Source organism: Hippopotamus amphibius, chromosome 7 (assembly GCF_030028045.1).
Source record: "Hippopotamus amphibius kiboko isolate mHipAmp2 chromosome 7, mHipAmp2.hap2, whole genome shotgun sequence".
Taxonomy (NCBI): Eukaryota; Metazoa; Chordata; class Mammalia; order Artiodactyla; family Hippopotamidae; genus Hippopotamus; species Hippopotamus amphibius.
In genome coordinates this window covers 79408567-79480655 of record NC_080192.1, presented here as the reverse complement: position 1 = coordinate 79480655, position 72089 = coordinate 79408567, and the positions used below count along the sequence as shown (strand labels likewise).

The following is a 72089-nucleotide window of genomic DNA, read 5'->3' as shown; positions in this document are numbered from 1 at the left end:
TCCGCAACAAGAGAAGCCAGTGCAATGAGAAGCCCGCTGAGAAGCCCGCGCACAGAAACGAAGAGTAGCCCCTGCTCACTGCAACTAGAGAAAGCCTGTGCACAGCAACAAAGACCCAGTGCAGCCAAAAATAAAATAAATAAATTTATTTAAAAAAAAAAAGAATATGGAGAACTGGGAACCTGCCTCTGTGCTGGTGGAAATGTAAAAATGTAGGACCTTTCTGAGGGTATTTCATTTAAAGCCCTTGAAATGCACATCCCTGGGGCCCAGCAACTTTATTTCTGGGAATTTTCCATAAGGAAATAATGATATGTGTTGGAAGAGGCAAGAATGCTTATTGTGGCATGGTTTATACTAATTAAAAACTAGAAACAACGTAATGCCCTACAAGATTGGTTAAATACTTTTCAGTATAGTGACACAAAGGCATGTCATTCATTCCATTAAAAATTATCTTGTACAGACTATGGGCTCCCAGGACTTGGGCTTACTCTCAAATATTTTTATCCCCACAGGAAAAATAAGACTGTAGTTAATATATGGTTAATGTAAGACTGTAGTGCGCCACAGTTTTAAAGCATACCTAAATTTCAAACTATTAAAAATTAATTTATCCCACCAAAAAATATTTTCTTATAGATATGTATTTGTTGATGTGGAAAGATTAACTCAGACCCTACTTGAAACTTTGGTATTTGAGTAGGTGCCACCTTCTCCTGAATGACTCCCAGACATTTCCTTAATGATATTTAAATACTATTTCATTGTCTTTGTCCCTGTCAAACATCAGGTGATACCCCCTAGCATGTTCTAGTATGTTGTATAAATCTGATTTAAATTACCTTATATATGCTTTTTTGGGCCCATTCTTGACTTCAGTGGAAATCCCAGGTTTTGATAAACTACCTGGTCTGGGAGTCATCATTCTGCCTGGCTTCTGGTCCTACTTCAGACCTGCCCCAGATCTAATCCGATGATTTCAAAATACAGTCAGTAGAAGAGCCAGCTTTTAGCAATTCTAGACAGGAAACCTGGAGGCTAAAATCGACTTTCAAAATAAATGAACACCTCCACATGGTCAAAATGAGGGAGTTCATGGAGAATCTCCAACTTTGCAGATGACTCTGAACTCTTCCACATCATCAAATGGCAAGGCGATAAACTCCAAGAAGATCCAACAAAGTAATGAGTAGGAGGCAGGAAATTATAGCTGTAGTTCTCTGGGAGTATTTTATGATTACACTTTTCCCTAAAATAACTTCCAGAAAAGTCGCCTATGCTACTTTTATGACAGACATGCCCAACCAATCTATGATAACCCCTAGAAGAGATGTGACTGCGACCGCTTCTTGGCAACATCCACCCACTGTCCCACCGAGTCAAAGAACAACAAAGCACTGTGTCAAAAGGAACTGTCATCCTGTGTTGACACAAAACCAGGTTGCAGCCATATTTGGGAAATTGTGTGAACTTTGGGTTACCACATCTTTAAAAAGATGGGATGAGACTCAAGGAAGTTCTCAGAAGCACAAATGATTGATTGTGGAGATGTGTATGTGGTGCGGCAAATAAACACTAGATCAGAAGACAGGGGACTGGGGTGAAATCTCAGCGAGGACACTGACGATGGGTGTGGCTCGGGCAGCCTTTCCCCTTCTCAGCCTCTGTCCCCTCCACAGTCCAGAGGATTTGATTAGGTAACATTCAGGAAAGGGCTGGAACGTAAAGCATTCAACATTCAGGATGGCTGGAACGTGCTAAGGGCTCAGGAAAAGCCTTATTCTCCTTTTAGGGGGAGGCAGGCTACGGGAAGGCGGTCCAGAGTGTTGAGCATTTTCAACCAGAAAAGATCAAGACGTTGGGGATATTAACGTGATCAGAAAAAGCAGGGGAGGGTGTAGAATGAGACTATCCTCCCCAGGACCCTTGAGAAACCAACAGTGCCCTCACTCTCCCACCTCCAGATGGCCAGCACTTGGTGGAAAGCACCCAAAGGACCTCAGGCCAGTTCAGGGCAAGATGGGAAAGTGGTGACCACCAGTAGAAAAAGGACAGCAGCCTGGCCAGAGGCAGCCACCCTCGGAGCCCTCGAGGGCTCTCCCGTCCCTCCCGCTAGCCCCAACCAGCCCAGAGGGGTGCGTTCAGCGGAAACGAAACAACCGGATGTGAGACGACAGACTCGGCCATACACACAACCACACAACACATACACACACACATGCACAAAACACACACATACACACACAAAACACACACACAATACACATTCACACAACACACAACACATATACACATGCAACACACACGTACACACAACACACACAGATACAACCACTCATACACACACACGCATATACACAACACACTCACAAGAGTGGGTAAAAGGAAGAAAAACATCATGAGATTAAAACATTTACGTGAACAAGACAAAGTCTTAGAAATCAGAACCAGAGTCTCCCAATAACCCAACGCTATTGGCAAGTTATGGAACGACTGCAGAGTCATCAGGGAGAGCGCTGCCCAGTGGGAGAGGAGCTGGTCAGGACAGAGCTGGCTGTGGTTGTCGAAAACATAAATAAGACCATGCCATGTCTTGGCCCCCAAAGAGGTGGGACACCTCACTAAGTCAGTTACACAATTAGTCAGAGGAGATGTCTCTTTTCCAAAAATAGATACGTGGCTGAGGTCACAAGGAGCTGTGAGGAGGGCTTCTGAAGCCCAATCTCCCGGACTTCCCTGTGGCATGGGACACCAGTGCTTCCTGTGGGCTCCTCCTCTGGCCATGACATGAACTCTGCAAACCACCCCCCAGCTGGGTCTCCTCTGACTCCTGGCCTCTTTAACCATGGGCATTCCCCCCGAATTTTTTTTTTTCTACTTTCTGCATTACAGTAAGTCCTTCTTACTTCTATATACAAACCTTCAAGTTGCAAACTTTCAAAGATGTGAACGTGCATTAGCATGTCCAATCACGTACGTTAGTTCACGTGTCTGGCGTACACTGTCAGGTGCGTGCATCCTCTACAAGTGGTTGTGCTTTTGTGTACTTTGCTGTACAGTACCGTATAGAGTACAGTAGTACAGTATCTGTATTTCAAGCCCAGGATGTACAGAAGCAAGAGGGTAGATAGAATTGAATCCAGCAAGGAACCAGAGCCTGCACCATCACCGTCAGGCGTGAGTGAAACTGCAGCTCGCCCTCCATTTCCTACTGCTGACCATCCTTCAGCTCCACCATCTCCCACCTCCTCTCCCTCCTCCCGTCAGTAACTCTTCTTGCCTGTTCACTGGATGCCACCCCTGCATACCAGCTGTTGTACTGGACTAGCAGACTTTTCAGGGTACTGTACTGTAAGATTAAAAATGTTTTCTTTATTTTTCGTGTTTGTTTTTTATGTATTATTTGTGTGAAAAGTATTATAAACCTATTACAGTATATATAGTACTATATAGCTGATTGCATTACTTGGGTACCTAGGCTAACTTTGTTGGACTTACGAACAAATTAGACTTACGAACGCGCTCTTGGAATGGAACTGGTTCATGTGTTGGGGACTTACTGTACCTTCTCTCAGAAAGCACATCCATAACCATTGCTTTACTCACCGTGTGCTCAGGGAAGCCTCCTCACACTGTGTGGAGTTTCTACTGTTCTGCATGCTGTGGCTCCCAAGACTCACATCTACCACTTACAATTCAGAGCTGAGGAGGGAACGTGCTTTCACCCCCCTGGGGCAAGTTCATAGATGCTTGATCCAAAATTCCACATGTGAATCACAGAGAGAGAGAGACCAAAATTCCCCATTGACTTCTACATGTGCATAGATTAGAACTTAGTCCAAACAGCTGAATTTTAACCTGCCATTTGGGCCTAAATTTAAAGATGGTACCTATCCTTCTAAGGAGAGTAAGATGCAGTGACTAAAGGAAATAGGAAGTAGAGGTCATGTTCCAGTTATCTCTGGATGAGTAATGAAAACTTAAAATACCAAGTATGTTATTTTATCTCAGTTCTGTAGGTCAGGAGTATGAGCCGCTGGCTGATTCCTTTTTTCCACGTGGCATCGATAGAGCTTACTTTGTGTTACCAGCTAAAGGCGGCCTGGTATGGTGGGTCTGCCACACTTGGCACCCTGGCAGTGACATTGGACAGCTGGGCTCGGCTGAAACTTTCACCTGGAGTCTGCCCATCTCACCTGGACCGCTCACCTGGGGCCTCTCCAGCGTGGCAGCCTCGGAGTACCTAGACAGCTCACATGGCAGCTCAGGGCTCCAAGAGCAAGCATCCCATCCAAGCAGCTCAGCTGCAAGTGGCCGGGATCCCTGTGGGCAAGCCTTGAGGCTCCCAGAAAGTCACTTCTGCCTCATTCTATTGGTCAAGCCAGTCACTAAGACCAGACCAGGTGTAGACGAGGAGACTTCAATGCCTTCTCTTGCTGGGAGAAGTAGCAAAGAATTTGTGACCATTTTTAATCGACCAGAGACCCTACTGACACCCCTTCACTGTTTTATACTTGGGTTAAACCCTCATGGGCCAGTTAGTTTGCTCAGTAGATGATGTGATGTCATCCCTCATTCCACCCAGGGTGGTGATGCCTCTTCGGTAGGTACTGTAGCAACACCAGAGATTCAGCATCACTTCTAGGCCTGGAGAGATTAATGACTGTTAGAAAAATATCATACCCATAGGGACTTCCCTGGTGGCACAGTGGTTAAGAATCCGCCTACCAATGCGGGGCATATGGGTTCAATGCCTGCTCCAGGAAGATCCCACATGCAGCAGAGCAACTAAGCCCATGCACCACAACTACTGAACCTGCACTCTAGAGCCACAACTACTGAGCCCATGTGCCATAACTACTGAAGTCCATGCACCTAGAGCCCATGCTACACAACAAGAGAAGCCACCGCAATGAGGAGCCTGCACACCACAGTGAAGAGTAGCCCCTGCTCTCCGCAACTAGAGAAAGCCCGCATGCAGCAACAAAGACCCAATGTAGCCAATAAATAAATAAATGATTAAATAAATAAACTTATTAAAAAAAATCATACCCACAGGGAACCATAATCACTATCCTATGAGAAACCATAATGAAAAAGAACATTTAAAAAAAGAATGTATATGTATATATGTGTGTATATATGTATAATTGAATCACTTTGCTGTATAACAGAAATAACACAACATTGTACATCAACTATGCCTCAATGTAAAAACTAAATTAAAGAGAAAAATATCACACCAACACTAACCTTAACATCCATTCTAATTCATCGCATTCTTGACAATTACATGTTTTAATATACAGTGAAAAGAATGGAGGTAAAAGTATGAGTTTCGCAGTCACAGCCCACCTTGGTTCAAATCCCTGCTCTATCAAGTACTTTCAGTGAAAATTTGGGCTAGAGGCTAATGTTTTCTGGTCCTCATCTTTAAAATGCACAGAACACCCGGAGCAGGTGTCTCAAGGGCTCACACTCCTGACCTGTGTCATTCTTCCAAGCAAAAAAAAAAAAATTATGGGAGACCATCTGTACCTCTCAGGAGGCCCTGGTAGATGAGAGTCCCCCGGCCCAGCAGGCGACCCCCATAAATCACCCTGTGCATGGTTTTTTCTTAATCCTTGTCTCGCTCTCTGGGCTCCCTCACTCCTGCTCCCTGGAATCTCCTCCCCCGTAAACTACCAGCATCCAAGTCTTTGTCTCAGAATTAACTTTCAGGGCAACCAAGGGAATTCTCACCCTCTAGGATTGTTCTAAGCATAAGCTCCAGTTCACAACATGAAGAATGTCTGGCAAAGAGCCTGGTGTAGATTGTCCCAATCCGTACTCACTCTCCGCCTTCTTTGGAGCCCAGGCCACTCCCCTTCCCCAACCCGGCCGGTCCCCCCAGCCCCACTCACTGGCCAGCCTGTTCCTCGGACAGGATGCCTCCCCCTCCCTCCCCTTGCTGAAATCTCACTCACCCTTGAACGTCCTTCTCTGCCCTCCCTGAGCGGGTGACACCCCCAATTATGGCCTCTCACCTCTCTCCTTCCTTACACTTCCCATAATTTTACATCTTATCTGACTCACTGTGTGATTTTCGTCTTCTGTACAAGGCTTAAGCACCCACAGAGCAGGAGACATGTCTGGCTAGGGAAAGAAAAGCTAATATCTGCTGAATGAATGAATAAATGAACAAATGAACTAAATATTCTTTCTTCTGTGACGCATGCACCATCCTCGTTGAACGACTAGCCTCCCACCAAGCAACACACACAATCACCTGGGAAGTCATTTCTCCCCTCCATGTTCCCATAGCCTGCTGTCCTAATGTGTGTCTACCACGCTCTCCTCTGCAGTACAGTTTAGTTGTTTTTGCTTGTTTGATTTTAGTCCGTCCATCCTTCCTTCCTTCCTCCCTGTCTTTCTTCCTTCCTTCCTTCCCTCCCTCATTACTTGCTTCCTTCCCTCCCTCCAGTCCCAGCATCAAGGCCGAGACCGTGTGCTCACTGCTGCCCAGAACCTCAGGAGTGTCTGCATCTGTCTAGCCTGGAACTGCTGGCGTGAGCTCCTGGATGACCACACTGCATGAAGTGGGTAATATCCACCCCAGATCCACACCTTCCCAAACCAGGGACCACAAGCTGTCCCTCCAAAATAATGTTCCCACTGGGGAAATGAGTTTACCCAAAGGAAGGAACGTTGGACACAGGATCCAGATCCGGGGATACCTGTGGAGTGTTGAGAGTAGAGGGTCACCACCCCCTCTTTGGCTTTGCCACACCAGCCTTCTTCCTTCAGCTCACAGAAAAGAACCAGCTTCTTAGGAAACTGGGCTGTAATTGGTGAAAAAAGAAAGCCTGATGGCAGGGCTGTACCACTGTGCAGTAGTAAACTGAGTGCATAAGGTTGGGGCATTGTGTTCCCAGCCTCCCCTGGGGCCAGGGAAGCCCATGGGGCCGTTTTGATCAATGACACCCAGCTAAAGCCTACAGGGGGCTCCAGAAAGGGTTTCCAGATAAAGGTAAAAACAGGACTGAGGTTTCCCTTTCCTTTTCCCTGCCTTGAATGTAGTCACTATGTCTGGCACTCCAGCAGTCATTTTGTGACTATGAGGAAAAGTCAAAAATTCAAGAGTCACTGACCCTGACATTGTTGAGCTGCCAAACCTATATATTTCTAGCAATGTGGGAAAAAATAAACACCAGTTTTTGTTTAAACCACTCTCTATTGATTTTTCTGTTACTTGCAAGCAAAGGCATCCCTAACTGATCTAGAGCTACAGAAGAATTTTAGTTGCCATTCATATGGCCCCATGCTCCAGTGGCACCTGGGGCTTGTGTGGCCTGCAGGAGCAGGTACAAACTATGAAAGTATCACATGCACTCTTGTTCCACAAGCTCCAGGTGGGCAAGGAAATGTTGTCTCACCATTGATGTGTCTCCCCCCAAACCCTCACCTAGGACAGCATCTCAGTCATGATGGGTGTTTAACAGATTTTTTTTTTTAATAAATTGCTTCTAAAAAGGAAGGAATAGAGAATCTGCTTTGGGCTATTGGAGAAAATTTTTAAGTTAAGAAAAATGGGTGGAAGACCTAAACAGACACTTCACCAAAGAAGACATACAGGTGGCTGAGGCACATGAAAAGATGCTCAACATCATTAATTATTAGAGAAATGTGAATCAAAACTACAATGAGGTAGCACCTCACACTGGTCAGAACGGCCATCATTAAAAAATATACAAACAATAAATGCTGGAGAGGGTGTGGAGAAAAGGAAACCTTTTTGCAGTGTTGGTGGGAATATAAATTGATACAGCCACTGTGGAGAACAGTATGGAGGTTCCATAAAAAACTAAAAATAGAGTTACCATATGACCCAGCAATCTCACCACTGGGCATATACCTTGAGAAAACCATAATTCAAAAGGACACAGTTACCCCAATATTCACTGAAGCACTATTTACAATTGCCAGGACATGGAAACAACATAAATGTCCAATGACAGATGAATGGATAAAGAAGATATGGTGCATATATACTATGGAATATTACCCAGCCATATAAAGGAACAAAACTGGGTCATTTGTAGAGATGTGGCTGGACCTAGAGTCTGTCATACAGAGTGAAGTAAGCCAGAAAGAGAAAAACAAATATTGTATGTTAACGCATATATGTAAAATCTAGAAAAATGGTACAGATGAACCTATTTGCAGGGCAGGAATAGAGACAGACGTAGAGAATGGACATGTGGACACGGGAGGGGAAGGGGAGGGTGAGACAAATTGGGAGATTAGGATTGACATACATACACTACCATGTGTAAAATAGATAGCTAGTGGGAACATGTTATAAAGCACAGGAAGCTCAGCTCAGTGCTCTGTGATGACCTAGATGGTGGGGGAAGGGGAGGAAGGTCCAAGAGGGAGGGGATGTATGTATACATATAGCTGATTCACTTCATTGTACAGCAGGAACTAACACAACATTGTAAAGCAATTATACTCAAATTAAAAAAAAGAAAAAAAAACTATTGGAGTCAGTGTTGACAGTGAGCATGGGGAAGTCAAGGGGCTCACGGCCCCCCAACTCCATCCCCCGCTCACCCCCACTCTGCCACCCGATGTTCTATATGCAGGGGATGGTGGAAAAAAGAAATGGAAGCTAAGGGGGACGTCTTGATGAATGTTTTCCCCTGAAAGACAGCCATTTCAAGTGTGTTACAGGAAATCTGTATTTAAAGAGAGGAGGAAGCATGTACGAAAACCAAAAGCGCTGCCTGTGAGATATCTCATCAGGATCGCTTCTCTCCAGGAGGTTTCTGAAATCAATCCCAGCTTTTGACTCTGAAGATAAGTCTCCTGAATTTCCTCAGGATGGAGCCTGATGAGCAGAAGCTACTCAAGAAGACCTGGCAGGTTCAACTGTTTACCAAGAGCTGTGTGCTCAGCCCTCGACATAATTCCCAAAGGACTTTATTCTAAAAAATATTTTTATTAGAGTCTGACTAATAGAATCCTATGATTAAATTATTTCAGAGTCCAGCCAAGTACACTGTACCGACAGCGATATTCTCTCAGACTCTAAAGCAGGAAGCTCTAAGTCCACAGAACAGAAAACATTCAGAACCCTGCCAAGGACTCAGAAAGTCACCCTCGCCGTTCACATGGAAGATATGTTAAATCTTAAACAAAAGGGGGGATTTGAGGGTTCTTTTCACAGTGAGCTCGGGCTTAAGGGACAGAGCCCGGCAACATCAGCTCTTCCAAAAAGAGCATCTCTGACCTCCGAGTGTAGGAGGGAGTGATTCCCGGAATCAGATTCCAATCTTCTCTTTCGACCACAGAGACAAACCTCTTCGTTAGCCCTCAGGCCAGACCACCTCCCGTGAACACCAAGCAGCCAGCATAGTTTGTTCATTCATTCATTCGATGTCTTTGACTTTGGGAAATCTGCAGATCTCTGCTTTCCAAGTAACATTTATGAGGATGGATTCATCTGAAACAGGTACAGCTAGATAAATGAGCCCTTGGGGAAGAGCCGATTCCTGGACACTCCAGGAATAGAGGGTGAGCTTCCTGGATGGACGTGCAGGTGGGGGTGGGGGCTTTGCTTTCCTTGTCTTCATGTGCCCAGACCCCTCGTGCTGCCCTTCGCTCATTCATTCACTAAGTATCTAGTAGGTGATTAATGTGTGCTACCCATGAGCCGCCGGGACAAAGCCAAAGGTGAAGACCCCACCCTCAAGGAGCTTAGGATCCATTAGAAAACACAGCCAAGGACACAAACAACTTCAGTGCCCTGAGAAGAGCGAGTCCAGGGGCTCAGGATGTGGCATCCGAGAGACACAACAGGGGTGGAATCCCGCCTCTGCCCCCTGCTGTCTCTGTAACCCAAATGACCTGGCAGGTGACCCAAGCTGCTCAAGCATCAGTGTCCCCATGCGTAAATGAGGGGTATCAGTAACACCTGGCATGTAGGTTCGGGAGAAGGAATGAGTCAGCAACTGAAAAATTACTTAGGAAGAGCTGGCCTGTTGTCGATGAATGACAACTATGATGGCTGCTGGTACCCGCTGGGACACATGGGGGGAGGCGTCCTTGCCAGGATCCGGGGGGGGGAGGTCAGGAAGGGCTTCCCAGGGGCACCTGAACAGCAAGGAGGAGTCAGCCAACTGAACAGGATGGGACGGGTTTTCCAGACCCAGGAAGCAGCTCATACCACGGCCCTGACCCGAGAGAGAACAGGGTCCTGAGCAGGAATGCGGGCGGTTCAGTTTGGCCTGCGTGGGTCCGGGGGGGGGGGGGGGGCGGTAGCGGGGGGAGAGATGGCAGGAGGTGAAGCAGAGGCCTAAGCATCCATCTGTCCACCCCATAGACACTTGCTGGACACTTGCCGTGTGGCCAGCTCTCTCCTAAAGCTGCAAACATAGCAGCAAACAAAACAGATGTCAGCCCTGCTCTCACGGAGCCTACCTCACAATGAAAGGAGACAGAAGTAGACAAGATAAAGGAGGTGGAGAAGCAGGCTGGAAGAGGCCTCTTAGTTTGGACTCTGGCAGGTGGGCAACAGGCCGCCATTGGAACGTGTAAAACAGAGGGGTGTCATGGTCCTGGGGGGGGATGTTGGGGGAGGGGGCCAGCCTGGATGCAGGGACCGTGAGTGAGCAACCGCGTCCTGGGCTAGGAGACCGTCAAGGTGGGCAAAATAAACCTGGGCTGGATCTGAGGCCTAAGGAGGCAGTGAGACTGCGGCACATGTGACGTAATAATGGAAGGTCCCGCATAGACGTGGCATAGTAAGGGGGCCATGAGTACGGTACACTCTGCGGTAGGTGTCGGACGGAGCGCGTGCAGTGGGACGGTCCAGTCAGAGAGAGAAGGTGGGCAGGGGGCTTCCCGCAAGCCCAAGATGTTAGAGCTCTCACCATGGGAGACCCAAGTGAGACCAAGATCTAGAGGAGCTTGCTAGGATGACATATGAATGAGGGGGTGAATAAATGAACGCCAGGTCTGGGAGGCAGCAGAAAGTTAAATGAAGGAAGGCTTTCAGTGCCTTTTCGTTTTCTATGTTTGGTTGGTCTAAAAATGAAAAGCATTTTGTCTAAAAAAAGAAAAAAAGGTCACGAGGAAACAAAAGCGCTTAAACCAGGGCTCCAGCCGGGCCCTCTCTAGAATCACCGGCAGGGCCTCGGAGGTTCCAGGCGCCCCGACCACAGGCAGCAGGACCCTTGTGGTGAGATCAGAGGGTGGCAGCACTGCCTCCATCTCTCCCTGTGAGACGGTCCCCGTGAGCCCCCAAGGCTGGAACCGCCCGTTCACCTGGTCCACGTGCTCAAAGCAGGTCCCTCCGCGCCACGTACCAGGGAGAAATGCTTCATGGGGTCCTGACCGTTCAAACACCCAGGAAACACCCAGCACGTGGTTAGAGGGCCATCCTCATGGGGCCCCAGGGGGTACAGGCCAGGCCCATGATCTGCTGAGGGCGATTCTGCAGCTGAAGTGGGACCACGAGAGAGATTTTCCCTTGGGCAAGGTGCCTTTCTAGAGGCCTAGAAAGTTCCGCATAGGAGGCCGTGGTCCTCAGAGTTCTGGCCCAGGACTGTCTGTGCCTGCTGACAGTACACCAGGGACAGTTTGTCCCAGGGTCCAAAACACACGACTGAGGGGAAAAGGCTTGATAAGAAGTTCTAAACATGCTGAGTGCGGAAGAAAGGCTCCCAAAATATCCCGGAGCCTGGGAGACGGGGGGCAACCCTGGAGATGCCTGCGTTACCCAGGAAAGCATCAGGACCCAGGTGTGAGCTCAGATGCACAGGTGAGATTTCCCAGGTATGGTCACCATGGTGCTGTCACGCACAATTGTGGGAGTAACTAGCCCAACAGGATTTACATTCCCAGACCGTGGATTCTGGACAAACCACAGTGGGGCTCAAACCTTGAGCAAGTGCCAAGAACCACCTGGAGGGCCTGTGACCCACGGGCCCTGGGCCCAGCCTGTCTCCCATCAGTAGCCCTGTCATTTCCGGCAAGTTCCCGAGAATGCTGATGTCATTTCAGGTGAGTTCCCTGCAGAAGACAGGCCAGGCCAGACTGCAGTCCCTTCCCCAGACAGAGCAGTCTCCTTGCGGGGACTGAGCAGGAAGGAATTGATGAGGAGGAAACTCAGGGCTTAATTTCAACATTTTTGAGGTTTGGTTTCTTTGAACTTGAATTTACAAGGGCAAAGTAATTTAATCTTTGAACTTTAATGTCTCCTTAGGAACTTGACAAGGGGAAAGGGCTGAAAATCAAATTTGGGGCTACAGAATAATATTTTACATTTGGGGGTGGGGAGGGGAATACTTCCAAGGCCACAAACACAAGGTTCCATTTCTCTGCAGCGCTAAGCTTCCCGCTAAGGCTTGCCAGGTTTATAGTGATTGCTTTACTGCCATGACTGTGTTTAATAAAGGATGTTTGAACCATATGACCCAGCAAACCCACTCCTGCACATATATCCAGACAAAACTATGATCCGAAAAGATACATGCACCCCTATGCTCCTAGCAGCACTATTCACAATAGCCAAAACATGAAAACAATCTAAATGTCCATCGACAGAGGAATGGATAAAGATGTGGTATACATACACAATGGAATACTACTCAGCCATAAAATGGATGAAATAATGCCATTTGTAGCGATGTGGATGGACCAAGAGATGATCATACTACGTGAAGGAAGTCAGAAAGAGAAAGACAAATATCATACGTATCACTTATATGTGGAATCTAAAATATGACACAAATGAACTTATCAATAAAACTGAAACAGACTCACAGACATAGAGAACGTACTTGTGGTTGCCAAGAGGGAGGGGGATGGGGCAGGAATGGAGTGGGAGACTGGGGTTAGCAGCTGTAGGCTTTTATATATAGGATGGATAAACAACAAGGTCCTACTGTATGGCACAGAATATATTCAATATCCTGTGATAAATCATAATGGAAAAGAATATTTTAAATAATATATATACATATATGCATAACGGAATCACTTTGCTGTACAGCAGAAATTAACACATGTAAATCTACTACACTTAAAATTAAAACTGAAAAATAAAGGATATTTGATAATCTCCTTGAAAAAAATAAAATTGGGAGCCTATTTTGTTGGCTCTTTACGTTTGGTCATTTGATTTCCTTGCCGATCGATCGTGTGATACGCTGTGTCAGACAAGCTGGTCATAAGTGTATGAACCACTTGTTTCTGAGGCTTTCACAGCAGGCCTTGCTGGCCCCAAGGGGGCTTTCCCTCCCCAGGCTAGCCAATTCCCAGAGCACGCTTTTCAAATGCAAACGAACCCAGCCACATCCATTATCAGCTCCCACAGTCTGGGCCACTCTCCACCTGCCCTAAGCAGGCACCAGAAAACCAGGGACAGCCCTCGTGCCCCAGAGCCCACGAAAACGATTCAAACAAGCCCACTTCCCCTGCCTCTCTCATTCCTTCCACAGAAACCACAATGAAGGCCATGCTTTTCCCTCTCTCCCTCCACTCCTGACGCACGCTGGTGCCTCCCTGTGTGGCCCTACGTGGCACGCCCCTTCTCTTGGGATCACACCATCTTTCCAGTGACAGTCATCTCCTGACCTGTTGGCCTCACCACACCTGAATCATAAGAAAACCTATGTTGTAAAATGGTGCTTTGAGACAGGACATACGATCGGGTGAATTTCCAGCCTTGCAGCTAATTTATTTCACATACAGTTCTTAATCATTTCTGAGCTTTCTGGAGGCTGCATCGACAGATGTAGGCTCAGAAAGGTCCAGAAAGTGCACCTGTATTTCCTGGGCGAGCAGCCCCAGAAAGGTTGAGTGGGGCTGTGTTGACGGGCTGCTTACCTCCAGCCCAGAGGAATAAGCAATGCCCTGGCTGGAGTCCCACAGGCCAAGAGGACAAACCCCAGGAAATAGTGCAGGGAACAGGATCACTTGGGTCCCATTTCTGATGCTTCCTTCCATGTGGAGGGACCCCCACTAATCACTCTTGTCCTCTCACGGATTCCACATGTTCCCCTGATGAGTTTGCAGTGCAACTGGACACACGTAGCTCAGCTCTTCTCAGCAGCCAGGCTGCCCCCCCCAGAAAACAAATATTTGCTCTGCTCCTACTTCCTGTGTTTTGCAAAGGACTCACCCCCAGCTTGGGCCAGCTGTTCTCCAGCTGCGCAGAATTCTGGGATTCGGTGTTAGGAAACCCTCTGCGGCCACGCATCTAAACCACCTTCTCTGTAAAGTACTATTTAACCTCAGCGAGCCTTGGTTTCCTCATCTCTCGAAAGTGGGTTACAATATTCACCTTGTAGATTTCTTTTTGAGGATAAAATTGGGTAAAACAGAAAATCTCACACATTGTAGATACTTAAATGTTGGTTTCTTCTTCTCCATTCTTGCTTTTTCTTTTCTCTCCCACACCTAAAGCTTTCTCTCCCCGAGTCCCCATCTCTAGCTGAGCAGCTCCTGGCCCCGTGTAGCCCGATTCCCTGGGCCTCCCTCAGGGCCTGGAAGCGGTAGGCTGTGCTGTCTCTGAAGCACCCGTGGGCAGCACCTCTGGGAGTTTCTCTGCAGGAGGGTTTGTTATGCTTTGCTCTGTCTGCAGAGGAATGAGGAAGTGGTTTCTGCAGGCATGCCAGGGAGGAGGCACGCAGCTCTGTGGCCAGGCCCGAGGGAGAGAGGCTGCTGGCCCACCACCACCACCACCGTGATGCCTGGCTGACCACATGGGCCAAGGAAGGGGGATTCCTATGAGTGTACAAGGCAGATCCTGCCCAGGGTGGCAGCTGGACTGCTTGCCCCCTGGACACCCCGGGACACTCTGTGGGGTGACAGCAGTTGTAATGAGGAGCCCAGAAGAGACGGCATGGGCGGCAGATGCCAACGGTGGGGGGGGGGGGGGGGGAGGGAATGACAAGAACAGGAAAACAACCACAAAAGCACGAGGCCCGTGTTGTGTCCGAGTGACCTACTGGCTGGAGTTATGGAAATGACCAGGGCGAGTTTGGGAGCCGGGGCAGGAAAGGGAAACTTGAAGGGTCCCACTGACGGCGTCCCGTTTGTTCACACAGGCTGGCGAGTGCCCCCAAACCCAGGGAACACACAATTTATCCACCCCCTCAGCAGACACCTCCTGTGCCCACAGGTGCTGGGGGCACATCGATGAACACGAATGCTCCTGCCCCGGAGGGTCTCACGGGAGATAGACAAGCGCGCCTTCCCCGAGAAGCTCCTATCTGCCCCCGTAGCGTATGAAACACTTGAGACATCAAATTTAGTTTTTCACGCATAAATTATTGTTGGTACCTGTCGCTGGTATGCACCATCATCCTCAGTCAGCTCCTGGGCAGGTGGTATATGATGACATCAGGCTTGTTTTTCCTACAGGCAGCATAGAAGTACGAGGCTGTCAGATGCTTTTTACTGTCCATCCACCGCCGCCCCAGTGAAGGAGGAGGTGAAAAAATTCACCTTCAGAAAGTCAAACCAATAGAATCAACATAAAATGGATGGGATCAGCCACATTAAGGAAAAAAACCATCCTGTTTCTTTTTGTTGTTAAATTTGGACTCAGGTGCACGGAATTAGAGTAATCAGAGTCCTTGGTTCAAAACACATACTCTTAAGTGGACTGTTTTTTAATCTGTTTGATAAAAAAAATAATAATAATCCACCACCCAATAGGAGATCCAGAACATGAGGAAACTTACATCTTCCTCAATCATCTCAACCCTGGTCCCACCTGTCACCTGATGGATTCACTGTCCTGAAACTTGGGTTTCTCATTCTCCTGCTTTATTAAAATATAGACCATTTTAAACCCTTACAATCACATATGTGCTCTTTAAATATAGACACATACATCCACATACTGTTAAAATATGGCTTTATCACGTATTTTTAAATATATTAATGTGTTAATGTATGTACGTGTGGGTGTATTTAGAGAGTTTAGTTTTAGTCGTTTTTCACTTTATATAAAAGAGCATCATGTTATAAATCAGTGTCTCTGGGACTTGCTATTTACTCAAGAAAATATTTCTAAGATTCACCCACATTACAGCACGTAGCTGTAGTTTATTCACTTTCGCTGTTGTAGAAGTGTCCACTGTGCTATGACATTTATGTACCCATTGTCTTGTCTAGTAGGTATTTGGGTTGTTTCTATGTGTTGCTTTTTACCTTGTATGACGGAAATTTTTAAACATACTCAAAAATAGAGAGCTTGGTGTAAGGAATGGCCCAGCGCCAATTATCAGCACAGGGCCGATCTTATTTCACCCGCGTTCCCCGCTCCCCCAGCACTAGATTATAGTGAAGCAAATCTCAACTCTACCCATCAGTATCTCCATATGTCTCAGAAAGATGATGTCTTCTTTCAAAATGTAACCATTCCGGTATCACACTTATTCCTTGATAGTATCATAAATCAGTGCCCCAGTTTCCCCGATAGCCTCCTACTTTTTCTGACGGCCTGACCCACACTCTGAATTGGGGGAGGACGTGCGTGAGCGAGCCGTCAGGTGGGGTCTGGAGGCGGCGGGCAGCTCCCCTGGCTGCTGTCAGTTTCTTTTCTGGGTCAAGGCTGAAGCCGCCCAAATCTGAAGGTGGGGCGAAAAGCCCTGGAGGAGGGGTCCCAGGACAGAGGTGCGATGAACGCTGCACGGCACCCGAGCCTGAACACCCAGGAAGGGAGAAGCACATGCAACAGCCGTTCACAAAGCCGTTCACCCACCTGTCCTCCGTCTTCAAACTTGCTTCCCAGTCCTTCCCGTTAAAGTCCCTGACTGATGCTAAAAGCCCTCTGTCTGCCCCTTCTTACGTCCTTCTCTCTCCTCACTTGCTTTGAAAACAGGCAAAGAAGGGGAGAGAAGATATAATAGAGAATATAAAAATTAAGGGTCAAAGCAGCCCGTAATTTCCTTGTCTAGACCAGCCGTCAGCAAACCTTTTCTGTAAAGGGCCAGATGAGAAATACTCCAGCCATAGCTCCACTACTCAGCTCTGCCTTCAGAGAGCCAGAGCGGTCATGGACGGTGTGCAAACAGACGGGCCTGGCTGTGTCCTGATAAAACTTAATTTACAGAAACAGAGGCCAGGCTGGATTTGGCCAGAAAACTAGTTTGTCAACCTTTGGTCTAAACAATACAAGCATGTTTATTTCTGTCTATTCCTCCTTTGTGGTGGGGAGTGCCCACACGGCTTGTAGGATCTTAGTTCCCCGACCAGGGATTGAACCCAGGCTCACAGCAGTGAGAGCTCAGAGTCCTAACCACTGCACTGCCAGGGAAGTCCCGACCCTACAGTTTTTGATTATTAAAGAGCGAGCACTCCAGGATCAGTCCTGTTAATATCCCCGTTTTTCAGGCGAGACGACTGACCTACTGCGAGATGAAAGGATGCGTTCAGGATTGCGGAGGCATCACGCGGCAGAGCTTGACCTGACCCCAAGAAATGTCTTCAAAGTCCTTGGTTTTTTCTCTTTGTCTAGACGCAAACAGATTTTAGTCTCGTTGAGACCAGGTACACTGTGCTGCGGTCAGGCCACCCAAGACGGCTGTTCTCTCGCTCTCTGCATGTCCCCTGCTCGACCAGTCCCTGCCTCACCTACACCCGACTCACACGGACATGCTTGCTGTTTGCTCCAGCTAGTGATGGTTCTAGTCCTTAGGCCAGAGTGGCTCCACCTACTAGTTTATTAAAGGGAAACGACTTTAACCTGAGGGGGTGAGAGGGCCATGCCCCTGCTGCTGGTTTCCCCGGTAACTGATGAGCCCACCTGACAGCAATTCCCTCTGTAACAGGTAGCCTCCTCTGCCCCGAGTAGTGAAGACTGTTGCCGTGTCCCATCTGCCATGCACGGTGGGATGTCCCTCCAGGGCCCTTTGCCTCTGATGTGTAAGATCCCCCATCCAACAAACCACTGATGTCTCTGTCGCTGTCTTGGGGCTCTTTCTTGGGTCTCGAGGCTGGGCAATTACAGGGCTTGTAGGCCTGTGGGGTGCAGCCCAACAATTGTATAAAACAATTTTTTGGTATATGCAAACTTCCCTTAACATTACAAATATTCTGGTCTCACAATCTTGATCAGTATCATTTATAGCTGATGCATAATTTTTCATCATCTGGGTGATAAGCTTCACTGAACTCTTTCACGTGGCTAATCATCATCTTTTATTTAATGAGGTCCTAAATTCCCAGGAGTAGCAGTGCTGGGCATCTCTATGACCCTTGTAGCAGGGTACCGCAGAGGGGAGACTTGTGGCACTTGTGGATTTCTGTGGTGTAAATACTCCCACAACAGCTGGTTTTAAGCTACAGCATGACATCACTGAACAGAATTGGGAAGAGATGCCACATTGAGAAGGTGCAAGCTGGTCCCAGCAGCCCACTGGCTTCACATACACCTCTTGTCACCTCCCAGTGCCAACTTACACATGGAATCACAGGGTGTAAGGGTGACTGTTTTGTAATGACCTTGGTATCACCTTTTAACACTGGATAGTGTGTGAGTGCATTGGTATCTCAGGGTTATTTAATTTATATCTCTGATTATTACTGAAACCATGGTTCCTTGGTGTGTGTTTCTTCTGCCAATTCCCTAACCATGTTCTTTCATCTGTTCGGTTCTGATGTCTTTCTTAAAACCTTGAGTAACTCTATATATTATAGTTATCAATGCCTTGATCTTGCTTGATGCCATTTCTTTGACATTTGGCTGTTATTTTATTATGCAGAAATGGTAACATAATGAGCCCTGTCCATCTTCACTCTGGTAATTCTTTTATTGCTAGTGAACACAAAAGAATTCATCCTATTTTCGTCTATTCTACAAATAATTATTAAATGCCCAGTGGATGGCAGGCTTGATTTGAGGTACTGGGGATACAGCTGTGACCAAAATAACCCCTCTGCCTTCAAGGAGCTCCCATTCTGGTGGGGGAAACAGACAGAAAATAAACAAACATGTAATGGAAGTTCTGGTCATGATAAGAGCTATAATGACACAAAGCAAAAGTGGGGGGACAGAGAGAGATGGAAAGAGGGGCTCTTATGAGGGCCTCTGGGAAGGTCACATTTGGACAAAGACCTGAATAGGTGAAGGAGTGAGTCATGCTAACTTTCCTGCAATTTGATTTTTGTAATTTAATTCATTAGGGACTTCCCTGGCGGTCCAGTGGTCAAGACTTCACCTTCAAATGCAGGGGGTGCAGGTTGGATCCCTGGTCAGGGAGCTAAGATCCCACGTGCCTCGCAGCCAAAAAACCAACACATAAAACAAAAGCAATATTGTAACAAATTCAATAGACTTTACAAATGGCCCACTTTTTTAAAGTATTATTTAAAAAAATAATTTAACTCATTAATTTAGCTGGAATTTATTTTTGGTATATTACATAAAAGAGACTGATTAATTCTTTTACCAATGTGTATGCAATCATCTCAATACTTGTCCTTTCTTTTTATTTTCAGAAGTTTCGTTATGAAGGTGAATCCATTTCTCAGTTGACCAGTATGTTCTAATATGTATTTTTCGGAGCATCTATTTGAATTACTATTTTTTGGATCATCCTTTTAAAAAGCATTTATCAATTCTTGCTGACTCTTCTTTAGTATTTCTAAATCATCCTTTCCAGTTTCAAAATGAAATTCCATCTTCCCGAAAGGAAAACCATGTCTTAACTATCTTTGTATCTCCATAGAGCCATACGTTCCTGCCACAGAACATAGCTAAAATAGACTTTCAACATATTTTTGTGAAATGAATGAATTCCAAAACTCATTTAGGTGTTTTCAACTCTTATTCAAAGGGCACCTATGCCCACCCACGTGCACACTGGCTCCCGTGATTCAGCTTCAGAATAAACTTTACATGAGCACTTCAGTCTTTTACTACAAACCCACTATAAACACAGCAGCTCTGTTAAACAACTGAGGAAAAGAACAGTGTCCCTCAAAAAGCAGAGTCGCTTCCAGAAGAAAGGACATCGCTTGATTCAAACTATTTTATTTCCTTTATTTTACTCAGATACGATTGGGAATCTTGATGGCCGGTCTTCAACTCCACCAAACCATAGGCTTTTCCAGTTCTGCTTCTACACCGTCTGTGAACCCACATCCCCCCCAAAGCCAAGAGGATAAGGGAAAGGGGGGCCAGTGCAATCTCCCAGGAAAACGTGGCAGCTGCAGGAAGAACAGAGACACATGAGGGGTGAACACGCTCCGACCACCAAATAGGACGTTGCCATGCACTTATAATTGGCGTTTGTTTCTTCTAATAAATATACACTGGTTTTCAAAAAGTATGTCCCTTATGCCAAGATCAAGGATACTTGAGAACGATATCTGTGGCATCAGAGAACCAAGCGAGCTAGAACAACTATCCATCAGAGAAACAATGCAGAATTGCAGGGGCAAGGCAGGTGTCGAAGGTCGGATTTTGTTCCCTCCCCGTCGGGCTGTGTGCAGTAAGATGCCTGCCTAGGTCTCGGCCAGCCAACTGTGATGTGGCCAAGGTACAATCTGCACTTTTCCAATGAGCGTGGGTGTCATGAGGAGTCCATAAAGTAACAAAGGAAAAGAAAATAAACTTTGAATAAAGGAGCTTTAGGTGTCGAGATTATCGCTTGGATGCAGCTATTTTATATTCTACTCCTTGGCATCTCTGTGTTATGAAAATATAGGAAGCAAGCATGGATAAAAATTAACAAGTGGTGGGGGGAGGGATACATTGGGAGTTTGGGATCAACATACACACACTACTGTATACAAAATAGATAATCAACAAGGACCCACTGTACAGCACAGGGAACTCTGCTCAATATGCGATAATAACCTACATGGGAAAAGAATCTGGAAAAGAGGGGATACATGTATATGTATAATCTGAATCACTTAGCTGTACACCTGAAACTAACAAACACAATATTGTACATCAACTATACTCCAATATACAATAAAAATTAAATTAAAAAAAAGTTACCAAGTAAACACATGGATGATGAAGCCAGAATTCTACATTTTTTTTTTTTTGATGGTAGTTATAATGAATTCTACATTTTTAAGCTACTATTTATCCTAGTCTGTACAGGTGCTCAGGAATCAACACAATCTCAAACAATTTCTCCAGATCATTCTTAACATCTTAAAATCCCTCAAGACTTAGAAGCGAGTGAAGCTTTAATCTTCAGAGCAGCCACTTGGAGGCACCTCTTAGCCCTGGTGACAGGCTTTCAAGATGTGTGTGTCCTCTGTGATCAGTCATGGCCAACCCAGCGGAGGACATGCAGAGACAGGGCTCACATCCAAGAAATGCCTGCAGGCTCCCAGCATCACAACCAGACAAACCATGGCTTCCTTTTGGTCACTATTCTGAAGCCCAGCAGTGGATCCTGCTTTCTGTGGAATCCTCCATTTCCAAGACTGTACCACCACCAACTCGCTCGTGGAAATGATCTGGGACATCAGCCTTTGCATGTGTCCTAGGTCAATGGTTCTCAAACTTTAATGTGAAAGGAGCTTGCTAAATTACAGTCTTTGGCCTCACCCCAGAGAATTTGACTGTGTAGATCTGGGGGTGAGCCCAGGAATCTGCATTTTCAACTAGTGGCTCAAGTGGGGGGTGCTGGTGTGTAGACCACAGTTGGAGAGGTTTATTGTGTGGTCATTCCTGCCCTGAGGCCTACCCAAATCCTCAGCTTTCCAATTAAAAGCTCATCTGCAGCTGCCTCCCAGCAAATATGAAGAATGTGGGGCAGCTTGTGTTTACTGATTGTGCAGATTGCCTAGAAGGCGCGGTAAGTTTCCCCATCTGTCATCCATAGGGATGGCTTTCTCTCTTCCCTTCTTATCCTTCAGGCTGTCAACAGACTACATCATCTGCATCTCCCTTTCCTGCTCAGTATTCAAACATTGAGAAGAAATTGATTTGTCAAAATGATAAATCAGGTTTTTCTTTTCTCCTTTTGTAAATGTCCTTAGGTGAGCACTGGGTTGGTTTGGCTACAGTCTTGCATTTTATTTCCTGATGACGGATGGCTTTAACCCTAAAGCTTCCTGAGCCCTGGGTACCTCCCAGTCCCCAGCTCTTGGAGGAAGAAGTTTCTCAACCTCAGAATAAAAAACATCCCACCTTCCTAGAGGGGTCATGAAAGCACAGCTGCTCCTGCTAACCAAGGCAGAACCATAAGAGGGCACAGGGATTTTTAAAATCTGTCCCAGAACCATTTTATATTTTTTTCCAAAAAACCAGCTCCCTCTTTAAGTTTTTCTTTGAGTATAATCTCCCAAAGCCAGCCTCCACCCTACCGAAAAAGTCATAAAAAATGAGAGAGTTGCTTTCTGTGCACCACTAATGGGAAACTCACGGGCCCTCCTAGGTGATCACGTGGAGAATTAGGAGCTTTGTTTAGCATCCACAGAGCATCCAACACATTGTTTTTCCCTTTAATGTCCCCCAAATCCATACCTTCTTTGACTGTGGTACGAAGCGTCTGGAAACTCATTGTATTGCGGACAACACATTTAAAATCCGTGTGCAAATCCTCTCTTATGACTGGATCAAAAATCAGTGGCACTTCGATGTAGTTCTCATTATTTTCTGAGTATTCCCTGAGTAAGAAAACAGTTGAACATAAAGTGTCAAACGCCAGCTTGTCTTTTCACCAGAGACACCTACACACCCTCAAGGCTCCACTGTGCTTAAATCGATGTCATGATTTACCAAGTGAGGGGCACTTGCCATTATCTTTGTTACTCATTTGGGAGAATTTCTAAGCCTGTTCCTGAAGGTAAGAGTGACTCTGAAGATGCTGGTAACTATGACAGGATGCTTGTGACAAGGAGCACTTGCAGGAGCCGGTTTAGTTTGGATAATGGGGGTGGGGATTCACTTTTTAAGACCCTTGATGAACAAAGAACCAGTAGTGGGAACAGAAATATCTAGTTTTGGGAAATTGGACTGTATCACCAAGAACTCATTTGCATACTGGAGGGCAGGGAGTTTCCAGGAATCCCGTCCTCCACAGCGTCTGCTCTCATCTCCACTCACTGCCAACTCTCTCACTCTGGAGACTCAAGTTCAAAGCTGAGGACTGCAAACAGGCCATGCGGGAGGGCTCTCTAGACAACATCACTGCCATTTGCAATGTTGCAGGAATCCAAAAGTGCTTCACTACAATCTATTAGTATGAATAAAAATATCACGGAAGCGGATCCACTAGGACTATTTTTTTTTTAACCTATGGGGGGAAGATAGGCTCCTTTAAGTAAACAGTGTGAGTAAGCTGACATGCGGCATGTTGAGTTCTGCCCAAGATTTTCACAACGAGGATTTGGAAGAAGTTGTGCTAACCACAAATAATTTCTACCCACTAAATTGCATCCAGAAAGACCTTTTTTGATAGGTCTTTCCAAAAAGACAAAAACTGGGCCAGCAAAAGTTCAGGCAAATTCAGAGTATTGAAACTATAATTTTAAAAACCCTTTCTAATTTGGAACATAGAAGGGTCTGCCTTCCTCACACGCAAGTGGTTTCCATTTACAAGGCCTGATTGTTCTACTTTCAGAGTGAGAAAATATTTTTCAGAGATGAAGGCTTATGAGGACAGAATTACTGCTTTCTTTCAGAGGAAACTTCCTTAGAGACTGGCAGCCCACATTTCCCTGAGAAACAGGGGTAGCTCTCAGATCCCGCAGCTACGTTTCAGAGTCTTTTTAAGAGCTGTGAAAATGGTGTGAAAATGTTTGACTCTCGGGCTGCAACGTTGGAAATGAAAATATGTTAACTCAAAGTATTTGTCTGAAAACTGCAACGCTCAAGAAAGAAAGGTTTGATGAAATAGCTAGAAGAGGTAATAGCAATGCCAAGTAGTAGGCTGTAACTCAGATTTAAATAGAAGCCTTGATTCTCAAGAACAGTTGGTAATTCTTAGCACAACCCAATGTTCAGGATTCTAAAAATCCAACGGATTAGAATCAAAAAAAAATATATATATATATTTGTAATGTGGTGTGTGTGTCATATTGATGGGCTGGCTAGGACATTGTCTCCACAAGGAAGTGACGTCCACAGGGGTTCACACAGCTCTGCCCAGGGGATAAGGAAGATCTTCCCCCACTTACTGGCGCTGCCCCTCGGTCACGCGGCCCCCCTGGTAGGCATCCTCTACATAGGTGTTGTTGGCCGTCCACCACAGCACGGTGGTCGAGTGTATGCCAGCTCCCAGAAACACCTTACACGGGATCGTCAGTCTCGACCCTAGGGACAGCAAGACACAACGCATCAAACATCAGAACCCAGCAAGGGGACGAGGTCACATCGGTGGATCTGAGTGGTGGGCCCTTCCCCCTCTTTTCAGATATCCTCACCAGCCAATTCTTTTCTTAGCCAGAAAGTTAGTTCCCTCAAGCAACTCGGTTCACCTAGAGCATCAGTATTTACCAAGCATCTCCAGCTCCTTCCACTGGTCCTCAGGGCAGATGGACACCCAGAGGCAAACGGCTTCCCCAAGGCCACTGGGCTCCTACAGAGCATTCTGAACTCTGGGACTGCCCTCCTTCACAATTTATTCTCATTGCTCCAAAAATCCAAATGAATGTGTGGATTCTGTCTCTTTGCCCACTGCTGGTCTCAGCTCCCCTGTTTTTCCTGGGAGGTCTCCTTCCCAGGTCATGTTCATTTAAGATTAACCCTTTCAAAAGCCACTGTGTTTTACATGAATGGTGCCTTCTACAGTTGTGCAACGTGATGGCCCTGGGTCTCCAGCCTCAATCGCTGTAAGTTATGTTTTATTTTAGTCACCAAAGGGGTGGAGGGGGAATAAATGAAGAAATTCCTCCCATGTGTTTCTTCCTTATGGGTGATGGGCCTCCCTGGGGGGTGTGTCCTTTAATGCACCTGGCCCCACTTCAGGCTCAGAAAGCCCGCTTTTCTTCCTCCTTCACATCCCTTATGACCTTACAGATTTCTCTACCAAAAGCAGCCCATTCACTCTGGCCTCCTGTGACTCTGCCAGGCACATCAGTGCATGCAAAGCGACAGGGTGGGAGACTCAGCTCCACTGGGCTGCGGAACACGGAGGATATGGGGTGCTGGGGCGCCAGTCAGCACTAACCTGGGTCCCCTCTTCCCTAAGCTTCCAAGAGGCTGTCCTGAGAGCCCAGGCAGCTGTCAGGGCGCTGCAACCCAGGCGTCAGGCAGCAATCCCAGCAACTGTGCGAGAGCCCTCCTGCTCCATGGCCACCAATTAAAGTTTAAATATAAGCCCAACACCAAACAGAAGTAGGTAGGTAGGTAGGCAGGAAGGAAGAAAGGAGGTAGATAGATGATAGATAGTTGATAGGTAGCTAGAAAGATGGATAAATAGGTAGGTAGGTAGGTAGGTAGATAGATAATAGATAGATGGTTGATTGATAGACAGACAGATAGACAGGACTCTGCATCCAGGGTTTAATAAATGAGCATAAGACCGACAAAACCACTATATAAAAACAAATACCTAAAAAAGTACCGGCCTCACAGATGCGCTGGCTTCAGTCTGAACCCCAGCCCAACCTGACCGTGGCTTTCGGTCAGACACTGTGCCAGTGACCCGTGGACAGCTTTTCCTTCTGGAAATTGGAAGAAATAAGACCTCCCCACAGGGTCAATGTTGGCCTTGAATGGCATCTTATCAGACTTAGTGTTCAATAAGAAAGTGTGTGCTGGCCAGGACCGTGAAAATTGGTGAAAAATGGAAACCCCTGTCAAGCACTTTCATTAACTCCCTTGACCCGCTGACCGGCTATTTTGGCGACAAGACATTGTCTCTGGGGGGCCAGCAGGGACAGGGTCAGAGTCTTGGGGAAATGCTGAGCGTCAGCCAGGTGTTGGTAAAGTGAATTATTTTAAATGAACCACAGGTGCTGACTCTCGGGGGAATCACGCCATTAATCCTTTCATGCGGTTAACAACGGCTACCAGACTCTTCTGAATTTTGCATTGAGATTTTTGTAGGTACGGTTTTCAAGAAGCAAAGGGTACATGTTTTCCGATAATGCCATAACTAAGAGTGTTTGGTACAGGGAAATGTCCCCTTGCATCTGCTATTTCCCTCTGGAGTAGGGTCTCCACCCAGGACCTGCATACCCCGGGACAGGCACAGTCAGTGACACAGGGGTCCCGGGGCCCCAGCTTTGGGATTTCAGGTATCCCCGCCGGTTACACAGTCCTCACCCAGTGAAGCTGAGATGGTCTGGTGAGGGGAGATGATCACTGGAATGGTCTCCTCTTCTCTTTCTGAGAAAGACATAAGGAAAGGAGGTTCCGTTAGGAAAGCCTTCATGACAGGCTGAGGATCAGGGTCTATTGTTTAGCTGATTAAATTATCCTTTACAGTAGGGCCAGCAATTGTGAGACTTGGGTTTTGTTTGGCAAAGGAAACCGGCTCTCCATGAAATTGAGCCTCTTCGGCCAATGCCTTTCCCAGAAGAGAGATTATTGGAAGAAGCCACAGTTAAACACACATTCCACTAACAGATGTTCTTTGCTCTGTGATAACAATTAACCATTCCCCTCCCCGGCTTCCTGAATGAACCCTTAACAGGAATGTTCACGATGTTCACCGGATGGGTCTTACCCCAAAGGCTCCTTGCCCTAAAGTAGCTCTCCCCCACTCCCTCCCCAGCTGCCCCACGCACCCGCCACAGAATCCCAGGGTCACTTCCGAAAAAATAAAAAAGGCACAGGGGCTCCAGAACCACCTGTTTGTGATGGTTGTGATGGTAACCCCACACTGAGTGAGAAACAGACTAACCCAGCTTGGCCACCAGGGCTTGTGAATTGAAGAGGTTGACTCTTTGGGGGAGAATAGGAACCCAGCTCCCCAAGAGGCAGGTCTCCCAGCCGCTGGAAGCAACTGGGCATCTGAAATGGAGCAGAAAGGACAGTTTGGGAAGTGGACGCTCTATCCTCACCTCTTCCACTGAAGAGTATTTGAAATCCTAAGAGGAATAAGCATTACGCGGCATCTCAGGAGAACCCAGGGCGCAGCCGGCTTCTCCGCCGTGACCGGGAGTCTTTCCCCTCACGGTTACAAGGATGCCTCAAGGATGAGATACATCTGTGGGTCCAAACTCCAGGGCGAATCAGCATCACCTGGGGAGCTTGTTAAACACGGACTGCTAATCGTTTCTAATTCAGTAGGTCTGGGACAGGACCTGAGATTCTGCTTGTCTGATGAGTACCCAGGTGATGCTGGTGCTGCTGCTGGCGGAGGACCACCCTTTGAGACGGGCTGAGACACCGTGGTCAAGACTCAGGATCATACGTAGGTTGGCGCCCCCTAGTGTTCCTGTGCAGTATCACATGAACAGGATAATTCGGGACCCCTTCAAAGTCTTGGGATTCTCAGGGATCCCCACTGTGGGGGAGCAAGCGGTTGATGTGAATGAATCCTCACAAGACGTTAAAAAAATAATCTAGATATTTCCATTTAAGGAGACACGATTTTCCCTGTAGTAAACTTGAATCTCGATTCTCTGGGAGAAAAATGTCTTTCCCCTCATAGACCAATTATGTAACCTTAATATAGTTCCAGAGCTCTCCAAAATGCCCTTAAAAGACTCCAATTGTGTAGTTATTCAGTGTATAAAATTAAGAAAAGCACCATACTCTTCAGGGCGGGGGCCTGGACAGCATCACTCGTGTGCCCTTTGTACCAGGCTTGACGTCCAGCACATCGAAGGCAGGAAGGAAACACTGGACAAACTTGACATCTAATCAGTACTGTTCATAGCATTATTTTCAGGTAGAACTCATTTAAACGAATGAGAGCCCTCACTATTTAACATCCTGGTTTCAAGCGTAACTAGACCTGCTGGGGGAAGACCAAAAAATAAAAGGCAGTTTTTACCACATATGTCAACGCATAGCCTTCTCAGTGAAAAATCCAATAAAATCCTAGTATCCTAGGACGTCCCTGGTGGCACAGTGGTTAAGAACCTGCAGGGGACAGGGGTTTGATCCCTGGTCCAGAAAGATGCCACAATGCCACGGAGCAACTAAGCCCATGTGCCACAACTACTGACCCTGTGCTCTAGAGCCCAGCATCACAACTACTGAGCCCATGTGCTGCAACTACTGAAGCCCACGCACCTACAGCCCATGTTCCACAATGAGAAGCCTGTGTGCTGCAACGAAGAGTAGCCCCTGCTAGCCACAACTAGAGGAAGCCCGTGCGCAGCAATGAAGACCCAATGCAGCCAAAAGTAAAAATAAAAATAAAACTCCTAGTATCCTAGAATTATTCACAAAGCTACGGCAACCATGTTGTGATGGCTGGCCCTGGAGGTGCAAGCCTCCGAAAGGGACCTTCCAAAGGGACCTTCCAACAGCAGTTTGACCCCCTCTAGTGGTGTATGTTTTAGCCTCAGACTTGAAGACCAATCAAATATCTAGGGATTCACCTTTCCTCATAAAAACACCCTGCTTCCCATCTTTCCAAGCATCCTACACATTTTATAAGCCTGTTGCTTGGAGAGTTGCCATATCTGTTTTCCTTTCATACCAAAGACATTCAAAGAATTCTATGGGAACCCTAATTTTTTCCTGGCATGCTTGCTGCTGAACCAGGGTGCAGAGGTACCTTGACAGCAAGTACTCACTCTTAACACGGAGTCTGATGTTCCTGGTGATGTCGTACTGCTTGCCTTCGTGAACAAACGTCATGGCGCACCTATAATAGCCCGCATCCTCCATAGATACATTGTTTACAAGCAAGCGAGTTCCCCTCATACTTAGAAACTTCTCCTGGTCTTGTTCCAAAGGTACAGAATCCTTAAGGGAAAATGTTTTCAGTTACACGATATCCTGATTGACATCTCAAAAACTATGAACAGCATAGGTAGTATCAATCACTACTGAATTTGCAGCCCAAGAATCACTCCGGTATTTATTTGCAGATATTGTCCTTTAGGACATGCTTCCAACTGTATTTTTAGCAGGGGGAGTTTGTTAGCATATAAAACAAAGTGGCTGGGTTTGTTCAACCACAGTGTTTAAAGCACATATGCTTCTGCACAATGGGAGAGAAAGAAACTATCTTCTTTGACAAAGTAGGTGATTAAAATATAGATATATTTATGGCCTAACAGCTGCCTATAGACCTTGGGAAACATCCAGAAAGGAGTGCTATGATGTCGTCATGTACTTGGAGAACGATGCTTAAAGAGTTGATGTCGCAGTAATCACTTTAAAAAATCATCTCAATTTTAGGAGTCAGTAGAGGTAGAGAAAAAATTGTAAGACAAAAATAACTGTGCGACATGAGGCCACAGTTCCCACATGGACAAAAGGTACTGTGGGTTCTACACAACAGAACCTCAGAGGGAGGCCACCGGTAACAGAGAACACACCCTCATGAGCACAAAATGTTCTCAGGAACATCTCTTTCAAAACCATGATGATTACAATAGTCAAATATGACCTTGAGTCATTTCAGAGACTTTTCCTGAATGAGAACACAGGCATAACTGGAATAGTTTGTCACCCATATGGCTCATGAAGTCTAGTTGTACAATGTATTTAATTAAAAAAAGAGATTTCATTGTTCCCAACATGAGTGATCAAATATGAAAAAAGCCAAAAAAAAAATTAAAAATTAAAAAAAAAAAAAGCCAAACAGGGCCCAGCAGCACAGTTCTTCCAGGGCCTACAAGTCCCCAGGGCTCCCCCACAAGGCAGGGATGTGTGGGCTCTGGCCTCCGGGGTCAGAGGTTTTGCTTCGCCCTCTACCAACTGCGTGACCTTGGGCACATTCCTTATATTCTGGGTCTCCATTTCCTAATCTGTAAAATGGAGCTATTAACAGCCCCTACTGCACTGGGTGCAAGTCAGGGAGTTGAGAACAGACTTGTATACAGTACGTGCTCAGTAATGAGTAACATTCTTAGGATGGGAATAAATATTAAGTGCCACTGTGATACCCTTGTCCACCCATATTTATTAAAGACCATTTACATGTCAAGCACTGCACGATGTGCTTCACACATCATTTAATCTCAAAACAATCCCAGGCAGTGGGAGTGATGAACTGCCGTCTTGCAGAAGGAACAGGTTTAAGAGATGAAATAATTGACCAAGGCTACACAGCAGGTCAATAAAGAAGCAGGGTTTCAAATATAGACTGGTCACCTCCAGAACCTGTGCTCTTTCCTCTACAGTTAAAAACTCACTTGACCTTTATATGCTCTTACAAAACCAAGAGCTCTATAACTGGGCGGGCTAACTCATAGGAGCTGGCTATTTACTTTCTCTGAAAATCATTTAAAAGTTTCCAATATTAAATTGATATCCTATACATATCTTGCAGTTAGAATACCAGTCAACTGGTCAACCTATTTTTTTATTAAAGGGTTAATTTCTATCCATTTTTAAACTAATAACCGTACACTTCAGTATCAATCCATGGTCTATATCAGGGGTCGGCAAACTTTTTCTGTAAACGGCCAGAAAGTAAATATTTTAGGCCTACAGTCCATGTGGCCTCTGTCTAACTACTCAACTCTGCCATTGCCCCAGGAAAACACAGAAACAAATGAGCGTGTCCCAGTAAAACGTTACTTATAGATACTGAGATTTGAGTTTTATATCATTTTCACAGGTCATGAAATATTAGTCTTTGTTTAATTTTTTTAACCATTTAAAAAAGTGAAAACTATCCTTTGGTGAACATACAAAACTGGGTGGCAGCTCAATCTTACGCCGGCTGTCATTTGCCCACACCTGGTCTAAACAAGGGAGTCAATGATAGTATGAAGGTGAGTCGAAAATTATCCGCACTCTGGCTGTAGCTTTTATTTTAATTAACTTTTAGAAAAGACAAATATATCATTTTTCGACATAATCTCCTTGCTTTTCAATACACTTTGTCCATCTGTCAACAAGCTTTTGTATTACCTCATGAGAAAATATTTTAGGCTGAGGTGCAAGCCACAAATATACTGCTGTCTTCACTTCATCAGAAGTGAATCTTCATCCTCGTAGGGCAGCTTTCAGGCAACCAAACAGGTGAAAGTCTGATGGAGCAAGATCAAGACTACAGGGAAGATGCTTTAACACCTCAAAACAAAGTTTTTGCAGAATGTGGACAGTGCGGGCAGAGGTGTGTGGATGTGCATTGTCATGCAAGATCACAACACCCTTGGATAACAGTCCTCTGTGTTTAATCTGAAGTTTAGGCTTCAGCTCTTTAACAAGCATCTCACTGTAATGAGCACTGTTGATTGTTGAACTTTTTTCCTAATAATGTTCCAATACTGGCCCTTGAGAATCCCAGAAAACTATAAGCATCAATTTTCCAGCTGATGGTTGACTTTTGAACTTTTTCTTGGTCGGCAATTGAGGATGTTTCCATTCCATACTCTACCATTCACTCTCAGGCTCGTAGTGATGAATCCGTGTCTTGTCACCAGTAATGATTCTGTTTAAGAAATTTCACCTTCCTTAGAGTATCGGTCCAAATTTTGTTTGCAGATATCCAAATGCTTCTTTTTATCCTCTTCTGTGAGTTGTTTCAGTACCCATCTCACACAAACTTTTCGAAACCAAAGTCTGTCATGGATTACTTTGTTTTGAGGTGTTAAACATCCTCCCTATAGTCCGATCTTGCTGCATCAGACTTTCACCTGTTTGGTTGCCTGAAAGCAGCACTACAAGGATGAAGATTCACTCCTGATGAAGAAGTGAAGATAGCGGTGCCTTTGTGGCTCACAGCTCAGCCTAAAACATTTTTTAATGAGGGAATACAAAAGCTTGTTGACAGATGGACAAAGTGTATTGAAAAGCAAGGAGATTATGTCGAAAAATGATATATTTGTCTTTTCTAAAAGTTAATTAAAATAAATTCTACAGCCAAAGTGCAGATAATTTTTGACTTACCCTCATAAATACTTATTCAGCCATGCAAGACAGGAAATTGTGTTTATAGTTGCTCCTTTAACTCAAAGGTTAATTTTCAGAGGACTGGGGCAGGGAGGGTGGGGGGGACTCGAGGGGGGGAAGTCAAGGAAGGGAGGGAATACGGGGATATGTGTATAAAAACAGATGATTGAACCTGATGTACCCCCCCCCAAAAAAAAAAAAAAAAAAAAAAAAAGCTCTGCGAGGGACATGGCTCAGGGGCTGAGCCTGAGCTCCCAATGCAGGGGGCCCAGGTTCCCTCCGGGGGAGGAACTGGATCCTCCTGCAGGTCACAACAAAGATCCCGCGTGCTGCAGCGGAGACCCGGGGCAGCCAAAACAAACAAAGGCATACAGAAATAAACAGTAAAAAAAAAAAAAAAAAAAAAAAGGTTAATTTTCATGTGCTTTAAAAAAAAAAAAAAACTTCCCTTAACATGTGTATAAAGATGTTAAACAGTTATTTCTAAATTTTTATAGACAAATGACAGAATAAAAAGCTATTTTCTTCAGCTGTTATTTACTCTGTATTCATTTCACACTCTGTCTTTTCTAATTACCATCTGAGGGTCCTCACCCAAGCCCTATAAAGACTAATAAAATATATTAATCATGGCCTTTTTTAAAATCAATGGTTTAAAAAACAGAAATAGAAAAGTGAACATATTGCCTTCAAATGGGTATTTTATGTCTTTCCTATGGCTCGTCAAACACATTTTCATTAAATGGCAATTCTTAAAGATGTACCTTGTACCATCGAATCTTCACATCAGTTTTGTTCCCAATGAATTCACTCAGATCAGGACAAACTAATAACCCGGAGGCTGACAAGGTTATAATTTGTGGGTAGGAGATGAGAGTCAGGGAAGCTTCTGACTTCTTGAAAACCCTGAGCTCAACGGACATTTCATCACAGTAAGAGGCATTTCTGATTTAAAAGGGAAAAAAAGAATAATAAATGGCAAGGCAAAATGAAAGTAAAACTAATGAAATTAAGAAAAATTTCCCCAATCTCATTAAATTCTTCATTCTGTATTTTCCTCATTAGCATTGCAATTCTTCTGTCCCTGGTCCTTTTGAATCTTTGGGGCACACACACACACACAAATACCACATCATAATTGTCATATAGAAATGGTGATGTATTCTGTGTTTCCAAAAAGGACCCTCCACAAGCCTGATTTCAAGCCCACGGAGGGCCACTAAGAAACCCCCAAGTCCTTTTCAAAGGGGCCTAAACTCTTCCAGGTTCTGTGTGGGGGTCCTTGATCACAGCCCCAACATGCTCCAAATTCCTGGTCCAGGTAACCTTATCTAGAATGGAGATATTGTTTCCTAAGAGCCACTGCTTCCATATAAAGAAAATCCTCTATACTTCTCTTGGAAATCATTTATCAACTGAAGTCAAATTTCAGAAAACTGGTGAGAACTTTGTATAAGATCTAGAAAAGATTTTTGCAATACTGCATGGGGGAAATTAACTTGGTAAGCTTGTCTGTTTGGTTTTTATTTATTTATTGTTTTGGTGGGTCTAACTATAATCTCATTATCATCATTCTATCAAGAACCTAGAAATGGGGAAAGAGCAGAGGCAAAACGTTGACAGAAACATAGAGGACGTGGAAGGAAGGACAGAGGATATTAATTCAAACTATTTTTTTAAGTAGAAAAACATAAAGATAAAATTAGCTCAGCTAAGTTCCTGGTGACCTAAGAAACACGGGACATCAACGAAGACAATGAGAAGGTGTGTTTTACAGGGTTGGGGGATGGAGGACTTGCACGGCAAAATGTAAAACAATCTACATCCAAAGAAGGAACAAAACGTGAAAATTATATGTGAAAGAAATAAATAATAAACACTTACTACCTGAAAGCAAAAATAAATTAAATCAAATATATAAGGCCAATATCTATATTCTACTTCATATCTGGTTGAAGAAAGGCAAAAGATGAAAAATATTTTATGCATGAAGAAATGCAGAAAGCAAGCAGAAATAGAGACACAGATGTAGAGAACAAATGTATGGACACCAAGGGGGGAATAAGGAGTGGGATGAATTGGGAGATTGGGACTGACACACATACACTAACTAATATGTATAAAATAGATAACTAACAAGAACCTGCCGTATAGTACAGGGAACTCCACTTCGCTGTACAACAGAAACTAACACAACATTGTGAAAAAAGAAAAGAAAAAAGAAATGCCCCCAATAAAAAAAAGAAAAGAAAAAAGAAAAAAGAAAGCTAACTATCACCTTGAAAAATGCATAATCTCACTGCACTTCGAAGAAATGCAAATGAGGACAAGTCTAAAGAACAGCACACACCTGAAAATAGCCCTCCCAGCAGTTTGTAGGGAGGAGGACTTGCTGGGCCCTGTGCTGGGTGCTCTGCATACACCATTTCATTTATTCTCCAACCCTGTGATACTATCATGTCACTTTTAGATGAGAAAAATTAGGTACGCAGAAAGTAAGTAACTTCCTAAGGCTATAGAGACGCTAAGAGGTCAAACTAAGTTTAGAAGCCCAGTAGGGCTGTGGGAAAACCTGTAAATTAGGGCATTACATCCAGAAACCAAGCTTATTAGACATATCAAGAGTTACAAACCTGTTCATGTGACTGATCTGGTAATTCCCCTTGGGCAACAGGCCCCGTGGAAATAACTCCAAAGAAAGGTGGGCGGGGGAATCATTTGATCACCACTCATATTCCCCATGTCCTGTGGCAGCCCCACAGCCAAGATGTGGTTGTCATTGGTGCCATTTACCAAATATGTCCAGTCCCCCATCCAGAGCACACAGTGGGGTCACACGTCCTGGCAGTGAGATGTGGGGCAGCTGCCCGGCTCAGTAGCATCTATCCACCCTGAGGGACAGAACGCCTATGTGGGTTCTAGGTCACAAAATTATAAACGTCACGGGAGCAGGGCCATTTTATGCCCTGTGACTGTAAATGCCAAAGGGTATTATGACAACTGCTGGTGATTCTCACTCTATTTGACCCCAATCCCAGAGCTGGAAGAGAGTTTTAGAGGTCAGCCAGGGGAACTCTCCCACAAGCTATGAAAGATTAACCCACACTGGGTTTCCATGGCCTCTCAATCTCAGATCTCTTTTTTTCTACAAGAATAGAAAACAGCATAAGGTATTAGGTATAAATTTTTTAATCAAGTTTAAAAATAAACTTTAAGACAAACATGACTCTGTTCACATCTCCCTGATTTTTGCCTATTGTCATTTCAGTAGTAAACAAGTACTGCATTTGGGGAAAGAAAGGCCATTTCCATGTGTGTATTGACCACCTGTGATGGTGCACCCTATGCAAGATGTGCTGTGATTTCACAGAACCCTCCCAACAAACCTCTTTACAGAGCAGAAAACTGAGGCCCATAAATGTCAAATAATAAGACCAAGGTCGTACCAGACAGAAAATGAGGACTAAGATTCACATCCATATTATCCTGACTCCAAATTCCTCTTCCTTAGAAAACAAATTTAGAATTTTTGAAACTAAAAAGGGAAGAAAAACTAAGCATTTATAGCTATTGTAAAATCTGATATCCACATTTCCCTGGTGTGGAAATACAAGATTGCCTACCTGCTTCCATGGACAGGATTGAAAACACACACACACACACACACACACCATCTAGAACTGGGGTTGATGTTGTCTGAAATTCTCCCATTCATCAGTAATTTCTTTGTGCTAAGAATGTCACTTTCTTTGGTTGTCTTTCTCAATGTAAATACTTGTGGGCACAGTTTCTCCTCAAGTCAAATAAGTTTACAAAATCTGGAGAGACTCTGACGCTGGCTGGTGAAAGGATGATGAGAGCCTCAGGGTGGAAGAGAGGCAGCAGCTGAAGAGACAAGGCCAAGAGCAACATTTCCCGGCCAGGCCAACAGTCTGCCCTAATCCTTACGGAGGAACTAAGGAAATGTTTAAGGTCGCCAACATTAGGCCTACAGCCTTCTCCTTCAAGAAGTAGAAAGGTATGCCAAGACCATTCAGTGCGGAAAGGACAGTCTTTTCAACAGAAGGTCTTAGGAAAACTGGATCGCCACATGCAAAAGGATGAAGTTGGCCCATGACCTTACCCATATACAAAATTTAAATACAAAATGGATCAAAGACCTAAGCATAAGAGCCAAAACTATAAAAATGCTTAGGAGAAAACACAGGGGGAAAGCTTCATGGCATTAGACACGATTTCTTGGCTATGACATGAAAAGCACAGGAGGCCAAAGAAAAATTAGATAAATTGAACTTCATCAAAATTTAAAACTTATGTCCATCAAAGGACATCATCAACAGAGTGAAAAGGCAACCCACGGAATGGGAGAAAATATCTGCAGTTCATATATCTGGTAAGGGGTTGATATCCAGAATATATAAGGAATTCCTACAACTCAAAAACAAACAAACAAGCAACTTGATTGTAAAATGGGTAAAGGACTCGAATAGACGTTTCTCCAAAGAAGATACACAGATGGCCAATAAAGCACATGGAAAGATGCTCAACACCATTAATTATTAGGGAAACGCAAATCAAAATCACAGCGATATACCACTTCACCCCCATTAGGATGGCTATTAAAAAACAGAAAATAATAAGTGCTAGTAAGGATGTTGAGAAATTGGAACCCTTGTACATTGCCGGAGGGTATGTAAAATGGTTCAACCATCGTGGGAAACAATATAATGGTTCCTCAAAATTAACTACAGAGGGACTTCCCTGGCGGTCCAGTGGTTGAGACTTCGCCTTCCAGTGCAGGGTGTGCGGGTTCCATCCCTAGTTGGGAAGCTAAGATCCCACATGCCTCAGGGCCAAAAAAACAAAGCATAAAACAGAAGCAATATTGTAACAAATTCAATAAAGACCTTAAAATGGTCCACATCAAAAAGAAAATCTTTTAAAAAATTAAATATAGAATTACCATATGATCCACTAGGTCCATTTCTGGGTATATACTCAAAAGAACTGAAATCAGGGACTCAGATCTTTGTCCAGCCATATTCATAGCAGCATATTCCCAACAACCAAAGGCAGAGGCAGCCCCTTGATCGATAAACAGGTAAACAAAATGTGGTATGTACAGTTGCTCCTTGAACAACACGCATTTGAACGGTGTGGGTCCACTTGCACACAGATTTTTCTCAATAGTAAATCCTACAGTTTCACGCAATCCACATTGGCTGGATCCGTAGATCAAAACTGTGGCTACTGAGGAAGCGTGGATACTGAAGGCTGACTGGAAGTTACATGGGGATTGTTGACCGTTAGGGGTTGGTGCCCCTCACCCTCTGTGTTGTTCAAGGGTCAACTGTACGTAAAATGGAATCTTATTCAGCCTTAAAAAGGAAGGAAATGCTGACACCTGCTACCACATGGATGAGCCTTGAGGACACTGTGCTCAGTGAAATAAGCCAATCACCAAAGACAAACACTGTATGATTCTGCTTATATGAGGTACTCGGAATAGTCAAATTCATCGAGACAGAAGGTAGAAGGGGGGTTGCCAGAAGCTGGGGGGAGGGGAAATTGAAGGGTTTTGTTCAGTGGGGACAGAGTTTCAGCTTGGGAAGATGAAAAGATTGCTGGAGCTGGATGGTGGGGATGGTTACGCAATCATGTGAATGTAGTTAACTGAATTGTACACTTAAAAAGGGTTAAAATGGTAAATTTTATGTTATGCTTATGTTACCACAATTAAAGGGGAAAAAAGCAACAGGACAAAGAGGAGGGGGACTATACCCCATGTCAGGAGCTGTGGGTTCCACCTCAGCTCCATACCCACCACCCGGGAGGACTAGAGAAATGAGCTTGGTTCCCCCACGTGTGCAATAAACAGTTGGATTAACTTCTTCCTACCTGGGTCTCCAATTCTACTCAGGGCTCTATACCTATTTCCTGGGTCCTTGTGGATTCAGCAGTGAACAAAACAGACCAAGTCCCTGTCCTCTGGAGTTTATGTTCTAATGGGGTAGACAAACCTTACATACATAAAACACATATATGTGTGTCAGAGGAAGAAAACCACAGGGCAAGGGGAAAGAGTGGCAGGAGTCCTACTTTAGATAAAGTGGCCAGGGACATCCTCTCCATAGAGGTGACACCTGAGCAAAGACTTCCATGAAGGGAGAGAGGGTGCCATGAGGACATCTGGGGACAGGCTTTCAGGTAGGAGGTATTTCAGGAACAGTTAAACAGACATAAGGTGGGTTCCCACCTGTGCGCTTGGTTTTAAAATCCAGGTCGTCATGGAAATGCCATGCAAGCATCCATTCTTCAAGGGCCCCCCCTTGCCCACCCTCATCCCCAAGGGGCTGACCTGACAGTGCAGATGTAGGTGTCGGAGTCCCCTCGCAAGACCGGCACGATCCAGAGGGCACCGTCCTGGATCCACACGCGAGTCTCTTCCTCCCCTGGCACTGTCCTGGTGGAGCCGTTTCTCCGCCATGTCACGTTGACATGGGCGATGGCAGAGTCCCAGTACGGTACTTGGGGGCACCTCATGGCCACAGGCTCCCCTTCTACCTTGAACCTGGTTTTCGGATGCCTGCCATGAAATTGGCAGTTTCCTGCAGCCACTGAAGGGCAGAGAACCCACGGTCAGACTTTGGGTCCATCCAAGGAAGCCATGTGCCCCTGACAACATGGCCTGCCACCTGGGGGCCCCATGAACCCCTCCCCTCACGAAGATCTCAAAACTCCCAAATAACAACATTAGGGTTGCTATCTAGTCCCATCTACATTTTGTGGGAAAAGTGAAATCAGGTTTCCATGGTGACAAAAAAAATTGCCTATTTTTGACTTGATGATGCCCTTTCATTCAAAGTCAATCTTGATTGAGTTCAGATAGGAAAAGAGCTTAGTTCTGACAGGTCGTACAGTTAAAACTCAAAAGCACCTTTTATCAAGGGCAAACTCACAGCCTCTTTGGTTTGCTCCTTTGGCAGGAATGCCCGACGCCCAGAGCAAGCTCGTGCACTGGAGGAAACAGGCAAGAGGAAGACTCTGTCACCTACCAAGGCATGGATGGTCACATGTTGCTTTTTGGTAGCAACAAAACCTCCCTAGATAAGCAACTGCTTTCCCCAGAGAAGCTGCAGGCAAGCCGCCTCCAGCTGAAAAGGTCACTTCTTACCCGTGCGCTCCTCAAGCTGGATGGTGAAGGCAGAAACACCCATTATCAACATGGACAAGGTGAACATCACTCCCGGGAACTTCTGGAGGACACAGCAAGTGGAGACCGTAGGTCCAGCACCCCGCAGCCTAGAGGAGGACACAGAGGAGGGGTCACCAGGAACAACCGATGCCCAAAGAGAGAACCCCTTGAGGATGGTCCCGGGGTGGGTTCTGGAGGTTTCACCTGATGACCAAAACCCTTTTGCCTAGATTTTTTTAACAAGAAAACTCAATTTTTTTGACTTTGTTCCTCTACAGCAATTTTCACTTGGAAGAATTCCATATCCTAAGTGTCTCTCTCTCCTGCCTTAGCATTCCCTGCCCCTTGGCCTGAGAGGCTATTTCCTCACCTAAGGCCGCTGCTAGGGTCTGGGCTCAAACATCACTTGAACTTCATGAGGTCTTCCCTGACCTTCCTGTAAAGTTGCACCACCTTCTGCCCCAGCGCTCCATGTATCCTTCCCGGCTCCATTGCTCTCTCTGGTGTTTATCATCAGCCAGGTCTCTGCTCTGCAGCACGTAAGCCCCATGTGCTCAGGACCCTATTGTATTTTCTTCACATCTGTATCCTTAACTCTGTTTGTTGAATGAAGGGATGAGTGTGTGAATCACTGAAGTTAAAAGGTCCTCATATTTTACTTGTCAGAGAACTTTTCCTATGTCCTTATGGATTAACTCTTATTCTACATACAATTCTGACATAAGCCAAAGGATTGTATATGCTCTCTGGTCTAGAGCACCCTCAAGGAAAAAGCAAAATGAGGGCCAAAAAGTGAATAATTTACACAAGTTCACGAAGCATTCCTCCCCACCAACCTCCCTAAGGCTGGAGTTTCAGGTGCCTCTGCATCTCCCCGTGGTCCCTCTGCATCTCCCCATGGTCCCTCTGCATCTCCCCGTGGTCCCTCTGCATCTCCCCATGGTCCCTCTCACATTTCCTCATGGTTGGCTGTTGTATTGCTAGCCGTTACCACAACAATACTGCTAACTGAATGCCATTCAACACCAGTCGTTTGTTCTCACTCACAGGTCTGCGGCTGAGATGGAGGTTGGTTGACCTAAATTAGGCTGGGTTAGGCTCGGCTCTGAGCTTCAGGTGGGACCCAAGTCAGCTCCATGGGTGTCTCACCCTCTTTGGACCAGTGACTTCCTGGGAGGTAATCTCATGTGATGGCAAAACGCAAACAACGTGGGCAAAAGCACGTGAGGCCTTGCTTGCTCAGAACTAGCTCACTCATGTCGGCCCACATTCCACTGGCCAAAGCAAGGCATGTGGCCGAACTGCCATCTGTGGAGCGAGGAAATACCCCCACGTGTAGTGGGAGGAGCTGCAAAGTTACACCAGGAGGGGAAGGAAGTGGGAGCAAGCATGCCATTGACCACACCTGTGACTTGTCTGGCTCCCACAGGTGGGCACAGCCTTGAGGACAGAAGCCCAGTCTTATTCACAGCCTTCGTGGACTACACGGTGCCCAGTTCCAGAAATTACCAGGGAATGTGTACGATTGAAAGTCTACCAGGGAGTTGAGAGTGATGAGTGAATCCAGAATAAACATCCCCCCCTCCATGTTCTTGAAGTACTTTGACTTGTTCCCTGTTCCTGGCAAAGATATCATTCTTTGCCAGGAACAGGGAACCCAGATGGCTCTTAACTGGCCAGGGCAGAGTTGGTGGACAGAGGAAGTGACCCTTGTGCTCTAGAAACCCTTCCCCATCGTTGGTCAGGAACCATCAGAAGGCATGGGCTCAGAGCTGTGGCAACCTGAGCTCCCTAGCTGGTGATGAGGTATGGGGGGTGACGTGGAGGACCTGAGACTTTCCCCTTGGCTGGGTGTCTGCCCCAGGCTGTCTCCCCTAAGCTCTTCCTGCTTCTACGGGGTCCTATCCTTCACATGTTTTTGAAACACAAACATTTCCTGTCACTTTACCTCTAACCCCACCCAAAGTTCACTAGGTTACTTGTTTAGCATAAAGGTCACACCAACATTAACCATGTTGCTTTGTCCTCTTTGGACAGGGACTAGCTTATCATGTCCCAACCATACTGCTCCCAGCCAGACTCACTAGTTCTCTACTAAGGACATGAAAGAAACAGGAGTTAAACACTCCACGTGCAATCAATACCACATATCCGAATAAATGAAGTCAAAGATGTTGACACAGGGGACCAGTGGAAAAGTGATGGCTGCTGTGCTAAATACTGAGCGTTTCTTCCTTCATTTTACCTCCACGGTGAGAATTATCACACCAAATTTATGGATGATGCAATAGAAGAGATTAAGAAGGTAAAATAGGTTGGCAAATATCTCACAGCTAGTACTCAGGGATTGACGTTTAAACCCAGGATTGGTGATTCCAAAGCCCTTACTGTTCAAAAATACAGTTTCTGTGTCAGATGCTGCTAATTTTCTCCTCCAATGTCTGTTTCCCTAATAATGGAATCCCCGACTCTTACCTGGGCACTGCCCCATCCCACACAAAGACTACATTTCCCATCCTCCCTTGCAACTAGGAGTGGCCATGTGACAACATTTGGGCCAATGAAATGTCAGTGGAAATGTATGCTCTTCCCAAAATGTCAACTTAAAAGTCTTCTTAAAAAACTTAAAAGTCTCCACTTCAAAGTCTGCCTTGCTGCCAGCTTAGTGTGGATGTGGTGGCTGGATTGGGCCATGTGCAGACCACGTGCTGAAGTGGTGGGGCGACCAGAGAAGCCTGGTCCTCGTAACTTCATGGAGCTACCCACACCCCACCCCGACTGCCTCCTTTTATATATTCAGGTTTCCTGTCATCCTTACCCTGAAACCCTAATCTCAAGGACCCCAGGGAAGGAGCCTGGCTGAGTTCTGTCACTTGTGTTCTCACTGCTCCTGTTTCTGAGACTCAACTCTTTCAAATAAACCGTTTCTGCCCATTGACCCTGAGAAGTCATCTCAACTCTTCTCAGGTGAAAGCAGCCCCCAAGGTTCAAGCTTAGACTCCGATTGCATGAAGATTTGAAATCACGTTTAAAATCACTCTGATACCTGAGAGTCAAGCTGTGTCCACTCTGGGGTGGCTGCTCGCTGAAGCATCACAGAGCCACGGAGCTGGGAGGGGCCCCAAGAAATCTCGTGCCATCCCTTTCTTTTCAGGGGAAGAACGTGAGACAGACGTTAACCCTCTTCTCAAAACCACACCACTGGTCAGGGTGAGCAGTACAACTGATTCAATAAAGACGCTGTTCCAGTGGAACAAAATCCTACACTGTTGTTCTCCTCCAGGACCAGCCCCTGCCCATTCACCCCTGAACCCCCACCTGAATCCCCAGCCCCACTTGGGCCACAGATCCTCTCCTGGGCCCCCAGCCCCCCATCTGGACCCCCAGCCAAGGCAGTTGTCTCTGTTCCTCTCTGTGGACTTTGGCAAAATAGCTGGTTTGCTGTGACCTCTCCAGGAAGTGGCTTCAGACAATTAAACCACAAACACACAGTAGTGATCATTTTCAATAATTGAAACCTCAGAAGCAGGCTGGAACCAGAACTGCTGTAGTGAGGGAAACAGTCGGTCTTTGGCGGGCCCAGAGGAAAAAGAATTCGTTTTGCAAAGGTTTGCAGCAAAATGCTGTTTTCCTGCCCTACTTTCTTTAAATGTGTCTTTACATTACAGGCAATTTGACATTTCTGCTTGAATCTGAGGTGACCCTCTTACTGGAAGAAAGAAGTTTTAAAGGCAGCTCGTTTCAAGTATTTGCGTTACAATTCTGCCTTTATTTTCTTCTTCTGTCAAATAACCCTATTTCACCATACTCAGTGAAAGAGCACTGAGGAATAGGAGGCAAAGCAGGGCCAGGCATAGGAAAATGACAAAAATGTGTGAGGAGCTGAAGAAAAGGAAAAGAATGCAGTGAGGTGGAAATTGCGGATGGCCCAGCCTGAGCCAGGGGTGCCCGGAGGGCGGGGCTGGCGGGGGGTGGATGCAGTTGCAGAGCAGCGTCCCCCGAGGCCCTCGCTAAGGCCCAGGGGACCACACCTGGCCTGTGGCCCTGGCTCTGCCTCCTGTTCAAGGGTGGCACATGTAGCCTGAGGGTGTATAGGTGTTAACTTCACCTTTTAGTTTAACGTTGAACAATTCCAACAGACTAAACAGTTGCAGGAATAGTATAATAACACCGGTATGTATCTTACCTGGGTTCACCAATGTCTAACATTTTTCTTTATTCTCATTTTCTCTGTCTCTGTCTTTCTGTCTCTCTATCTCTATCTCTCTCTGGGTCCCCGACCCACTCCTGACGGTCCATCCCTGTGCTTCCCAGAGATTTAGTTCCAAATACTTCTGCTTCAGCTTTGAATTAAAAAAAAAAAAAAAAAACTTCCAAACTTAATTTTGATGTAAATGTTAATTTTTCCATAGGTTTCAGAAGTGGGGCCTGGGCCCCCAACCCCCTTCCTGGACCCCCAACCCAACTTGGGCCCCCCAACTCCTTACCCCCTGACCTGGCCCCACTTGGGCCCCCAAACCCCACCTGGGCCACAAACACACACATACATGCACACACACACATACACATACGTATTTTCCCCGAACACCTGAAAGTTTATTGAGAGTAAATAAGTAAATGATAGCTCCAGAGATAAATCTGCAGGCATTTAAAAGTACAAATTTTATTTTCTAGTATATTTGAGTCTCTCTCTTCATTCACCCAGAAGATGAAACTTTATTTCTATGTTCACTTTGTTCCGGGAAGGTTTTAGGCAACTATCCATCTCTGAGTCAGGCGGTACAGTCACCCAAGGCACAAACACAAGGTGACAGGTCTTGACTATCAAGGAAGGCAAATATCTCTCCGGCCTTACACCTACCACTGAGTCACGTCCAGTTTGCGAAATAGATTCCTAAAAATCTAAACATGTTGTTTCATACATGTGGTATAAAACCTTCTGAAACCTATGGGGAAATAAATATTTACATCATAATTAAGCTTGGAAATTGTTTTTTAATTTAAAGCTGACACAAAATAAAAAGTGTTTGGAACTAAGTCTCTGGGAAGAATGGGATGTTATGCATTTGAGGGGTAGGGAAAATCCTCTAGCTTCAGATGCAAAGAAACATAAGACCAGGTTTGAGGCACATTTTGTTGACAGATGTACTGGCTCAAAGCAGAACCTTTGAGAGAAGTCCACACACTATTTTTGTTCTATAGAAAAGAGAGAAGCTAGTGCTTTCCCCCCCCCAAAAAATGAAGGGAATTCGGAGCAGCACGGTGGGACTGTTTCTGGTCTGTGTGGCCGTGTCACCTGCATGTCCTTGACCCTGATGGGGTCCAGGGGACAAAGTCGCTTACTGGAACCCATGGCACAGGAAGGGCCATCTTTAGCAGAACCGGGAGCTGGGCCACGTTGGGCTGAATGTCAAAGGGAAGAACCTGGTAAGGCTCAGACTTGGCCCAACCAAGGGCTACACACTCTCTTTCTATTTTACTCTCTGCCAAACAAGTATCTTTTTCTCTAAATTCACCCTTTCCCAATGAACTTATCTACAAAACAGAAATAGAGCCACAGAAAACGAATTTATGGTTACCAGGGGGTAGGCAGAGGGGAGGGATAAATTGGGAGACTGGGACTGACATATACACACTCCTATATATAAAATAGATAACTAATAAGGACCTACTGTATAGCACAGCGAACTCTACTCAATACTCTGTAATGGCCTATATGGGAATAGAATCTGAAAAAGAGTAGATATATGTATATGTATAACTGATATACTTGGCTGTACGCCTGAAACTAACACAACATTGTAAATCAGCTATACTCCAATAAAAATTTTAAAATAAACATAAAATAAATAAAATCACCCTTTTCCCATCAAGCCTTTTGAACTTGATCAACTCCTGCTGCAACACGTTCAGCAAATCAGCCCAGCTCATCTTCCAGCTCAATCAAATCCTCCATTCACACCTTGAATTCCCAGTGAGCCTCAGCCATTCAGAGTCCCCAGGGCGGGGTGGGGGCGGGGGCTGGACCACCAAGCGGAGACCCTTCTTTCACCTTCCTCCTGCATGAGCCCCTCCCATGGGCCAGCCCCCAGCAAGACCACTCCTCTAGCTCAGAAGAGTCCCATCCTCCTCCAACAAAACAGACGGGGAAGCCCGACGCACGAGGTTCTTGGGACTCAAGGTTCGAATTCACCAAGCTTCAAATTCTCCCAACCTGATGTTTGTGTAAAAGGGATTCAATGCTCCGAACAACTCCAGGGGGCAAAACTCATGGGTCTGGTAGAGCGTGTCAACCCCATTATAAACATGAAGCAATGGAAACAGACTCAGATACATTAAGCAGGTTACCCAAGGCCACAAAGCAAATGGAATGACCAAGTAGGAAGTAAATCTGAGTCCACACAACCCTCATTCTTGATCCTGGTTCTCGGCTCTGTAGGAGCATCAGCACCTGGAACTGGAGGGGCTCCCAGAGCCATTAAGCTTAGCAGCCCACCCAAACAGTCTTCCCAGGCCAGCATCCTCCCTAGACGGCCACGCTTACCCGCCGTAAGATAGACACTTCCAGTCTTGGAAACTACTCATGATCAGAAACTTTGTCATTTCAGGATGCAGATTTTCCTCCCTTAAGCTCCACTCGTTGGCCAGGTTCCACCCTGGGGGCAGTTCAGAAGTCCTTCTGCATCTTCCAAGAGTCCTGAGGGTTAGGAGTCTATACAGGAAAGCACTGCGGGAACCACATGACTCTTAGAGTCTGGCAGAAAGAATGTCAATCCTGCCTTCCTTCTGGGCCAGTTGGATGGTTTGGTGCCCCTGTGAGGCTCAGTCTGTTAGTCTGTAAAGTGGCTGCAGCCTGGTGTGCATCACAGGAGGGCATATGGTATATAAGGAGGTCAGCACAGTGCTGGCACAGAGAAAGCCCTCGACAAGTGGTCACTCTCATCAGCATCTTCCAGAAGTAGACCCAACACCTCCGGGAGGTAAGCAACTTGCTCAAGAGCACACATCTTGCAGACCTGAGTGAGAAGTCAGAGCTTCCATGGTCTGCATTCTGCCTCACTCCGGCTAAAGGTCCATCACACAGCCAGAGAACGTTCTGGTGTCATAGGCAATAGCTCAGCTAATAGCTCACCAGGTGATATTCTAGAGAGGCATGCAACTTCACGTAAAGGAATCGACGAGCCTGTGTGCATACATCCATATTATAGCAGTGTGTTTAATATGCAAACACACAATCATAAACACACACACACATACGCAAGGCCTGTTATGGAATTCTAATGCTTTCATTCAGACATCTTAGTGCAAGAGTTTTTAAGCACAGGGAACAGGAGATTGAAGCTGGATTCCTGTCCTCACTTGACCTTTAGCTTGCTATGTGATCTTAGGCAAGTCACTGAGCCAATCTGGGTCACAGCTTCTTCATCTCTAAAATAAAGGGTTGGGCTGCTGAGAGCTCCCAGGTCCCTCCCAGGTGTAAAATCCTAGGGTCAGGTCAGTCTTAACTTGAGTTTAGGCTTCAGTCCTGGGCACATCTTCAGTTTCTACAGCACCAAGTCAGGGGCTTAATCAGATAACCACTGGATTGGGTCAACTCACTAGCTTAAGGTACCATAGCCAGCAAATGGGAGAGCCGGGACTCAAGCCTCCTGAGTTGCCCTGGGTACTAGAGTTTCAGCTCTATGGGGCTACTCACTGGGTAATGGTTAACTAGTACCTGGACGTTCTGTGCTGGCATGGGACAGGAGACTGGTTATGAGCAGACACACACCCTTTGAACTGAATGTTCCTTTCAACCTCTTATAATCTGAAAGTAATAAATGTCATGGATATTTGAATTATCAGTTATCCAGAAAACCAGGATAAAATATAACACAGATGAAAGAAACCAGGACAAAAAAACTTGAATGGCTGAAAGATAGCCAATAGGATCCTGGCACCAAGTCACGTCTATTTGACTCACAGAAGAAATGTGAAGTCATCCTTCAGAACCTGTCTCTTTATTCCTATGAATGTGGCTATTGCTTCTCAGAGGGGCAGACTGTATTTTGTAAAGATGGCCACAACAATATCTCCTATCCCACATGGTCTTCTGTTATGTGACCAGGCCACTATCCCATCAAAAGGTGGAGTCCAGGGACTTCCCTGGTGGTCCAGTGGTTAAGAATCTACCTTCCAATACAGGGGATGTGGATTCGATCCCTGGTCGAGGAACTAAGATCCCACATGCCGCGGGGAACTAAGCCCACACACTCTAGAGCCCATGTGCCACAACTAGAGAGCCCGTGTGCCACAACTACTGAGACTGTTTGCTCTGGAGCCCCCGTGCCACAGCTAGAGAGAAGCCTGCACACCACAAGGAAGAGCCTGTGCACCACAATAAAAGATCCCCTGTGTTGCAACTAAGACCCGATGCAGCCAAATAAATAAATAAATAATTTTTTTTTTTTTTAAAAAGGTGAAGTCCAACTTATGGAAGGGTCCCTTGAAAGTGGGCCAACCTGTGACTTATATCTAACCAACAGAATGGTGCTGGGTGAACACTGAAGCTAAGTCAGAAAAGGCCATGCAGCTTCCACCTGACTTCCTTGGTTTGCTGGCTCTAGGAGACACCAGCCACCATGTAAATTGTTCAACTGCCCTGAGACCAGCTTAGAGGGAAGCTACATGTAGGGGGTCATGTTGACCTTCCCAGCCCAGCCCTAGCCATGTGAGTAAAGCATCTTAGGCTCCCTAGATGAGTCCACTCACCAGCTGAGTACCACTGACTGATATCATGTGAACCACATGGAGCAGAAGAACTGCCTAGCTGAGCCCCTCTCAAACTCATGATCTATGAAATATGTGAGTTAAAATAAAATGTTTGTCATAAACCACTCAATTCAGGGGCAGTTTGTTATGCGATGGGTGACCAGAATGTTCAATCAGAAGCAGAGAAGAGGTAGGAAATCAGAAAGAGGGAAAGGGCTGATGGAGGAAAATACACCCAAAAAGACATGGCAGCCAATTGCCCAATAACAGAGGAGAGAAGGAAAACTGTTGAGACAGATGCAAGAATCAAAGAACACAGCCATCAGAGGGCTTTAAGAGCAGACACAAATGGTCCCCTCCACCCTTCTGTGCCTTACTGAGGGTACCCATGTGTTCCCGCACCAAATATTTGATGTCTGTAATGATTTCCCTGAATCATGAAGAACAGTTTGAATTTTTCTCAAGACCTCCTTTCTCAAGGATGGGACAGTGCATAACATATGTGATGAGGATAACATGCTAATTACCTTCCAGTGTATTTCCCTTCTCGTTACCTCTGAGTCTTCAGCCACTATGGCCCCAATAAAGGAGAAGAGCAAAGGCCTCCTCAGAAAGGAAGGAAGGAAGTGGATACAACATAGGGGATGTCTAAGTAGGGAAAGCAGGTTCTGCCCTCACTTCCGGGTTCAAAACCTGAGCACAAAGAGACAAAGGGCAGGAGAGCGGGGGAAGCTGAAAGCTGAGCAGATTTTGCTCTGCTTTCAAATTGGGTCCCTAAAGGAATCCCACCAGGGTAAAGTAAGGAGCCCTTACCAATATGGGGGCCCCAGGGAAGGATTAAGATAATGGTGTGGCATGTTTAGGTAGAGGGATGCTAGGGTTAGTTCCCTGCTGGCCTTAGTTCTTTCCTGACCAAATCTCCCCTGAGCTTCCTGTGGAGAGTGGGGGGTAAACTGAGATCTGAGCTGATATGGAGCTGTCATGATGAAGGACAAAGTGACCTAGAGGCTGCAGGACATTCAGTCCATAAGAAGCTGTGTAGCCAACTGTGGAAACATGCCCTTACCAGTTGGTAAATAACCACCTACTTAAGCCCTGAACTCTCCACCCTCTACCTTTCCAGGTGCTCCCTTGAGATCTTTATGGTCCAGCAACATAGTGCAGCATCTGTTCTGACTGTTGGTACTCCTGCCCTGCGGGTTGGTAAGTATTTGGGGTATCACCTGCAGAGTGGCCAATCTAAGCCAGGAGAGAAGAGAGCTCATGGCCAAGGCGCAGAGGAGCCAGCAAGGGGCACAGTGGGGTCATGTCAGCCACTGCATTGGCTCTGCCTCCCCTGAAATACCAGACCCCGGGTTTCCCAGCCATGAACCTCAGCAGTAGACGTAGCAGGACACTGCATGACCAGCCAGGTCCAGGAAGACCTCCATGGAAACCAGTGAAGACCCCACTGGCCAGCAGGTGGTGGACCAGCGACCCTCCCCATCACACCCTGGGGACACGGCTTCCCCAGTTCTCAGACTCCATCCTGGCTAGAAGTAGGTGGCAAGGTCAGAAACTCTAAAAGACTGAGCATCTACCCAAAAGAGACCGAATAAGTCCAAGAGAGGCAGAGTTGGACCAGTCTAGACCGAAACAACATGCACTGGCAGCTTAAATTCCCCTTTCCTTCCTAAAAAGGGGCCTTAGGATCCAAATGAGATTCCTACTAGAAGTTATTAAAGGCACATTTTTGTGACATCAATTTGCAGTGAGTACAAATTTTCACCACAATACACATATTTTAGAAATACTTCCTCCCCAAATTAAGTTGTCAGAACCGATGAGATTTTCTTCTTATGCTTTGAAAGATCATCTTTTGCTCCCTGGAAAACACGCCCGCCTAGAATGGTTTGTCCTCTGAGGGTCACAGAAGGCCCAATTTTCCCCAGCCTTGGGCCCAGCACAGATAAAAATCAAGCCAAAAACAGTCAACCATGATAGGAAACCCAAGCAATTTTGATCTATAGGATGCTGGGAAATCCCTTGGCACAAGAAACCCCAGTCATTAGCCTGAACATAGCCCTGACTGATTGGCTTTTCCACAAGCCTGGAAAGCCCCACCAAGAAACCCTTTGCTCTCCTCTGGGGCTGGGAGGAGCGTTCCCTGTACACACGTGCTCCCTCTGGCTTCTCCCAGGATGATGCCGGGGCAGCCAGCTTCATCCCTGGTGTGAGAAGAGCATCCTGAAGCTGAGTGATCTGAAATCCTGCTTCCTCCCCAGCAACACAATGTGGTAGATAGACTCGGGTTCCCAACTTCTGCACCTGTGCTACTTTGGTGAGCATGAAGGATTTCACTTCTCTGCACCCTTGAAATTAGGCACAGCCACATGACCGGTTATCACAGGAAAGACATGGGTCACCCCCAGGTGTTTCGTTTCTGGTCCTCTGCCCTCCAGCCCTGTCTTCTGCCACCCTTGTTCATGAATGGCGCCCCTGTTGATGAATAGTGGCCACCCGGGTAGGAGGCTGAGGTTTACTTCCGTCCATGGACCCAACTCTCTTGTTCCTGAATGTCTGTTTTTCCTTCTGTTAAATAGGAGAAACACCAATTTTCCACCCCAGCACTGTGTCAAAACAATCTGAGGCTGACAGGTTGTCTACAAAAGTTCTCTTTTGAAAATGGCATCAAGTAGCTGTGATGGGCTGTCAAGGTCTGACGCAGCTGCCCTGACAGTGACTAGAGTGAGCAAGAAACAAACAGGTGTTGGGTTAAGCTACTGAGATGTTGTAGGTTATCACTGCAGTGTAACCCAAAGGTTACGCATAGCAATCCAAGAGAAGAATAAGGACGCTGTATTTGTTTTCCATTGCCCAGGAGCAAAGGACCACAGACTCAGTGACTTGAAACAATGCCCCATTATTAGCTCACATCGCTGTGGGTCTGAGGTCAGCGTCTGCTTGGATGGAGTCTGCTCAGGGTCCCACAGGTGGCTATCAAAGCTTGGGGTTCTGTTCCACGTCCTTGGGGCTCTTGGTAGAATTAAGCTCCTTGGGACTGTACAACTGAGGTCCCCACTTTCTTGCTGCCTGTCAGCCAAGTCAACTCTCAGCAACTAGAGGCCACCATTCCCTGCCCCGGGGCCCTGTCCACCACAGGACAGTTTGTTTCTTCAGGGCCAACAGACCACCTACTTCACATCTCCCTGACCTCTTGACTCTAACCCCTAGACCTTCTTTTAAGGAGCCACGCTGGTTGTGCCAGGGACACCCAGGATGGTCTTTCTTTTGATTAACTTCATATCAACTGACTGGGGACCTAAAATACATCTGCAAAATTCCCTCGCCTTTGCTGCATAAGGTAATCTAATCATGGGAATGCCATCCCATCATGTTTATATAACCCACCCTCATTCAAGGAGAGGGGGTTACACAAGCATAATCAGTGAGGGCCATCTTAGAATTCTGATATCACAGTTAAGAAAACATTCTGATGAATGCTAGCAAATTTAGGACACATCCAAAGCTATACACTAACTTCTTCCTTGCTCCCAAATAAGAAAACCTTGTCTCCAGTATTCTAAGGCCTTCCTTTAAATAACTTCTCCAAGGAAATACAAATAGAACTGGTGGGGCCACGATTTGGCCCTCATTCCTTTAACTTAGGGGTGATGTGATCAGATTGTCACAAATTGTCAAAGCTAATCTGGGAATCACAAACTGGAAGTCACAGTCCTGTTCAACTTGTGGATATGCATTTTTTCAGCCAGAGTGGTGGTGTTATTTTTCTTTTTTTAATTTTTTTATTAGTTATCTATCTTATACATATTAGCATATATATGTCAACCTGTTATTTTTTCATTGAATGGCTTTTCTGAGAGACAAGCTCATTCCAGTGGGTCACAGGCCCTGTCACTCACAGCCTCACAGATTTGACTTACCACCTGGCCCCTAAATACACACAGGTTAGCAATCCCCAATGAAGTCCAGGAATTCTTAAATTTCCTCTTGACATTTCATGAAAAAAATTAAGTGGAATGAATACTTTCCAGAAATTCTTTAAAATAGCAAAGAACCCCTATTCTCTAATCCATCCATTTCATTGGAAGAATGAAACGAACATCCAGAAACATAAAGTTATATGTCCAAGTCACATAGCAAGATAATATCCCAGTTTTAAACTGGCCTTTTTTGGTCCACAATCAAGTGCCACAATAATTTACCTTGTTGTGTTTAGGAAATTATTTATGCTCAAAATGAAACAGAGGTTTTTAGCTAAAGTATGCTCCAGAAACGTTTAGATGAAGTTTCATACAGGTTCTTACGCTACCAGTGAGTCAAAACCCCATTTATCTAATGAGAATCAGCAGAAAAATGACGGGTTTAGAACACAGGCTCTGAAGGGAGAGATAAGAAGTCCCTAAATAATTTATAAAAGTGGGACAGTGAGGAACATAAGAGGTAGAATAGAGCAGTGGATCTCAGCCTTGATTACACATCAGAATTGCCTGGGAAGCTTTAAAAACTACTGATACCTGGGCCCCAACCCAAAAGTTCTTGATGTAATTGATCTCAGGTCCGGAGATTTTTTTAAAGCTCTCCAGGTGATTTTTAATGCTCAGCCAGGCTAAGAGCACTGGAGCAGCGATTCAGAGATGCTGGAGAACCAACATCATCTTCATCACCATCTTTCCTGTGGACACACTGCGCTCATCAGCTGACCACAGAAGCTTCCATATCCCTTTCATCTTTTCGCTGCCCTCTTCCTTCCTTGTTTAAGCAACAGCCCTTCGTGGGTGGAAAACAAAATTGGTAGGAAACTGAGGTCTAGTTTCAGACTCTGATGTACTCACTTCTTCCTGCTCATTTGCCTCTGGACCTGACACCTCCTCTTATCTCCTAAGGAAGTGGGTCTCCAAGTCCCCAGACCAGTAGCCTCAGCATCACCTGGGAACTCAGAAGTCAACGTTCTCAGCCTCCTTCCTCCCCTACACCTACTGAATCCAAAATTCTGAGTGGGCCCAGCAATCTGTTTTAGTATGTCCTTCAGGTGCTGCTATGAAGCAGGCTGAAGTTTGAGAACCACTAGTCAAAGGCACTGTCATGATCAAATGTCCCCCATATAGAGAGCAGGTGATGGTGACATAGACCACCCGAAGCTACACTACATACTTGCACTACTTCAGCTGTGTTGTCGCTAGAGGCCGACTCTGCTACACTAGGGTCTGTGCGTCCTGATCACTCAGGTGTCGATTGTCAAACAGTTGGGCTTTGAGGGTGCGGTGGGAGTGGGGAGGGGAAAGCCTGTGGTAGGTGTGGATAAAGGGGGTGCATCCCAGGCCAGCTGGGAACAAATGGGGTGGGGACCATCCTCACACCCCCCCGACCCCAACCACGCTCCCTTCTTGCCTATTAGGATAACCAGACAGACTAAAAAGTGGAAAATACAATTAAATGGAAGTTTGAGGGAAGGTGCCCCTTCTACCCTACATGTGGGAGAAGCCCCCCACCCTCCTGGGAAGGCAGAGCCCAGGGAAGGGTGAGCTGGAGGGCAGGATGGGCTGCCGGGAGGGATGCCCCAGGATCCCACTGCTGACACTGAGCTGCCAGGGGGACTCAGAAGGTCAGGTCACTCAACAGCCTTAGTTTACAGGAGAGGAAACTCAGAAGGATGACAAGCCCTGACCAGGGTCATGCATGTTAGAGGCAGAGCAGGGCCAGGGGCTCCTGACGGAGCTGGGAGCCAGGAAGAGGAAAGGCCTCCTGATACAGAGAGCAAATTCAGGTAGCACCGCCACCCCACCCCACCCCACCCACGTGCCCAGCGCTGCACTAAAGCTGCATGTGATTCAGATTCATTTATCCTTCCCACCGCCTGTGATCCTCACCATCAGCACCACAATCTATAGATGGGGAGACTGAGGCACCAGGAGGATAAAAATAAATTGTGTGTGTTATTTAATTATAACCGTGGGTAAATCGTGCCCAGGTTTATTATTACTTCACAGGGATGAAGCAAGGGAGAAAGGTAAGTTTAACATTTCCTGGCTGTTGATTGATTACTGGTGAGCTGCTGGCCATTGAGTAGACCACCTCTATTCAACAGTACGCCTGCCATTCAAGAACACAAAGTGTTCCCCTATCTCTCAGTTCACCTTCTATGTTCTTTTCTAGAGTTTTCAAGTTTTCTACATAAAGGTCCTACGTAATTCCTAGGTGTTTAATTATAGTTTTTTCCTTCTACCACTGAACACAGTTTCTTATTTTTCATTGTATCTGCTAGTTATTGCAACTGTAGAGAAAATTTTATTTTTATAAGTTTATCTGTCAAATCTGTTAAGCTATTATTAATTTGAATAGTTTCTCTGTTCCATTTTTTTAATTAATTTATTTATTTTATTGGCTATGTTGGGTCTTTTTTTTGCTGTCCGCGAACTCTCTCTAGCTGCGGTGAGTGGGGGCTACTCTTCGTTGTGGTGCGCGGGCTCCTCATTGCCGTGGCTTCTCCTGTTGCGAAGCACAGGCTCCAGTAGTTGCAGCACATGGGCTCAACAGCTGTGGCTCACAGGCTCTAAAGCACAGGCTCAATAGTTGTGGCACACAGGCTTAGTTGCTCCACAGCATGTGGGATCCTCCGGGAGCAGGGATCGAACCCATGTCCCCTGCATTGGCAGGTGGACTCAACCACTGCGCCACCTAGGAAGCCCTGTTCCATTTTTATATTGATTTTTTTTTCTTACAGAGATGATAAGTATTCTGGGTTTCTATTGCTGTCATAACAAATTACTACAAACTTGCAGGCTGAAAACAACCCAAATTTATTATCTTACTGTTCTGTAGGTCAGAAGCTTGACATAGGTCTTGCTGGGCTAAATTCAAAGGATCAGCTGGGTTGTAAGGCTGGAGGCTGTAAGGGAGGCTGTAAGGGAGAATCTGTTTCCTTTTCAGCTTCTAGATGCCACCAGCATTCCTGGGCTCATGGTCCCCCTCCTCCATCTTTTAAGCCAGCAAAGAAGAGTCAAGTCCTTCTCACCTTGCATCAATCTGACCTACTCTTCTACCTCCCTCTTTCCACTCCCAAGGACTCTTGTGATTACATTGAGCCTACCCAGATAATTGCCTTTTCTCAAGGTCATGTGATTAACAATTCTAATTCTGTATGTAACCTTAATTCTCCCTTTGCCATTTAAAATAACATAGTCACAGATCCAGGGATTAGGATATGGACATAAAAACAACAGCAACAAGAAAAAACAGGACACCTGATTAACTGGAGTCCAGGATTTTTAAAAGACAGTTACCATAGGAACACATGCGTGACATCATACAGCTAGTAACAGGTACAGTTGGACTTGAACCCAGACCCTTTAGTCTCTGGGACTCACACCTATCCACACTCTGCCTGCTTCTCCAAGACGTTAGGGTTGGTGCTCAGCCAGCACTGAGAGCTCGAGTGTTAGAAAGTTACTTATACTTTAGAAAGCATCCCTTGATCCTTCCAAAGAGGAAAGCCTCTAAACTCACTTGTAAGTTTCAGAGGCACAGCCTCCCCTGAGCTGGAGACAAACCCTCTCAGCAATTCCTTTCCTCTTACTGATTCCACAGCAGTTTTGCCTGTTACTTCCAATCATAGAATGTCCTTAGAAACCCTCTGATCCAGCCCTTTTTTTGACAGATAGAGAAACTGAAGCCCCAAAAAGTCAAGGTCACCTTCACACAAGTGAAGAAGGTCACGGAGAAGAGGAAAGTCACCTGGAGGAGGCACCTGAGGTCCGGAGACATCAGCAAAGCCTCCTGAGGTTCCCGCCAGAAATGATGGAACCCAGGGTCCTGACTCCCAGATCCATCTCCCTTCCTCCCTCCCTCCTCTCTTACCTGCAGCTCTGCATTGTTCAACTGGTGCTTGTCTCCTGGGAAGGCTGCCAGGCCTTTCACCTTCAGTGGGAGCTCAGCGGTTGGGCAGGAATTTATATCCTCGTTGTCCAGGGATTTCCCAATCAGGCTTGTGTCACTCCCCCGACTGGGTGGCTGTGAACACACCTTTTCCCTCCTCACTGGGAGCGCCCTCTGGGCTGCAGTGCTGGGTGCGTGATCACTCAGATGGGGAAGTGGCCAAGGAAACTCTGTGTAAGTTTCCCTATTTTTTGTGACTGGCTAAAACTTACGTACTTCCAGCTGTGAGATGGTTTTAAAGCCATGTGTATTTTGCCCAACCACGGCCCCATTAAAGAGAACAGGAGGGCTTTGGGGCTTTACCCAGTGAGATAGTTGCTTGTTGTTTCCCCCATGAAGCCCTTCTGGAATTAGGAGACACCCCCCCCCCTTTCCCCCAGTTCTCAGTCTTGCATGATGTTTAATTGCTAGTGAGGGAAGGGGTGGATTTTCCAAATATTTATTACAGTTTGTGGGATTTGGCTGAGTAATTTGACCCTGGAGATAGAATTTCAGTCCTAAGTCCTGTCTGTACAAAACAAATGTCTCCCAACCGTTCAGCAGGCCCAAAGGTGATATTGAATGTGCCTCTCCCCTAGGAGCGGCCCCGAGGAGCTTGAGAGGACGGAGCCCCGGGGGGTGAGCCTGGACCGCCGCTGTTGGATGGAAAGGAAGGACTTTTCCAAATGTCCTTAAAAATCCCTGTTACTAACCTTAATGACATCTTCCATCTGATTTATTCAGATACTGAGGCTGTTACAGGTGAAAAGGCAGACACAGAAGCTCTTTTAGAAAAATCTTAGGAATTTCATACCCAGAGCAAATGGCTCACAGTCAAAAGGACCTACCAGCCCTAGTTTTATCCTTTCGCTAACAAGGAGAGTACTTCTCAGGGGTCACAGCTCAGATGGTAAATAAGATCTGAGGAAACCAATATTGGAGCAAGATGGACATTTAGAGATGGTGCAAGCTACTCTTCAGTTTAAAGCAGATCAAATTGAGGTCCAGGCACAGAGGGAGACCACAGGTGAGTTCACTGGATTAATTTAGTGTGTGTATAACTTCATGAAGGGGTTCTTACGGAAGCTGGGAATACCCCCAAAAGGAGTTTATTGGGCAAAGAATAAATGTTACATTGTACATGCGCTGATTCTTTGCCCAAGGACCAGTTAAGGGGGAATATTTTTTTCTGTTCCATAATTCTGACATGGTAAGATTGAAGCGTGAGCTATACACTTGGGGTCAAGCCAAGGAAGTTTCAGGGTGCGAATTCACCCTGGCAGGTACGTCTCACCAAATACCATCACCATCCCGGGATGAAGGGCACGTCAATCACTGAGTCCTCCCCACACTGTGTCTATGCTCCACCCAGCACATCTAACCAGCTGACCTGTCTGGGTTGGGGTCCTAGTCATTAAAAAGTACAGGGCAGCCCACATGAATAGAGCCAAAGAGCAGAAGTGAAAGCACGCAATGTGCCTTTGGCCATGCCGAAGGGTAACTGCCCATCTTGTGACCCATAAAGAGGAATTTACATAACCTCAGTTTTTTCTATGGGAAACCTTGATCCTCAAGCCACAAGAATTGTTTGAATAGTCCTTTCAAAATCTAATGCCTCGCACTTCCCTGGCGGTGCAGTGGTTAGGAATCCACCTGCCAATGCAGGGAACACGGTTTCGATCCCTGGTCCAGGAAGATCCCAGATCCTGAGGAAACTAAGCCTGTGCGCCACAACTACTGAGGCTGCGCTCTACAGCCTGCGAGCCACAACTACTGAGCCCCTGTGCCACAACTACTAAAGCCTGTGGGCCTAGAGCCCATGCTCTGCAACAAGAGAAGCCACAGCACTGAGAAGCCTGAGCACCGCAATGAAGAATAGCCCCCACTCACCACGACTAGAGAAAGCCCGTGTGCAGCAACAAAAACCCAATGCAGCTAATAAATGAATAAATAATAAATTTATTTAAAAAAAAAACAAAACTAGTGCCTCCGACCCACAGCCACACGAGGGTAACTCCCCCGGCCTGTGGCACTGCAGGCTGACCTTGTTTCACTGCACTTTGCTTTATTACACTTCACAGATATTGTATTTATTACACATTGAAGGTTTGTGGCAACCTTGCTCTCTGCAAGCCTATTGGTGTCATTTTTCCAATAGCATTTGCTCATTTCATGTCTGTTTCACATTTTGGTAATTCTCCAAATATGTCAAATGTTTTCATTATTATTTTCTTTGTGATGACGACCTGTGATCTTTGATAAGACTATTGCAAAAAGGTTATGACACGCTGAAGACTCAGATGACGGTTAGCATTTTTTAGCAGCGAAGTATTTTTTAGTTAAGGTTTGTACTTTTTAGGCCTCGTGCTATCGCACGCTTAATAGGTGATGGTATGGTGTAAACATAGCTTTTACATACATGCAAAACCAAAAAATCCACGTGACTCACTTTATTGCAGTATTCCCACTATTGTGGTGGTCTGGAGCTGGCCCTGCAATATCTCCAGGGCTACATTTTCTGCATCCTCCTTTCCCTCCAGGGCCTCTGCTGACCTGTTCCCACTGTCACCAGTGCAGTGGGTCAATTTCTCCACCAACTGATGGGAAACAAACAAGGCACAGAATGTTCTGTGGTATCTCGAAATCCTCTGAGGTTTGAGGCGAAGGTCACCCAGGATGTTTATTGCAAGGGTTGAAGCAATGAGTCTTCGTTTTTTCAGACTCAGGAGGACTTTTCAAGGTCTGTTCTGGTTCAGAAATCAGCAGCATCCTCTGAAAACCCTGTGGCAAGACTTCTACCCCCTTTCCTTCCTTGTGATGTGGAGGCAGAGGGTGGGGGAGGGGAGACAGGAACTGGGGGCCGGGATGGAGTGGGTGGTCACTGCGCCGTGCACCACAACGCAGGCTATTTGTCCCTAGTTTTATGAGACAGCCTCTGTCATATTATCCCCATAAACCCGCTCATTCTTATCAGATCAGAATTCTTTCATTTTGATTCAAGAAAATATGGTGGGACTTCCCTGGTGGTGCAGTGGTTAAGAATCTGCCTGCCAATGCAGGGGACACGGTTTCGATCCCTGGTCCAGGAAGATCCCATGTGCCGTGGAGCAGCTAAGCCCGTGTGCCACAACTACTGAACCTAAGCTCTAGAGCCCACAAGCCACAACTAGTGAGCCCACGTCCCACAACTACTGAAGCCCACACACGCCTAGAGTCTATGCTCTGCAACAAGAGAAGCCACCGCAATGAGAAGCCCGCACACCACAAACGAAGAGTAGCCCCCACTCGCTGCAACTAGAGAAAGCCTGTGTGCAGCAACAAAGACCCAACGCAGCCAAAGAAATAACTAATTAAAAAAAAAAAAAGAAAAAATATGGTCATTGATACTATAGGATCAATTTAGCAATCAGACCCCATAAAACTGAAAATAGGCCTGCTCTGGTCAGTGGGACAATACCAGAAAAAACTCTGTCTTATTCACAGAAGCAGGAGAAAAGTCATTCCCCTTCCCATAAATAAATTACAAATTAGCAAACTATAAAGGAAAATATCTACTGCAAATGGGTTTCAGTCTCCTCAACTGTAAACAGAGAGGGCGGAGGTCAGTGAGTTCTGTATGTTTCTTTTTGCTGCTGTAACAAATTACCACCAACAATGGCTTAAAATACCACTTAATCCTCTTACAGTTCTGCAGGTCAGAAGTCTGACATGGTCTCAGGCGGCTACAGTCAAGGTACTGCCAGCACTGAGATCCTCCTGAAGGCTCCAAGGGAGAATCCTTCTCTTACCTTTTCCTTCTCCTAGAGCTTGTGCTCAGTCTGCCCAGCATTTTGCCCTTTTTCCCCTGCTTCCATCAGCATGTGGCCTTTTTCCTTTGACCTTCTTGGCTCCCTCTTAGGAGGACTCTCATGACTCTGTTTGGGGCCCATCCAAATAATCCATCTTCCCACCTGAAAATCCACAAGTTAGTCACACCTGTGAAATCCCCTTTGCCATATAAGGTACCAAAATCATAGGTTCCAGGGATTAGGGTGTTGGTGTGTTTAGGGGACCATTACTCAGCTTCAACAAGCTCGAAGATTCCTTCCCGATCTCAGAGTTTGTGCCTGATGATGCTACAGAGTGTAGGAAACGGGTCTGCATCACTGTAGCCTGGAACAGCACACACAGTGCCCGTCACACCTAAGGTCAAGGTTGTCTAGGAGGCGTGGCGTAGAAAGCACACTCAGAGCACTCGAGAGCTGCAGGAAAGATTCTATTCTATATTCAGTTCAGAGAAAATCAGTCTTTGCTGTGGAAAGAGCTGTTCTTCCCAGCTCCTCCTTGGCTTCCTCCTCCCCACCCTGGTTTCAGTGACAGACACCTCGAGGGATGAGAACACTCACGGCTACTGCCCACTCTCCCCTCAACCTGCCTAGAGGGTGGGCAGAGGCCAGCTGGACGCTGGGCCCATGTCACGCCTACACTCTCTCCCCGGGGCACCCAGCCCCGACCCCTGACCCCCACCAAAGGCCCCAGAGCACCCCACTCCCCCCACCCTGCATCCTCCATCCACAAACAAAGCCCCCCCTCCACCGTGGGCTCCAGAGGCTCCCGCAGGCCCCACCTGCTCCGATTCGAGGTCCACTGTCCCCCTCTGTGCCCCGGCTTCCCTCTGCCTTACCCTCCACTTCTGGGCCGGGGACATGTTGCCGGCTCTGGGGAAGTGGCCCCTCCAGGAGGAAAACCCTAGAAGCTGACCTCCCAGGGCACTGCCAGGCCCACTCACGGAGCTGGGGTCATGCTCTCCATGGGGGTGAGAGGGTGCAGAAACACTCCTTTCCTTCAGAACCAAAAGGAGCAAGGTTTTCTTGTCATAGAGATTTGATTTCTATAAGAAGCATTGCAAGGATTATTCACCCTGCTGTTACTCTGCTGCTGAGAACTAGCTGAGTGTCCACTCACCGAGGCTGGGATGGAAGACATGCCTGCCACCAGTCCCCGCTACCTTCCCGGCTAGTCCAGACAAGGAAAGAAGTTCCCAGATCTGGCCACCTCCTCCAGCCCTGATACCCCCACCGCCCAGCTTGCACAGACACCCCCACCCCTGCCAGCTTCCACTGAGTCATGGGATGGTTCTCTGCTTTCTAATAATCTCAGTGACACACAGGACATTTGCTCAGCTGGCGCCCGAGCGCCATGATTCTGGGAAGCAGTGATGGTGCCTGAATCACCCCGCCGGGCCCCAGATGCACCCACGGCCTTCTCATCTGTGTGTCATGTTATATAAGAAACCCCACCTGGGCACGGGCACCTGTCAGCCCTCCCAACAGGCATGCAGACTTCAGGTTGAGCCGACTTTGATTTGTCCTCTTCAAAACATTCCAGGCCCCTGGGGGTAGGCGGTCACGGGCAGGCTCCTCAGGCTTTGGCAGCTGGACTGAGGGCCTTGTGAGAAGTGAATCACAAAGAGGATCCGGGTTCTCCTCAACGTCCCATCAGGGGCTGGCACTCCAGCTTTCACAGGAGGTGCCGTTCCATGTGCTTTCCGGTCACCCCACCTCGTCCAGCACTCCCAGTGCTATTACATTTGCCCCCTGGGGCCTGTGGGGAGTTAGTGACCTCACACAGCTGCAGCTGGCCTCCGTCCGCGAACCTTGAGCGAGGAACCCTCCCCCAGGGAAGAAGAGGAAGGGGACTGTCACCCCTAACCTGGCATGGGAGAGACCGGCTGAACTTGGAGGACGAGGCAGTGATGCACCAGTGCATAGTTTATGGACTGGACAGTGCTTTTAGGAAAGAGACTTTAAAACAGATCTGAAGGGACTTCCCTGGTGGTGCAATGATTAAGAACCCGCCTGCCAATGCAGGGGACACGGTTCGATCCCTGGTCCAGGAAGACCCCACGTGCCTCGGAGCAACTAAGCCCGTGTACCACAACTACTGAACCTGCGCTCTAGAGCCCGCACACCTAGAACCAGGGCTCCACAATGAAAATTAGCCCCCACTTACCACACTAGAGAAAGCCTATGCACAGCAACAAAGACCCAATGCAGCCAAAACAAACAAACAAACAAAAAAAACAAAAAAACACAGAGCTGAAGTTCAGAGCCAATATCTCCCCTTTTCTCTGCAAACCACCCTGGATTAACCAAGTCTTTTATTAACCACATCTGTGTCCTAGCTTTGACATCTGGGGCCTCGCTGACCCCTCCAAGGACTAGCCAATTCCTAGAGAGACCAAACAACTCACCCACAAGTGGGCCTCTCAAATACAAAACAACCAGCCCAGAGCCCACACCCCAGCTGCCCCCAGCTGTGTCCACTTCATGCATTCCATTCCCCATTTGGGGGGTCCATATCCCCCCTACACAGAACGTCTTCTGACACATTCCCATCTCCTCTAGGTTGAGAAAAGTGGATAAAAACAATTTTTTCCACATCCCATCATGGCTAACCCAGAGTTCAGCGGAGGGCAGACCAGAAAAGAGGTCAAAGCAAGAGCCCCAGCTGGAGAAAGGGGGGAACTGGGGCAGCAGGGGCAGGAAGCAGAAAGCACTGGGTCAGCGAGAATCACGGTGACTGAACCCTGGGGCAGCAGTTCTCAAAGTGTGGCTGGGACAACAGCAGTGCTTCCTGGCAACTCATTAGAAATGCAGATTCCAGGAATTCCCTGGTGGTTCAGTGGTTAGGACTTCACACTCGCACTGCAGGGGGCACACGTTTGCCCTCTGGTCAGGGAACGAAGATCCCACGAGCTGCACAGCACACCCCTGCCACCCCCCCCCACCGCCCCCCCCAAGGAAAAAAGAAATGCAGATTCTGAGTCCCTACCTCGAAGCACTGAGTCAGAAACTAGAGGAAGGGCCACCCAGCCGGGGCTTGACAAGCCCCTCTCTCCACCAGGTGATTCTGATGTGGACAAAGTTTGAGAAGAGCTATTCCAGTGGTTCTCACCTCTGACTGCCCATGAGAGGTGTTTGACGAATACCGATGCCAGGCCACTCTCCCACCAGTGAGACCTGGCTTGGTGAGGGGCGGAGGCGGGGGGAGCTGGGGCCAGGCAACACTTTCAAGTTCCCCTGTAGTCGCTGGGCTGCCTGCCCGTGGTGAGAGCCACTGCCCGAGGACTTGGACCACGCACATCCTCCAGGGCCGTGTCTTTGGCTTTTGCAGGGAGAACACGCAAACGAGAAAATTCCAAGGCTCACTCACAGAGGACAGGTCCTAAGAAAGACCCAGTGGGGCTAGGGTTGCCAGGTTTGATCAGAGGGGCCTCACAGACCGCTGAGCTTCCAGATCCAATGGCCAACGTCTACTCCGGGTCAACCAGGGAAGCCAACTCCAGCTCACGGCAACCAAGCTCAGAAAAGACCAAGGTCTGGGTTGGCACCCCATTCATTCATATTCATTTCTCTAATATGTTTTTGAGCACCTGCCCCAAACCCAACATCACATTCTAGCAGATGAAAATGACAGAAAGAAAGAAGTAAACAAAGGTGTGTCAATTTATAACAAGGGAGGTGCTGAGTAACCAATAACCGATGCTTAGGTCCTTTGCACAGGACAATTCCCTCCAGGAGGTAGAGTCACTCAAACGTCAGTTCTCGCTGGATTTGGTCTGGCAATCGGCATTTATCTCTTCTCACCCACAGAGTGTGCATCTCCTCACCTTGGGACGTCTCAGGCTTGAACTGGCTACACCAACCCAGTGAGAGTAGGGGCGTCAATAGTGCTGGCACTTGAAGCAGGACGAGGGTGAAGTTTATTCTGATTCCATCTGTATCAACATCGGTTGCTAAGTAAAAAAAACAAACAAAATTACAGTGAGCACACATTACTATCTTAGGAAAAATAGTCACATACCATAAGGCGATGATGCATTGATAACAAATCATAATTATTTCTCTATTCAGAACACTCTGTTAGCCTGGGTCCATTTCCAGAGTGCACTTGACAGACTTCCAGCAGCTTTAAATACATGCCTTCCCCACTGCTTCCAGCTCATCTGCTTCTCAAGACAATGACTGAGAATCCAATAGGGCAGTAAACAGTCTCCTACCTGAATCATGGGTTCGTGCCTTTCTTTCCAGCATCTGGATGAAGAAGCAGGACCCCCTTCCCAAATGCTCCAAGGAAGCACCCCTCATCCCACCAACGGCTCAAGAGGATGATGAGCCACAGGCATCCTAACCACTCTCCCAGGGACCAGGAAGACAGAGTTAGGATCACACCCGGGCAGACATGCCCTCCTGGGCCTGTACCCAGAGGAGTCAGCCCAGGAGGGGATGCTGAGGAATTCCACCTCCAGACTTCCTGACAGCCCTGGTTGAGGGGTGGAGAGGAATCTGCTGGGTTCTGTAGGATTCAGTCAAGGCACTATTCATCCTCTGGGAATCTTAGAACCAGAGGGGCCCCCAGCCCCAAGTTCTGGGTCCTCCAGACCCTGAAAGACAGGAGGCAGACGGACCCGTTCTAACAAGCCCTGAGGAGCTGTCCAACAGCTTTTGGGCCATCGTGGGCCAAATTCTAGTGGAACTAAGCAAACTATTCATTGGGGCCTCTTTGGTCGGAACGCCATGGGTTTGGGTTTTGTTCCTGTGCTTGGAGACCCATGGGCCCGCAGGTTGTTGGAGTAGGAAGAGGCTCAGAGCCCCCCACCCCCACCCCAGGGCACCCCCTTCCTTCGTAGACGAGGAAGCCCTGGTGCTGGGATTTCACCAGGTAAAAGACTGAGGGCTGAAGCCGTCCCCTGCTCCCCGGTAAGTATGGGAGCCTTGCCAGCTTTGACAACAACGTCCTTGAAAAAGCAGAAGGAGAAAATCATTTCCCAGACCAGGCTCCGTGCTCTCTGGGTGCCATCAGCCACACAGGGTGCAGTTAGCTGGTCTCTGCGCTGGCCTCTCCCAGAACCATCTCTGGGGCCAGACGAACTTCAGTCCCTAATCCAACGTCCCGCACCCTCAGCAAGCATCTACACCTCCTGCCTGTCTGCACCTGTAAGGAGGGGGTCATGATCAGAGCTGCTCTCTCTCCCAGGGCCCCTACCATGCACCTGACTCTGTTCCAAGCATTTTATTTACATATTCACTTCATCATCCCAACAGCCCTATGAGATGAGTATTATGTTATTAGCCATCCTGTTCTGCAGATAAAGAAACCGGGGCATGCAGACATCAAGTAACTTGTCCAAAGCAGCACGGTTATGAGTTGAATTATCTTTTTCCAAAAAGACATGTTGGAGTCCCAACCCCACCCCTGTCCCCCGCCCAGTACCTCAGAATGTGACCTTAGCCAGAAATTGGTTCTTTAACAAAGCAATCAAGTTAAAACAAGGTCATTACGGTGACTCCTGATCCAATACGACTGGCATCCTTATAAAAAGGAGAAATTTGGACACAGAGATGGACACCCAAGAGGGAAGACAATGTGAAGACACACAAGCAGGAGACAGCTGTGTGCGCGCAATGATGCACCCACGAGCCGAGGGACGCCAAGGATGAAGGCTGGTGACACCAGACGCCAGAAGAGGCACAGAAGGAGCTTCCCTGGGGTCACCAGAGGGAGCTTGAGCCTGCGGACACCTAAACCTGTGATTCCCAGCCACCAGACTTGTGACACCATTCATTGCTCTAAACAGCTCAGAAGTGGCGGCTCGTGTTGGAGCTGAGCCTCCCCCTTGGGCCCTGTGGTTCCGAAGCCCACACTCCCATCCCCACTGCCCAGGGCGGCCGCGGGGCAGCTGCCAGCTCAGCACCAGAAGGGACACGGAATAGCCCTCGCATCTGGGTGTGGAGGTGGTAGCCGAGAACTCCACCAAGAGGGGACAGGCAGCATGGATCAGATGGCCACACCCTCAGAAGATAAAAATACACCAGGAAAGATGGCAAACATCTCCAACAAGACTGAAACCATCCCCAAACTTCCCAGCATGTAGCAACAGAATCCTTCACTCCAGAACGTCATGTCCCTGCAGAAATGGGACGGGTTTGTTTACCATCTTCTTTTTCTAACCCTAATTTCACTCTGACAGTTGAGCCTATCACATTCCATCAAGAAGCGAACTGCTTTGCTACTCCTGCCAAAGTGTAATGAGGCCAAAGGCAAAATGCCTTCCCAGGTCGGGTAGGTGAGAGGCCCTCTCCAAACCCGCCCCCCTCACATCTGGTCCCCCCCGCCCAGGGTCGACACCGGGTCCCAGGCTCAACACAGCACAGTGGTGGGTGCCAGACAGAAGCACAGCCCCCGCCCTGCCCCAAAAGGTAGAGTCTGCACCCTGATCCTCGACAGCCGCCCAGAGATAAAGATGCAGATGCTCCAGGATGGGGGCCCTGGAGCAGTATCCGTCACTAATCCCGCCAAGCCTAACCCACATTTGCTAAGAGTTCAAGGAGCTGAAGGCAAAGGTGACCATGATTCTCTGCTCATTAGTGGCCTGGGCACGATTCCTAAATTTTCTGGACCTGTCCCCTCCTCTGTACATCAGGACAATATCTATCCAGCATAGTTGTAGGACTAAACCAGCAGGTAGCAAAGTGCCCAGCTCCAATAAAGCACCAGTAAATGTCGGCAACTACACACAAACTAAGCCCAACTCATTAATGCCCTGGCCACGAGGAATCAGCCTGAAGTGCAGCAACTTGAGGGACCAAGAGAGACGGCTGGTAGGAGGTGAAATCCCCCTGGAAACAGCACTCTGTGTGTCCGGGTCCCGAGGTATGGCCTGCCCAACTCCCAGCCTTGGCTGCCAGGGCTCCCGGCCTCACCCATGTGCACAGCCCCACCCCAGGGGCTAGGACCTGCCTCCTGCAGTCAGAGGGAATTTAGGGCGCCCCAGGCGACTGGTTCAGTGTCGAGTCAGCCTGGTCAGGCCTTTGACCTGGTTCCTTCCTTTCAGGCCCCTTTCCCAGATCAGGCCAGGACCTGCAGGTGCTAATTCCTGGCTGTGCAAAGGAATCAGGGATGGGGGCGGGCGGGGGCGGAGGGCAGATTAGAGGCCAGGAAACGGGTCAGGGTGCTTGGAAGGCAGTGACCTCTGTAGAAGGAGAGATGTGTGTGGTGGTGGCGGGGGGGAGTATGAGCTCGTGAAATGAGCCCCATTGGCCCTGCTTCAGATAACCCCGTGCACCTGCCAGGATAACCCTGGTGCCTGGCCCAGCCTCGGGTGATGGGGCCCTGAGGAAGTAGGCCATCCCCGCAGATCCCTGGTCCTGATGACTCACCCTCAGCTCCACCACACACCCCAGTTCCCATCAAAGAAGACAGAGAGCTGATGTTTAAGAAGCTCGCTCTGTGGCAGGAACGAAGCAACTTCCTGGAAGGTGACATTAGCTGGGGATGACTCCGAAGATGGTGGCATGTGGCCCACCACAGTCGGCCACCAGGTTACAATAAAAGCAAGTCTCAGACCAACTTTTGCCTTGTACACACACAGACATTGTTGAACTCAACTGGTTTATTAGCCAGCAAGGACAAAAGATGCTCGCACACCCTATTCAATAGGTCAAGGAAGTTCCAGTGTGCTCCAGACCACACCTGGCATAGAATATCCATTCAAGCCAAAGCCAAGTTGGCATCAGGATCAGGCAGCTGGAACCCACCTGTGACCTGGGCTGGACACAGGATGAGCAGGGCACTGTCCCTGTGGGGAGCGCTGACGTCCTGTTTACACAGGAGTGGAGAAGGGTCTCTACAACATGGGCTTCTCAGCAATGAGGGCCCGGGACTCATCACATCAAGCACATCAATAGGTCACTCTTACTACCCCAAAAATCCATTCGGACATTCTGTTGGTTGTCGATTACAACAGAGATGACAGGAAGCCTTCTCTGGGGTATGGGCTTTTTACTAGAAGGCTAGCTGACCTTGGCCTGAGCTCTCCTGACCGGGATGTCTGCAGCCCCTGGGGCACAGCTTCATCTCAGAACCACACACAGAGTCCCAGACTCCTACGTGGTTTCAAAGCCAGTTACCTGAGGTATGAGAGGAGGTCAGCCTGATCCCCGGGGTTCCCACCAAAGGTATGAACCTGAATCTAACCACAAGCAAACACCAGACAGAGAGCGGGAACCTTCCACAGAATGCCTCACTCACACTCTTCTAAAGGGTCAACATTGTGAAACACAAAAGAGACAGTGACCTGGTCCCGAGGAAGGAGACTGAAGAGAGAGGACAGCCAGAGGCTATGAATGACCTTCTGCTGTAACATCACCGGGAGAAACGGGAGAATCGGCGTAAGGTCTGTAACTGGATGAGACGATCACGTGAGGACCTGATTCTGATCACTGTGCTGCAGCTATGTAAAAGCATTCCTTGCTTTCAGGAAATACACCCTCACGTATTTAGGAATAAAAAGATACACGTACAACTTACTCTTAAATGGTTCAGGAAAAAATAATAAACACACACACACAGGGGAGATGGTGGAAAAGGACAAAATAAACACACTGAAATGTTAACATTTGGGGAATCTGGGTGAATGATGTGGAAATTCTTTTTACTATCCTTGCAACTTTTCTCTAAATGTGAAATTACATCAAATAATTTTTTAAGTTAAAACTTAACACCTGTAACACTGTCCACACCTGGCTGGTCTTCTCATCTGCTCATGGGCCCAGCTCTCCTCCTGCAGTCCTGGATCTTCTCCATATATCCAGGGCCACCCCACTGTGGGCAGCCATGAAGGCCCGTGCCAGGTTCTGGGAACCCCCTGACTCAGAAGCTGGCCTTCAGGGGCTCCCAGGCCTCTGAAATTCCTAGGAGCCTAAGGCAGCAGTCAGGATCCCCGCTCTTGTGAAACTTCCTCCCCTCTCTGTGCCATCAGGGCCCAGGAAGGACCTACTAAAACTGTCCCCCAAGACTTGTGCCGCCCCCCACCCCAATCTCGCTCCAACCCCAGGAACTGGGAGGAGCTCTGAGTCAGGAGCCCTCTGAGCTGGTCCCGCCCACTGTATTTTAGGCTTCACCATGTGTCAGATCCAAGCTTTTGGCTCCATAAGCTTTTGTTTCTCATTCTCACTCAAATGAGAGCCAGGAAAGGCTCTCTACTCAGAGCTGGCGAGAGCGAGGGGATCAGCCACCATCACTTGGTTTCGGCAGAGACACAAAGGCGGGCGGAAGAGTGGGAAGGCTCTATAGTGGAAAGAAGGGCAGGCTCCAGGGGTGCCCTGACTGGAGACTGTTGCCAGCTCACTAGAAGCTGGGCATCGTATGTGGTTGGTCAGGAGGGTGTGTTTGGCTTTCGCTGGTTGGTCCTAAGTTGGAAGCAAGGACAAAAATGAGGGCAGTTGTCAGTTATTAATCAAGTCCTTGATTAATTGGCCATTTGGGACCAATCATTACAGGGGTGATAGTTTGGCTCCCTGGGCTGCCTGCTAGAGTGGTACTCTGACCTCTGACAAGGCCGGCTTACAGATACCAGGCTGGCTTCCTAGACCGGTTGCTGCATATTGTGGGTCAGAGTTCTGGTTTTACATACACTCTGGCCATTATTCACTTGTGTATTCAGTCTCTCCATTTCCAAGACCAAAAACCTCCGCCAGTACCCAGTGACCTCAAGTGCCAAACTTACACCCATACCTGGAAGGGACAGCCAGGTCCCCCACAGATGGGTCACCAGCCAGAGACGCGGAGCAGGCGCCCCAGGAGCACAGGGCATTTCCTCAGCAACACCATTTCTCGGCCTCCAAGAGCTGTCGTTGCCCCAGCCTCTCAGCTGAACCTCCTCCCCGAGGCAGCACATCCTCCCCCAAAATGCCCTCACTTCCTGGGAGCTCACCGTTCTCACGATCGTCAGCCCAGCTGGCCACTCGCTGCCCACCACACTGGCCCGGGTCTCGGGAGTCAGGCCCAGGCTTGGGCAGGAAGGAGGACCACATTCTCGCTCACAACAGCACCCTGCACACCCCTCATTCTCCAGGAGGGGCTTTGGGTATGCAGAGCTCGATTTTGTCTTATCTGGGAGATTTCTGTGTTGTGATGGTCACGGCTGGAGATTTTAGCCATTCAGAGTCTGAAATGTGACCTTTAAACTCACCTCCCAGGCCCCTCGCTTTCTTAGCAGTGATTTGCACCCCACGTCTCCAAACCCTGCCTCGTCTCCAAACCCACTGGAGTTACAGCAAATCTGCGGTGCGGACACACGGCTGCACAGGTGTTCTCAGCAAGCCCAGACCAACCTGCAAGATGCAGCAGCCAAGACAATGGCCCATCTTAGATGCAGGCAACGTCACACTCTTGACTTAGATGCAGGCAACGTCACACTTCTCGACTTTTCCACACCAAATGAAATCTGGCCCTAAGTCTGCCCCTTCCCAACCACAGATACACATAGCTTAGTCACAGCTGGTGAGAAATTCAATCTTAATGGAGTCCAGGGTCAAATAAGAATCCACAGGAAGGACCTCACCGCCAATATCTTCACTCCGCCCAGGGGCCACATGAAAAACCATCTCCAGACAGTCGAGCCCAGCCCCAAAGCTCTTTATCACTCTCAGGGTCACGCTGCTTTGTACCTGGTATCCAGGGGTCACACACACACACACACACACACACACACACACACACACAGAGCATTAAAAGATACTTTGGAGAAAAAGGTAAAACTATGATTTTCATACAAATATACAAATAAATATGTATTTAAAAGATAGAAGGGATGCGTGCAGATGTTATAACGGGATCAAAAGAAAAGCCAAAACAGCACTATTTGAGTGGAAAAAGCAATGTTGGGATGAATTACAAATGGAAACAAAACTGGTTTTTTCCAAACGGGGAAGCCAGTCAAATCTCTATAGGATGGGACCCAATTTCCATGCCTCTCAGTTTCTTACAAGTTGCAGAATAGCTCCAGGTGATAAACAGGGCTAGACTATGATAACCCAACCCCAAAGGGTGTACTACAGACAATGCATAGTTTTGAATTGAATCATAACTTGTTTTTCTTCAACCAAATCTCACCAATCTCCACTCTTGCTCTCCCATCCCTCCCTCATCTGGGTCAACCCAGGCAAATTCGCATAATGGGCTCAGATCTGCTGGATGGGGAAGGGCTGAGAGACTGAATAGACAGATAGACAATAGCCAGACTACATACACAAATAGAATTCTCACCCCAAATCTGCAGCAACCAGCCCAGGAAGCCCACCCATTTTCTATAATAACCAGCCCAGTAAGTCAGAGTATTGCTCTAGCAACCAGCTCAGGAAGCCAAATGATAATCCCTGGAACAACTGGCCCCAAGTAGCCCGGACTTGGTTAGTAACTGACACCTGCCCTAGTATTTGTCCCGCTCTCCTGCGCACTTCTAACTGAGGACCAGCCAGAGAAAGCCAAATGCACACCCTTAGCCAATCTCACATGACACCCAGATTCTAGTGAGCCAGCCTCCAGCTTCACCACGTCAACCACCTCCAATCAGGGCAGCCCTGAAACCTTCCCTTTTCCACTATCAAGCTTTCCCAGTCTTCTGCCTGCCTTTGAGGCTCTGTCAAAACCAAGCGATGTGACTGACTCCCTTGCTCTCACCAGCTCTGCATAAATAGAATAGCCTTTGCTTTTTTCACATGGGTAGTTTTCATTTATTTTCACAAGGGCCTACGCTGTCCAACAGTATATAAAGTATTTGTTTACCCCCTATAACACAAGAGGCCAGAAATCAAAATCCAAAGGCTCAGGCTGCCTACCTGCAGTGGAGAGAAGAGAAAGCTTACCTTGTTCATTCTCTGCAGAGGTGAGAATAAGAGAGTTCTACTTCACCCATCTTCGTGTCCCCTAGGAAGGGTGCAGGGACACAGGTGACCAGCATTGAGTCCCTATCCCTTCCTGGCCACTGGGGGCTACAGCAGAACTGACACAACACTCCTGTAAAAAAAGCATCTGTTTGGAAAAATCATCTTAGGAACTTGTTTGGAAATGAGCGATTTTTAGAAGACGGCTGCTCTGATCTACAAAGCCTGGACTTCAGCTGCAATATTTCCAGCCTGCAGCTAACCCTGATTGCTTCAGACTAGCCCCCACCATCCGAATTGGCCCTGGTCAATCTATCCTGTTGCTGCTTGTCTTGAATTCTGTGGTTTTTGTACACTGATGGACTCCCTCAGTTTGTCTCTAGTCTGAAGTTAAGGGGAGATTCTGTTGGCAACCAAGGAGCTCTGCTCAGTCCTGAATGGCGAGTTTTTCCTCCAAGTCCAGGGCTTGTCCCTCTACTTGTGCTCCTAAGTGTTCTTAAGTGTATAGTTCTACCACCCCCTAGATTGTTTAATTGTTGAATATACTGTGAAGTGTTAAATATGTTGCACC

General features: G+C 47.0%; 1 protein-coding gene across 6 annotated transcripts; it reads right to left on the bottom strand.

Moving 5' to 3' along the window:
- Positions 1-19908: 19908 nt before the first annotated feature.
- Positions 19909-71609, bottom strand: IL1R2 (interleukin 1 receptor type 2). 6 transcript variants are annotated; one of them, XM_057742006.1, is made up of 10 exons: positions 71501-71609; positions 63463-63588; positions 39126-39253; positions 38310-38568; positions 32716-32896; positions 28675-28846; positions 26246-26308; positions 24154-24289; positions 22499-22641; positions 19909-20214 (listed from the first exon to the last, which is right to left on the bottom strand). In XM_057742006.1, the coding sequence occupies exons 3-10, from the start codon at positions 39190-39192 to the stop codon at positions 20033-20035; spliced, it is 1203 nt and encodes a 400-aa protein (XP_057597989.1). In that variant the 5' UTR covers positions 39193-39253; positions 63463-63588; positions 71501-71609; the 3' UTR covers positions 19909-20032. The 6 variants fall into 6 exon arrangements, with proteins under 6 accessions (XP_057597989.1, XP_057597993.1, XP_057597988.1 ...); XM_057742010.1 differs by lacking the exons at positions 63463-63588; positions 71501-71609 and adding an exon at positions 60756-60774; XM_057742005.1 differs by lacking the exons at positions 63463-63588; positions 71501-71609 and adding an exon at positions 55755-55973.
- Between the last annotated feature and the right edge of the window lie 480 nt (positions 71610-72089).

What these genes read in the sequence shown, in the direction of transcription:
- IL1R2 (XM_057742004.1), bottom strand. Translation starts at nt 45,749, where the DNA reads ATGACAAAGTTTCTGATCATGAGTAGTTTCCAAGACTGGAAGTGTCTA. An exon ending in ACCTACATCTGCACTGTCAG is followed by an intron (nt 32,897 to 38,309) that starts GTCAGCCCCTTG and finishes CTTTTAAATCAG; the next exon opens with AAATGCCTCTTACTGTGATG. An exon ending in TGAAGATTCGATGGTACAAG is followed by an intron (nt 28,847 to 32,715) that starts GTACATCTTTAA and finishes TTTTCCCTTAAG; the next exon opens with GATTCTGTACCTTTGGAACA.